At 39.0% G+C, this 72,089-nt stretch overlaps 1 protein-coding gene across 2 annotated transcripts; it reads right to left on the bottom strand.

Annotated features, from left to right (window-relative positions):
• Positions 1 to 43,674: 43,674 nt before the first annotated feature.
• Positions 43,675 to 51,775, bottom strand: SPIC (Spi-C transcription factor). 2 transcript variants are annotated; one of them, XM_036761780.1, is made up of 6 exons: positions 51,711 to 51,775; positions 50,446 to 50,472; positions 49,473 to 49,566; positions 47,096 to 47,208; positions 46,219 to 46,327; positions 43,675 to 44,235 (listed from the first exon to the last, which is right to left on the bottom strand). In XM_036761780.1, the coding sequence occupies exons 2-6, from the start codon at positions 50,446 to 50,448 to the stop codon at positions 43,808 to 43,810; spliced, it is 747 nt and encodes a 248-aa protein (XP_036617675.1). In that variant the 5' UTR covers positions 50,449 to 50,472; positions 51,711 to 51,775; the 3' UTR covers positions 43,675 to 43,807. The 2 variants fall into 2 exon arrangements, with proteins under 2 accessions (XP_036617675.1, XP_036617677.1); XM_036761782.1 differs by lacking the exons at positions 50,446 to 50,472; positions 51,711 to 51,775 and adding an exon at positions 49,872 to 49,966.
• Positions 51,776 to 72,089: the final 20,314 nt, after the last annotated feature.

Here is a 72,089-nt window from a genome sequence, read left to right as displayed (position 1 = left end):
GTCCTACAACTCTATTATCTCATCAATTAAGGACGAGCTGCAAATAACACACTTCTTTGAAAAATGACATCACTGTGTTTTTGCTTAATGCATTTCTTTGTTACAAGGAAAGTTCCAATTTGGAAAGAGATTGATAGGTATTTCCAGAAAAAAAAGTTGAAGGACTTTGGGATCTTAAGATGGATCATAGGCTCATACATATAATGACAATAATAGCTAGCATTTATATAGCACCTACTATGTTCGCTGTGTGAAATAATTTATATATATATATATATATATATAATATGTATTACACACACACACACACACACATAATCTCATTTGATCCTCACAAGAGCCCCAGGAGGTAGGTGCTATTACTATCCTCATTTTACAGATGAAGAAACTGAGGCAGACAGAGGTTAAGTGATCTGAGACACCATCAAGTACAACCCCCTTATTTTATAGATTCATGAAGAAACTGAGACTTCGGAGGTTAAATGACTGGCCCAAGGTCACATAGCTAGAAAAAACAGAAGTTATAAGCTAGTATTGTTTGATTTTGTATACTTAGAATCAAAGAATCATAGATTTAAAACTGAGGATCTCAGAAGCCATTTTGTCTAATTCCTTTATTTTTAGGGACAGGGAAGCTGAAGCCCAAGGAGGTAACTTGGTCATGTAATTTTATTCTTTTAAACAAAGGGAATATTTAAAAAAAAATCCTTAAAAATGTAAAATAGTAAAATGCAGTCTCTTAGGCAGCAGTTAAGAAATGAACTCGTTAGAATTTCACTGACTTGTCAGCCAGGGATGGGGGGTGGGGTTGGGGAGTGGTCTCCTTTACTTTAGACTTCTTATCTTCCCATATTATGAGGGTAACTCCCCTTCCTATATGCCTTCATAACTGGACAATATTGTGAGCCACATGCAAATAAGTGGTAGAAATAATTTGGAGACAGTGCATGAACTTAATATTATGTACTGGATTTCTATATGAGCTATTATTATTATTGATAGTGAAACCCCCACAGAGAAATAAGTGACTTACAAAAATCCAAATAGGAACTGAAATTTTACTCAGATAGGTGGCTTCATAGGTCTAAGAAGCAAACTTGAATTTAAATGGTAACTATGACGGGCAAGTCACTTAACCTCTTTGAGACTCAGTTTCTTAATTTGTAAAATGAGAGGGATGAACTAGACAACCTCTAAGCTCCAAATCTGTGGTGCTATGATCCCCTTCTGGGCCTCAGTTTCTAAATCAATAATGATTGAACTTTGAACCTGAAGACTTCTAAAATCCATCCCAGTTCTACATCTATGAGCCTATGGTCCCATAAGTTATTTCATTTCTATAAAAGGAGGGAGTTGGACTGGATGGTCTCTAAAGCCCCTGCTGGCTCTTTAAAAAAAAAAAAAAGGTTAATTAATTTATTTTTTTTAATCCCCCTGCTAGCTCTAAATCTATGATTCTCGGATCTGTGACACCACGGCTGCCTGACTCTCAGCTTTGCTACGTGAGGACCTACTGTATTACACTCTCAGCTATATTGGGCAGGGTCACGAGAGCACTTGAACCTTGAACAAATAACTTCTTGCCTTATCCTGTTTCACTTGGAAATACGGAGTTAGGAAGAAGCAGCCAAAACTGGCACCAAATATAAAGACCTTGACCAAAAAGAGAACATATCAGGGATTCTCTCCTTTTGCTTCCCCTTTTCCTATTCCTCTCGGAAATGTGGCTGGGGTGTTTAAAAGTGACTGTCTGCTGAAAGAAACATATGATATGGCTGATGACATGTATAGTGGGCATTTGATATAGTTGGTGACAGGTACAGTAAGAGCCTCTTAGGTAACTCCAGTTACAGTCACCTCAACCTTGGACTAACATGACTCCCACAGATACACATAAGACTTGCGTTTAGAGAAGAAATAATCAGGTATGATGCCCTTATTTCTAGCAATATTAATGTCCATAATCTAAACTGGGGGTGTATACTCTGAAAAAGTAGGATCAAGACAGGCTGCAACCAGCCCAGCCCTAGAGGAGTGAACCTGGGAGTGTCCTGGCTTTTTTATCTCTGCTCAGTCCCTGCTTGCCTGAGCCTGAGAGCCTGATTAATTTTCCCAACCATAAAGAGATTTCCATCTCAGTAGCATAATTCTAAGGCAGTTCTAGGGTAGGCTCAAATTGCCTTATCCACACAGTCAGTTTTAAATTCTGATATATGAAGTGCTAATGGCTTCTTGGAGGACTCAGCCAACAATCCCACGAGGCTCTTTCCCTGTGATGTATTCTAAATTTATTATCGAACCTACCAACGACTGAATCGCAAACTGAAACCAGCAAATTTTTGGCCTATCCTGTTCAGATTTAAATGTAACCATTCCCTTATATTTTGCCAGAAAACAGAGTAGCCTAAACAATGCAGCCTTGAATTTCTATTCCATAAGTATCAATTAATTGCACTAGGCCAATTTAGCTGGCAGAAAAGAAGCTCTGTAGGAGCCATGATAACCATCTTAAAGCGTATGAAGGGCTGTTACATGAAAAAGTGATGAGGCTTGTTGCACTTGCCCCCACAAGGCAGAACTAGTTACAGCAGGTGGAAGATGCAGAGAGGCATGTTTCAGCTTGATGTCAGGACAAACTTCCTAACAGAGCTATTGGAGTGAACTGGGTGGCCCTGGAGAGGAAGCTAGGCAGCATAAGAAAACCTGAGTTTGATCCTTGTCCAGATATTAGCTGTCACCTACCTTCTCTCAATCTGTTTCCTCTCCTGTAAAATGAGGATAATGATAGCTCCTACGTTACAGGACTGCAGTGAGGATCAGATGAGACAATATACATAACGCACTTTGCAAGCCTTAGCAAGATAAATGTGAGCGGTTACTAGTTGGTGCCTATCTCAATGGAAGGCTTCCCATGGAGGCTAGAGCCTGGATGACCACACATCAGGAATGATTACAAGGGATTCTTACACATTGAAGCCAGCAAGTTCTCAATGTTCCTCCCAGTTCTAAGGTCCTGGGGTGATGCTATTCTTAACCCTGGGGAAATCTCACAAAGAGCACAAGTGACCCGGGCCCTGTTGCCCTATGTCTTCTTCAGGGACTTTGCTCTCAAGTTCCAGTTGCCAACCCTGGATCAGCTTTTGTTCCCAACTTGACTTTGTGGTCATCTCTTTTCTGTTTGCTCTTTTCTGTTCTGATCTCTTTGCTGTTTTAAATCAGAAGTTCAGCCTTCACTGAAAGGCACAGAGCTGAAGGATCCAGTAGCAAGCTTTATATATTTATACCCACAGAAGCAGCAAATACAGCCACAAAGCACATTTTCTCCATTCCACTTAAATGATAGACTTTGCCCCTTTCCAGATGAGAATGTTGTCAGGCTATTTTTTGTAATCTTTAGTCAGCCACCCAGGCTGACAAATTTACATTTTAGTCTAGAGGCAATTGGCAGCTACTTTTTGGGCAGAGAAGTGACGTGGCTAGACCTGTATCTTAGAAAGATCACTTCGGTGGATATGTGGAAGATGTATAGGGGAGGGTAGAGGCTAGAAGCCAGGAAACCAGTTAAGAGGCAATTATAGTCGTCCATCTAGGAGGTGATGAGTGTCTGAAGTAGGTCAGTAGTAGTGAGTGAATACAAGATGGCGGGTGTAAGAGATATTCCAGTGATTGGCATGACTTAGCAAATGAGGAAATGAATAAATCAAAAAAGCACTTATTAAGCAGTTACTGCTTCGGGCCAAGCACTGAAGATATAAATACAAAAGCAAGACATCTCTGCCCTCAATCTTACCTTCCATTAGGAGAAGAGAATACATACAGGAGGGTGCAGCCATATGACAGATGACAAGGATGAAAGCATATGTGTAGATGGCAAGGCCTGGGCTTCCGAGGATTCAGGAGTGGGGCAGAAGGCAAAGCCTAGTGACTTGGAAGCACAGCAACAGGGTAGGTATTTAGTGATTCTCATCATATAACACTGATTCCTTTAGGAACTGATACTTCTCACAGTTAGACATAGCAGGAAAAGGTCCCAATTTTTTGATTCCTAAAGAGGGTGATAAAACTTACTCCACGAAGGTCAGCCCAAGTACAAGGCACCTGATTCCATTCAGCATCTATCTTACTCTGGGCAGATTTAGACTGTACTTTCTAGTTCAAATAACAAGTTTCTAAAGGTTGGTATGTTTCATATGGCAGTTGTAGCATTTCTATCTTGGCAGGGGGGTGGGAAGAGTGTGATTTCCAGCATTACTAGGTATTTTAAAAGTCCAGTCCCCACTCTTGTCCTGGCCCATGGGCAAAACCTTAGCTGTCATATCCTGCTCATTCTGGAGGCATCTAATGTCAAAGTTACATAGCAAAGAAACAGGTTGTGGTGTCCCAGCTGAGCTGTCTTGATGGGTTATACTGTCACTTCAGATCAAAACTTCTCTCTACCAAGAAGAGCCCTATCACTCTAGAGTTCTGTCTATGTACTTGTCCACTGGGCTCTGTCTCTGCTCCATGAAATCTCTCTGGTGTCTCAGTAGTTTGTGCTTCGTGGAGAGCTGATAGCTATTTCCAGCTATTTGAAGGGCTCTCATGTGGAAAAGGGATGTTCTACATGCTAACTGTGGGTTGAGCCAGAAGCTGCAGAGAGGCAGATTTAGGCCGGCTGTAAGGTCAAACTTCATAAAAATGGATATTATCCAGAAATGGAATATGGTGTCTTCAGAAGATTCAGGATTTCTCTCAGTGGAGGTCTTCAAACAAAGAACAATCACTTGTCGGGGAGCTTCCAGTAAGGACTCTTGAGTTTGCTAAAGATTCTTCCATTTCATAGCACCTGGTACGCAGCAAGTTCTTAATAAAAGCTTGTCAGCTGATTGACTGAGTGATTCAGACATGCACTGGACCACATGATCAATGAGAGCCCTGCCAACTCTGAGGTTCGGTGATTCTGTGAACAAAGTTAGATATAAACCAGTGAAAGGACATTGGAGCTTCCCAGTAAGGGTTGTTAGGGCTCATCCTTTGTGACCACATTCACGTGAAATTGTTATAATAAGGTCTATTTAGCACTTAAAGCAAAAAAAAGTCTCTTTGAATTTGGTCCAAATAAGAATAAATTTTCTACTGAATTTCCTGTGTTATGTAGTTTGTATTATGTACAAGATGCTGAGCTCAAGTATCCCTACTGATCACCTAATAGGAAGCTCTTACATCTCCACCACCCATCAATCTTGTACTTCCAACAACTGCATCTCCTAGTCATGACAGCTAGAGCTCTATCAGATCCATCTGTCTCCAGAACATGGCCAAAATCTGTGTGATCTCCTTCTGCCACCTTCCCCACCCCAACAATTCAGTCAGGTCACTCTGAACCCTTAAACTGAGTTGGTATCAGTCATTCAATGAATGGATAAGATCTCTACTTCTGTCTGTCTCCTATTTATATGGCTTTGCATGTGTACACACACATATATATATATGCACATACATATATATACACACACACACACACACTCACACACACACATTTGAAAGATAAATACAGGTTAGTTCCAAGGGTGGGGAGCTTAGTGTGGGGGTGGGGATAGGGGTGTTGTATAGTAGGTAAAACAAAACAAAAACTTCATGCAGAAGGTATGGAACTGCCAGTTTGACTTTTGGACTCTATAGCAAAAGGCCTAAAACCAAGTCCTGAAATAACTTTCCTAAGATAGAGTCTTATATGAGGTTTAATTTTTCTGGACACAATGAGATGAAACACAGATGTTAGTAAAGAGAAAGAATGGTGATGTTCCTCCGAAGTTTTTTATAAAACTTTTTAAAAAAATGATAAAATAACTACCAGCTAAATAATTACTAAATATTATTTTTAATTGATTTACTTTGAGTTACATTTATCTGATGTGCTGCTGTATTTAGGAAGCCCTACTCAAAGCTATTCAATCCAGTAAACACTTACAAAATACCTTCTCTGCTCCAGGAAATGTGCTGGTCCCTGGGACTGGATAAAGATACAAATGAAATAGTCCCTCCCCTCAAGGAGCTTACATTCTACAAGGTGGGGATATCAAGCTTTTCACCAAGTTTTCAGACCATTTCCAGATGGCTACTCCAGCTGGGGTGAAGGGTAGTTGGCAGGGGCTGCTTGTACAGTTTCCAGCTCATTAACTTTCACTTCTCGTTTTTGTGTAGCCATACACAGCTTGCTTGTTCTTTCTGCCCACTAAGCTTCATATCTGTCACATCCATTGACTGAAATAACATTCCCCTCAACAAATCTACATTCTGTACTCTCTTAGAAACCCTACCTAAAGCTCGCTTCTTTCAGGAAGACCCACTCAACAGATTACTTCCCAGTTTTGTATCCCAGCCTCATCCCCACTCCCATCCTCCCCAACTGAGTCTATTAAGATCCACTGAAGTTACTAGAGATGTTGGTCTACATAGTTGAGAAGTTTGTTCTGGTTGGCCCTAGAGGGCAGAACCAGGTGGAAATTGTAGAGGCAGATTTTGGCTCCATGTAAATTCAGTAGATCAGTTAAATGTGGGTAGTGGGGTCAGACTAGATGGCTACTTAGACTCCTTTTAGCTCTAGCTCTGTGATCTTTTGTTGGGCACTGAACAAAACACTGCATCCCCTTGGGCTTCAGTTTCCTCATCTACTCCAAACTGGGCTCAATCTGACCCAGTGGCCTTTTCACACTGGCAATGCCTTCACCTCTGATTGATGAGTTCATCCCTGAAGCCTCCATTTGAGGGAGCACCCTCACAGCAATGTTCGCTACAAACCTGGCTCAGCCCATGACTCCCTGGACTATGTCTTGACATCCTCTCTTCACTTTCCCTTCCTTTTCAGCTTCCTTTTACGTGTTTTCTTCCCTCATTAGAATATCAGCTCCTCAAGTGCAGGGATTGTCTTTCCTTCTGCTTGAATTTGTACAATGCTTGGCACATAGTAATCACTTAATAAATACTCCATCTGTCTGTCATTGATCTATTTCTTCTGTAAAGTGAAGGTAGATTTTCAGCATCTTTCTTGCTCCAGATATATGACCATCGATGAATCTAAAAGAAATTCCTATCAATTAGAGTTATCCAAAAGTGGAGTGGGCTACTTTTGAAAGTGGTAAGTTCTCTGTCACTGAGAGGACAGACTGCAATTCATCACGGATATAATAGAAAAGATTTCTGTTTAGGTATGGGTTGGATGGTCTGAGGTCCTTTCTTATCTTATCTCACCAATGCAGAATCAGAGTTTCCACATCTAAATTCAAAGTCTCCCCAACTGTCAAGTGAAGGATTAGCCTACTTCTTTACTTGGAACACCTCTCAGTGGGTACTTAAATATTGACAATGAACTTCCTTTGGGACACAATAATGACCCTAAATTCTCTAAAACTCACAGATTATGTATTGGAGTGGGGGCTACTTATTCTTGGCTCACTGTTAAAATAAGCAGTCACTTAGCTCCACCATGACTCTCCTTCCCCATCTACAATAGGGAACAAGATTGAAAGTTGCTCCTTCCTAGGAGTCAGTCATGGGATATAGATTTGGAGATGGAAGGGAACTCAGAGGCCATTGAGTCCAACTCTGTCACTTTTATAGATGAGGAAACTGAGTCTCAAAGAGGTTAAGTGATTTGGTCATAGCATCATAGATTTAGATCTGGAAGGGACCTCAGAGGCTGTCTATGACCAGGGTAATTAAGTGATTTGGCTGATGTCACACAGGTAGTAGGTTTAAGTGGTATTTTATTAAAAAGAAGTCCTACTTCAGGGTGGGTAGAAATTTTATTTTTAATTTTGCCTATCACCTTGGAGTGGCTTTAGGTTTACTTGCCTGGGTCCCCTCTCCTCTTATTTACCACTCACAAGTATTTCCTCATTGGGGTATCACTGGGGTAGTATTGCACCATCAGAATTCTCTGGCAAAAACATTGCTCTGAGTCATAGAGCAATGCTGGTACAAGGGGCTATAATAGCTGCAGCTGTCAGACATCTGTGAGCTACTTTGAGACAGCCTGAAAACTCTCTACCTATCAGTTATTAGTAGACTATACCTAATATCTTGTACCAAATACCTGTGGGATTGAAATTTCTATAGTGTGTCCTCTGTGAACCAGTTCTTAAATGAACATTTGCCTTCAACTCACTCATGAGAAAACCTTTTAATTTAATATTAAATTAAATTTCATAACCAAATGACCTCAGATAAGAGTTAAGAAAAAGCACTTTCCTCCTTTCATTGTACAAATTGGGGAGGGGAGTGACTCTCAGTATTGAATATTGCATATACTATCAGAAAAGGTCTATAGTTTGGGGGGGGCAGGGTTGGTTTGTTTTACTGTTGTATTTTTTCCTTTAAAAATCTGCCTTACAAAGGAAAAACTTTCTGGGTAGGGGAAGGGGAGGGATATACTCAAAAATGAATATAATGTAAAAGGAAGCTATCAATAAAAAATTTTAAATGTTTAAATTGGGGAAAGTTTTTATTTTATTTGAAACTATTTAACTCTTCCCCAATCATCATCCACATATTCTGTGCTCCAGGATAACACAAACAACTTCTGTTTAGGATTAAGGAAAGTTTTATGTAGACACTAACTTTTATCATCATTATCATCACCGTCATCATGATCATTATTATGGTGCTTTAATAAAATGATTCTATCTAGGTAGTATTTTGTGAATTGAATAATTGCTTGTATGTTCTCAAGGAAATAAGTCACTTATTTGGTGGTTTAGGTGGATTGGCTATAATTAAATGTATAATTGATTGTGTTGTCCAAAGTGGAGAAATCACTCTCTCGGTGGCTGGATTATAGGATCATAGACTCAGAGCTCAAAGGAATGTGGGAGGTCAAGATGAACCCTCTCATTTTATAGATGAGGAAACTGAGGCCTGGAGATGTTAAGGAAAATTCCCAAGGTCTGACCCATGGGTATTAGGCAGGTTGGAATTCGAACTCAAGGCCTGTGACTCCAGAACTTTTCACTGCACCACCCTAGATTGTGTTATAGCTTGGTTCATTATGCAGGTTTTGCAAATTCCCTATTCAAGCACATGTAAGAAACAAAAAACTAGGAATTGTTGCAGTGAATCAACTGCTCCTCATGTGGTCAGCCCTTTCCTGCTGTGAACACAGGGCCCACAAACCGTCTTGAGATGGATGGTGAGCTGGCTGAGCTCCAGCCTCAAAGAAAATACTTTGGTGGAGCTACAGCTGAACATAAATCACAAAGGGCAATGGGTAGGGGTTGCTATGTGGCTAGATTAGCGAGAGAGCAAGCCACTGAACAGCTTGGTCTAACTTCCTTTAACTAAATAAAAGCAGCTTTAGTTTATGGGGTCTGCTTGGCTTGCCATGTTGACAATTTCACTTAAACACTGATCCACATATAGGCTTTATTTTATATTCTTGGAAGTCTGACTACAAGGTTGGTAATAACACCATTCTACTCATGGTCACTAACCAAAAAAAAAAAGGTCTTTCATCTTTTGGACCCAGAGAGTAAGCAGTTGAACCTTTCAAAAGGCCATCTGTCTGCTCAGGTTACTCTCTGTACCCTGGAATAATGTCAAGGGCAGAGTTTAAATTCTCATAAGGCTCTGGGGGGACTGATCAAATTTGGAATTAGAGAGGAACCTGTGACATATATTCAAATATATATTCAAAGACACATATTCAGACAGATATTAAAATTCTGGAAAGATCAGATGATCCTTTCTTCTCTCTCTCTCTCTCTCTTTCTCTCTTTCTTTCTCTCCAATCTCTCTCTCTCCCTCTTTCTCTCTAGAACATGTCATGCTATGATTGCCTCATACTAGTCACTAAATAGTCACTGGGCATGAGATTGAGCTCCCCCCACCAAAAAAAAAAGGAACTGGGACCATGTCAATGCCATTTAAGAGTCTGTGGCATGCTACTTTTCCAAAGTTGACTAGAAATATTAATTTTCTAAAAGGATAAAGCATTTGAAGAATCTGGGCTTTATAACTCAACCAGAGGCATTCTGCAAGATTTGTGTTTGTGGAAACAAAAGGGAAGGAATCAAATATAAATGTTGAGAAAGGAACAGTAAACCTTGGAAAAGTCAGCTATAAATTCTGGGGCTGACCTTGTCACAAATGAGTTAAACTCCCCTTTGTTAATCTTATTGCAATTCTTGAGGAAGATTCATTTCCCAATTGTGAGCTGAAAGCTCCTTGATGGCAGGGACTGCTTCCTTTTTGTATTTGTATCCCTAAAATCAAGCACAGTGCCTGGCACATAGTAGGCATTTACTAAATGTTTGTTGATGATTGATGGTATGCTTAGCCAAGAAATTAAAATCCAGCAAAACTATCTCTTCTGAGTAACAAGTCCCACTACTGCATTGTACCTCTGAGTCTCATCCCCCAATAGGTTCATGTTACAACAATAATTGAAGCTTTTATTTTTAAGCTCTGAAATCACTCCTAGGATTTGGTCTGTCCAAGCTTCTCTATCATCAAACACTTTCAAGTGGAACCAATTTATGTTTCCCCCTCCAGAGGAATACAGATCACGCTGCCAGAATAAGGAAGGGCAAAGTTAACCAAGTCAAAGGCATCCAGCAATAGCCCAAATGACAATAAGCAGAAATGGATTAGGTCAACTAAAAAAGTATCTATGTGCCAGCACTCAATGAAGGACACAAATTTGTCTCAGCTGGAATGTGATTCCAACTCACTTTGATAATCGGCATTATTTTGCTGGGCCCATGAAGGTAACGATCAAAGGAATGCCAAAGGAACAGGAGCAGCTGCCCTTCCTGCTGATCTCACTGCAATTACATGTAACCTCCCATTCCAGTCCTAGAGCTGGAAGCAAAAGAAAACTGTTTGTCATTGGGGCAGCTCTCAGGATAGCTTACATTATGATAGAGGCTGGGAGGAGCGTTGAATGAACCAATGTGGATGAAAATGGAATTCAAGGTAACCTTCCAAGAGCATATGTGGGTGTAAGGGGTGACTAATACACTGGAGGGAACTGTGGGTGATACAATCACTCATTAATCTTATGTAATCCTTTTTTTTCTTCCTTTATTTCATCTCCATTTTCCCCCCTTTTTTCTTCTTCCATCCCTACACAATCATCCTGCCATAAGCAGTTTTGCTTAGCTCCATGTTGATGCTTAGAGCTTAACCCATAGTAAAAAGCTAATCTCATTTTTTAAATGCATGAGAATGGAGAGAGAAAGAGGGCAGCGTGATTGTGTTAGGCATGCTGTCAATCTCTACATTTCTATATACTACCAGTGCTATAAATAGGGCCGGGCAACTGTGACTTTGATCCAGGTTGCCAAATTAAGAGTTCAATAAATTTAGAGGGCACTGACAACACTTGCAGTCTTCTAGTAGCTTAGAAAATAGAGATCTTAGTACCTAGTTAGCAAGTTAATTGGTTAAAATAGGATGTCACTAGATAGCAGGTTAGAGCGTCTTCCTCTCTCATATTACCCTGATCCCTATTTCCATATGGCAATCCCCCCATCAGTGGCATCTGACCATGATTTTCACTACAGGGGTTGATGTCCCCCTCCCACTCCAGCCAGATAAGAGTAGGATTCATAACGATCATCCTAGGTAGCAGTTGTGGTACATGTTTTGGGTGCAAAAACTCCTGGGTATTATTACATACTATCATAAGAATCTCCTGTCCTCTCCTGTTACCTGAGGGTGTTCTGCCCAAAGGAAGGTCAATTCTGATGGCTAAAAGCTACCTAGTTAACGTGGGGTTTTTTTACTCGCTGGATTTCTTTCTCAAAGACCAAGCCTTAAATCCAATTCACTTTGGATCTCATAGATTGGACAAGCACCACTTAATGGTTATTTTTTCTCTATTGGCCAGCAACCCTAAGGGTCTTCCCCTCCCAGTTTGCTTTTTTTTTTTTTATTAAAGGGGACATTCCTTGACTCACTTCTTAAAGAGACCTATTCACTGAAAGGGCATTGCCTTACTCAAAATGAGAACCTGAAAAGACCTTAGCTTAAAGGGGCCAAAGTCTCCCACTGCATCCTGGGCCATCTCTAGTCATCCTGATCAATATCTGGCCAGGACACTCTGGAAGAAAAAGTGAGGTTGGTGACTTTGCCCAGCCTTCCCTCATTCAAATCTAAGTCAATTGCAAGTCATGTCATCATCTCCCAGATGTCATGGTCTTCTTCGAGAATGAAGGACAAACCACACAACCATAAGAATCAGGTGAAAAAGATAAAAAAAGAGAGAAATACTATCATAATGACAAAATACATAGAATATACCTCACATATATCAAATAAACCTCCTGAAAGAAACCCCAAAATAAAGACTCTGTGGAATATTAGAGCCAAAATCCAGAGCTTCTCAAAGAAAAAAAAAATACTGCAAGCGGCCAGAAAAAAAAGAATTCAAGTCCTGAGGAGCCACAGTTAAGATTAAAAGAAATTTAGCAACCAAAAGGCAAAAGATACAGTCTTACAACCAAGAATAAATAGCCCAGAAAAACTGAGCATAAGCCTATAGGGGGAAAAAGGATCTTTAATGAAATAGAAAACTTCCAGGCACTACTGACCAAAAGAAAAAATTTTGTTGCAGTAAATTGCAATAAAAATTTTGAAATACAAATACAGAATTTAAGAAAAGCATAGAAAGATAAATACGAGTGATTAATTATAAGGGATTAAATAAGGATAGTGTATTTGCATTCTAATAGAAAGGGATGATAAAGAGTATCCTCTCAGAACCCTAATTTCATCAGGGAACATAGAGGAAATCTAATAAGACAGTCAACATGGGAGTAGTTTTGATATGTTTTTGATGATTTTAAAAATAAGAAAGGGAAGGGAAAATCAGTACATTGGGGGAGAAGTAAAAGAAAGGTGAGGGAAACTGTCTCACGTAATCTAGGTGCATTGACAAATAACTATATAAACAAGGAGGAAGGAGTAGGGGCAGAGGGAGACACTTGAACTCACTTTTCATTTGAACTGGGAAAAGAAGAGGAGAATGTACACATAGAGTTGGGTGCAGAAACAACAGGAAAATAGGAGGGAGAAGGGAGGAAGGAGAGGGAAATAAGGAGCAGGGCAGATTAAGGGAGGGATTAGTTATAAGCAAAATAAATCCTAATCACTGAAGGTAAATCTAATTATAAAGAAGGATTCAAAAGGAAAGAAAGACAAGATAAGAACCTGTGATTGGGCTCTGAACAAAAGATAAAGAGGAAGAGAGGAGAAGTAAACTGCACTAAACCTAGGGCCCTGGGACTGAGGGTATTTCTCACTTGCTACATCCTTTTTAAACATGGGGTAAGACTATACACAGTCAGAATTATGGAGTAATAGACATTTTCTCCTGTCCTCAAACCTCTCAATCCTCTTCAAAATAGGAGTTAAGTGCAAGAAATAAAGCAATTTTTCTCCGTGGTTTAGAACAGCAGTGTCAAACCATACATAAGGATCCTGCTGCATTGCCTTTGTTAACTTACAAAGCCACACATTAATATTATCTATGTTTTGTTGTATTTTTATTTATTTTGTTAGATATTCTTCAATTGCATCTTAATATGGTTCAGGTCCCACTTGGGAGTGTTGCAGGCTATATGTTTGACACCTCTGGTCTAAAACACCAAGAACCTGTGTTGGCAACCAAAAATGGGCTCCTTAGCACTTAGTCAACAAGTGGCCTTGACTAGTTTGGCTTTTTCCCCTGAACTGAATGCTGTTTGTATGTTGGACTGGAGTAAGCTTGTCGGCCCCTTCACCTTGCTTCCCTTGCTTAAGCTGATGGAAAGAACCTGTGCTTTCCCGGTCAACCCCTTCACCTTGCTTAAGCTGATGGAAAGAACCTGTGCTTTCCTGGTCAACCCCTTCACCTTGCTTAAGCAGATTGAAAGAACCTGTGCTTTCCCCGGGGTACCTTACACCCCCGCAGAAGCTGGATGGTTAAAAGCAGCTCCCGTTGGAGCCAGAGGCTGCTACAGCTACAGCCGCAGCCACAGCTACAGCCGCAGCCGCAGCCTCAGCCGCCGCCGCCGCCAGTAGCAGAGCTGACCTATGGGAGGAAGCTGAACAAAGACTTCAGGCCAGTGGGTAATCTTTTTACCATAGAGGGGGAAGCATGATTTTGCTTTATGCAATCATGCTTCTCTGTAGCCTCCTGGTTACTCTTTCAAGGCGTACTTATTGGGCCTGGAAGCTTTTGATCAATATATCAAAATGGGGTTGCTGGTTCATGGGTTGGTTACTGTGGAGCCTAAATATATGTTTTGATTCTTCTGCCTTCTACTTTGAGAGTTTCTTATATCCGGCGGTTCCGAACCTTTCAGACATGTTTATGATCCTCTTTGAGATTATAAACTCTGCCCTCCTAATACATTTGGCGACCAGGATGGGATCGCTAGGTATAAGATCTCTATTTAGAAGCAGAACAATTTCAGAGGAAGAGATGAATATCCCAGGATGGGAGGATCCATTTTATTCCTCCCTAGCAAAAGAATTGGCTAAAAAAGCTGGACCCTGTGAAAACTGGGAACCAAGGCTACGGAGAGGAGATCCTAGGGATTTGGAAAAGTGTTTACAAGAAGTTGGGATTCAGTCAGGGGCATCACTATCTAGGCAAAGCTGGATAGTGTTATCAGCCTACCGGCTAGTATACGAAAGATTGAGATTAAGTGAAAGACATGGGGGCACTCCTACCCCACAGCAAGAAGGGGAATCTCAGATAGCAGGAGACCAAACTGACTCAAATGAGAACTTTTCTATTAATGTGGCTAAGAGCAACAGGAGACCAAAAAAGCCCAGAGTGCATTTCAACCCAGCCCAGAAAGAGCCTGACTGCCTGCTTCGTCCTAGCCATGGTGGCAGAGGAAGTGAGTGGGGGGAAAATGAGACAACGTTAGGGGCTGAGGCACAAAACACTACTGGGGTTCAGGATGTCCCTCACACAGAGAATAGGAGATGGTTAAATGATCAGACAAGGGCTCGACCCATACAAAGGAGGAAGACAGAAACCCGAGGTGAAGATTCAGTTACAAGGGAAATTCAGGAAGATTTCTCACCGCAAGAGGTCACAGATATTTTGAGTAGATTCAGCCAAAGAATAGGAGAACCATTGATATCTTGGATGGTAAGACTCAGTGATCAAGGGGCCAGTGGAATATCAGTAGATAGGACAGACTGCATGAGATTCATAGGTATCAGCCATGATCCTCTAGTTCAACAAGCTTTTAGGGAACATCATCAGCAAGGAGATGGTGATAGCAGGACTACTCTGTTGGCATTAGCCTCTGTGGGATGCAATAAGAGATATGCTACTGATTCTATGTGGCCCACTGAGCACAGACCCTGGTATTCACTTAGAGATTGTATCATGAGACTAAAGGAGGAGGTGATGAAGACTGCCATTATGATAGGAACCGCAGACAAATATTACAATGATCCAATGGGACTGCCTCATAGAAATTTAATAATTAGGACAGCTCCCCCTGCTTATAAACAACTAATTTTGAATTTATTACTTGGAGAAGTAGGGAGCCGTCTTACAACAGTGATAAATAAGATTTTACAGTTACATGACTTAGGTGACTGGGGAAGGGATAGATCTCCTCGAGAGAGAAGGGTAAATAACCAGCAAACTTGGCGCCAAAGGAGAGTAACAAGGAAAGAAATGTTTACTGCTCTATTGAGAGCAGGGGTAGGTTTTGAAATGATAGATGGAATTCCAACCAATGAATTATACAGAATGTACAGAGATAAAGGACTTGATAACAGGAGAGATAGGGAAATAAGAACTGCTCCTGCAAGCCCACAAGCCACTCAGAGTGAAGGTGACCTTGTGTGATTAACGGATGAAAACTTGTACATCTGGGGAAAGGCCGGGAGGACAATCCTAGTCTCTACCTAGGATGGGATCCTCTTAGTTTAATTTTCCTATTGTGTTTCCTTGTACATCTGGGGAAAGGCTGAGAGGACAATCTTAGTCTCTATCTAGGGTGGGATCCTCTTGGCTTCCTCATTATGTTCCTTTTGAAAAGAAACATTTCCCACCTGAGTTTGGCTCTGATGTTGGATCTTTGCATAACTGAAATCTCAACCAAACTTGAGATAATTTTATTTGAAGAATAATAGTCCATACTTGTCTACTCTTTTTGTCCTTTGTTTTGGCTAACGTTGTTGCTAGTTTTGTTTCCTTTAGGCTTAAGCACCCTGCACTTTCTGGTGACTGCCTAAGCACATAGCATTCTTGGAATTCCTGCCAGCTTGTTAAAGAACTGACCTCTGGAATGGGACTTTTTGGGGCAGGGCCATCTCTACATCCAATTTCAGCATGAAGAAGCTATGGAAAATGAGACCTTCACCCCTTACCCCAAGATTTTGAGCCCCAATCGTTCAAGGGGGGTGGGAATGATGAGAGTGTTCTGTTTACTTATTTTGTGTTATCCTTGCTGTGTTGTTTTATTGTTATGATATTATTGATCCTATGTAATGGATACAAGGATCTAGGGGTGGACATTTGAATTATTAATAATTATTTTTGGGATGATTGATTGAAGAGATTATCTTGCTGGGACCTAGGGGTGGATCACATTTGAATCATAAACCAATATTTAGGAATGTCACCAAATGATATATTTTGCTTTATTATGAATGATATGTTTTAGTTTCCTTTGTAATTGGATCACAATGTATGTTCTAGGATACATGGCTGATTAGATTATGTATCCTATAACAAGGGGTGGAGAAGTGTGTTGGCAACCAAAAATGGGCTCCTTAGCACTTAGTCAACAAGTGGCCTTGACTAGTTTGGCTTTTTCCCCTGAACTGAATGCTGTTTGTATGTTGGACTGGAGTAAGCTTGTCGGCCCCTTCACCTTGCTTCCCTTGCTTAAGCTGATGGAAAGAACCTGTGCTTTCCTGGTCAACCCCTTCACCTTGCTTAAGCTGATGGAAAGAACCTGTGCTTTCCTGGTCAACCCCTTCACCTTGCTTAAGCAGATTGAAAGAACCTGTGCTTTCCCCGGCGTACCTTACACCCCCGAAGAAGCTGGATGGTTAAAAGCAGCTCCCGTTGGAGCCAGAGGCTGCTACAGCTGCAGCCGCAGCCGGAGCTGCCAGTAGCAGAGCTGACCTATGGGAGGAAGCTGAACAAAGACTTCAGGCCAGTGGGTAATCTTTTTACCATAGAGAGGGAAGCATGATTTTGCTTTATGCAATCATGCTTCTCTGTAGCCTCCTGGTTACTCTTTCAAGGCGTACTTATTGGGCCTGGAAGCTTTTGATCAATATATCAAAATGGGGTTGCTGGTTCATGGGTTGGTTACTGTGGAGCCTAAATATATGTTTTGATTCTTCTGCCTTCTACTTTGAGAGTTTCTTATATCCGGCGGTTCCGAACCTTTCAGACATGTTTATGATCCTCTTTGAGATTATAAACTCTGCCCTCCTAATACAGAACCCAAGTAAGATAAAAACCTAATGAACTAGCTATGAAACGGTACAACCATTTTGGAAGGTGATCTGGAATTATGCAAATAAAGTGACTAAAATATTCATACCCTTTGAACTGAAGATTCCATTACTGGTCTTATAACTCAAGGAAGCTATTGATAAGAAAAAAGTTCCCACATGCTCCAACTTATTTGTGGCAGCACTTTTTTGTGATAGCTAAAAATTTGGGGAAAAATTATGTGTAATGAATATGAGAAGCATGGAAATATCTATATGAATAGATTCATAGTGAAGTAAATAGAGCCAAAAAAATATACACCATAACTACAACAATGTAAATGGGAAGAATGGTGATATACACCAAAAATTCAAAAGTAAATGTAACCTAATTATAAAGAGCAAGCAGTACTCAGATGAAAGACATGAGGAGATACCCCCAATCTGCCCTTTTGTGGAGGTGGGACGTTCACAAGCATTATACAATGCACACATTTGCAGACTTTTTCAATCAGTTGTGCTGATTTTTCCTCTCTTAAAACCATTATTTATCATAGGAGATAGTTTTCTGTGGTTGGCGGGGGTGGGGGGCGGGGAGCGGGGAGGGGTAGGAGAGATGGAAGACCCAGATACTTGGAATAACTATGGTGATATAAGAAAGAGAAGATACTAATAAAAACATTTTTAAACACCTCATGAACTAACAAAAGGGATGAATACCTAATCCTTAATGCATTTACTAAGCATTCTATCTCCTACTGTCCACTACGTTCCTGGCAGCAAGACTGCACAAGCTGACCCATGTACTTATAACACTTAACTCTTCACTCCAATCCTCCCCCTGCCCCACCTCCTCCCAGTGCTGTCAATATCTCAATGGCAAAAATTTGCTCAGGCTATAACAGCACATGACAGCACTCTGTGCCACAATAGAGCTCAGCCAGAGAACAGAGGGAACAGGGAGGATACATGTGTTGGCTGTGTGGCAACCCCCTAAGTCTGAACGAAAAAGCCTAGCATCCCGCTGGGGACAGTTCTGTCCCCCTGGAAATCACTTGGGTCAAAGCTCCATGGGAGGAGGCCAGAATACTTTGAGAGCCAGCCACCAGGGAAATCATCATCAAAAGGAGGGAGTTAGAAAGTGAACAATAGGAGAAACCCAAGGAAAAAGCTGAAATTACCTAGGAGAAATAAAACTTAATTAAAATCTTGAGCATGATCAGATAAGCTAATAGGGAAAATATTAATAGCAGAAGAGAATGTGGACCCCAGATCAGGTAAAAGAGTTGAGTTATTTATGAATAAATATTACATGAAAAAGGAAAGTGAATCAAAACCTGAAGAAGCAGAAGACTCTGTGGATTCCCAAGGTAGCACAAAACCACATCAGGATGTTCCTGAGTGATTTAAAAGAAAAATAAAAATTGTAAAAGTGGAATTAATGGCTTGCATAGCAGAAATAATTGGCAGAATAGAAAAACTTAAATCTATGCTGGTAAATCTCGCCAAAGAAACAAAAAACAGGAGAGCTGATTAGGAATGAAAATACATGAGAGCGAAGGACAATATGGAGGAAGAAAAGTAAAAGAAAGTATGTTTTTCATGTGAACAAAACATATTGATTTCAAAGACAGAATGTATAGAGACAACTTAAAGATCATAGACCTCCTAGAAAAAACATGACAAGTCAAAAAACTTAACACTATAATGCAAGAAATTATACAAGAAGACTTCCCAGAACTCCTGAACACAGAAAACAAAGTGCCAATCAAAAGAATATACAGATCTCCTCCAGGAAAAAAAATCCTATTCTACAAACTCTGAGATACACAGTGATTAAATTTAACAATTCCATAAATAATAAATAAGCAACCAGGAGATAGACTTTCCAATATGAATGAAAGAAAATTTGAATCACAAGACTATTCTGCACCTGTCAGAAACTTCAGGAGGGAACTGAATAATGTGTTCCGAAGAGCAAGGAGCTGAAAATGCAGCCCAAGGTGACCTACCTAGCAAATCTAAGCCTAACAATAAATAAAAAAGATGGCTGTTCAATTAAAAAGAGGCATTTGAAACATTTCAAGGAAAAAAACCAGACCTAAAGAAATTATTTGCTTCTCCAACTCTTCAGACAACAGAAATCCAGAAAAACAAATACAACAGGCAAGGATAATAACAGAGAGACCATTAAGAGATTTCTTTTTAAAAGTACACAAGGAGTCAAGGGTGAAAGTAGAAGTCAAACAAAAGTGATGATGGAAAAATAGGCTTGAAACATCAAAGACTAAACCTAACAACACTCTGACTTAAGGAGAATCAATTTTTTTAATGGAACAAAATTACAGAATGGGAGGGGGTACATAAAAGTGGTGAGGGAAGGAAGAAGAAAGAGAACAGTGATCCCCTCTAATCATGTCGAAGGCTAACAATGAAGGGAAAATAACTCCTGCAGTCTCTTGAGAAGAAATAGCCTATAGAAAAAGGGAGGGATTGAGAGATGGGGGGAAAAGGTGTGGAAGGGGGCAGAGAAGATAGATATTCTAAAAAGGGAGATGGGGATCTTATAATGAGTATTATCTTCAGGGATCTGGTATGTTATACCATTCATCCTGCTTCAGGAAAACAGGAACTAGAACACCTGGAACAAATGACACCCAGCAAAGTAGAAGGACATGGACAAAGGAGAAAGATTTCAGTGCCAATGGGGAAAAAATCATCATGGGGAGAGCAAGTGAAAGCTAATGACTCCATGAGACATCAAAAAACAATAAAACAAAGTCAAAAGAATGGAAAAATAGACAAAAATATGAAATAGCTCATTAGAAAAACAACTAACCTGCAATACGTACCAAGGAGAGATAATTTAAGAATTATTGGATTACTTGAAAGCCCTGATCAAAAAACAAAAAGAGCCTAGACATAATATTTCAAGTAATTATAAGGAAAATTACCCCAATATCTCAGATCCAGACGCGAAATAGAAATTGAAAGAATCCATTGATCACCTCCTGAAAGAGAGCCCAAAATGAAAACTCTCAGGAATATCATAGTCAAATTCTAGAGCTTCCAGGTCAAGAAAATATTGCGAGCGGCCAGACAGAAACAATTCTAATACTGTGGAGCCACAGGTGGAATCACACGAGATTAAGCATCTTCCACACTAAAGGGGTGGAGGACTTCAAATATGATATTCCAGAAGACAAGGATTACAACAGGAATAACTTATCCAGCAAAACTAAGGATAATCCTTTGGGGGAGGGAGAAATGGATATTTAATGAAATAGAGGACTTCTGAGCATTCCTAGTGAACAGACTAGAACTAAACACAAGACCCATAACATAAGGGACTCAATAAAGTTAATCTGTTTACATTACTATATGAGAAGATGATGCATTTAACTCCTAACAACTTTATCATTTTTAGGGCAGTTAGGAGGAGTCAATGTTGGAGGGGTTGTAGGAAGATAGGCACACTATTGCATTATTGGTAAAGCTGTAAATTAATACAACCATTTTGGAAAGCAATTTGGAATCATGCAAATAAAGTGACTAAAATACCCATACCCTTTGATCCAGGAATTCCAGTACTGGGCTTTTACCCCAAGGGCCATCAGAATGAAGAAAGTCCCCATATATACAAAATATTTATAACTACGTCTTTTTTTGTGATAGCAAAAACAAAATAAATGTCCATCAATTGGGGAATGACTAAACAAATTGTGGCACATGAATGTAAAAAATAGTATTGTGCTATAGGAAATGATGGGCAGCTAGGTGGCACAGAGGATATAGTGAGGGGCCTAGAGTCAGAAAGACTCCTCTTTGAGGGTTCAAATCCAGCCTCAGATGACTGCTAGCTGTGTGACCCTGAGCAAATCACTTAACCCTATTTGCCTCAGTTTCCTCATCTGTAAAATGAACTAGAGTAGGAAATGGCAAACCATTCTACTGTCTTTGCCAAGGAACCCCCAAATGGGGCCATGAAGAGTTGGACACAATTGAAAAAATGACTGAATAAATAAGAAATGATGAATGTGATGAACACAAAGAAGCATGGAAAGATCTACATGAACTGATTCAGAATAAAGTATGAAAAGCCAAGAAAGCAACATAAAAATGACTACAAAAATGAAAATGAAGAGAACTACACATAATACAAATTATTAGCGAATATTACAAAATTATAAATAACAAGCACGAGAAGATGTTCTCAACCCATCACTTTCTGGAGGTAGGAGGTCCACTGGTGGTACATATTGAACATGTTTTTTATATTTTTCCAGTGTACTAATTGATTGTGCTGATTTTCCCTCTTCTTTATGTCTTAAAAAAATTCTATTTGTTATATGGATTGGCTTTCTGGGATGGGGAGGGAAGGAAGGATACTTTTGGAAACTACAATGATGTGAAAAAAGACATCAATAAAAACTGATTTGTAAAAAAAAAATAGTAAATAAGAGATGGTAGGAAGCAAAGAGAAAGAAAAGTATAAAAGAACAGGACAGAGGGAAATATACAATTGATTATCATAACTATTAATGTGAAGAAATCACAATAAAATGGAAGAGAATTGCAGATTGGATTACCAAAGAGATTCTAATAATATGTTATTTACAAGAAACATATTTGATATGTAAAGATTAATACAAAGTTAAAATAAGGGGCAAAATCTATTACACTTCAGATAAAGTAAAAAAAAAGGGCAGGGGTAGCAATCATGATTTTAAACAAGGCAACAACAACAACAAAAGGCTTGATTAAAAAGATACACCTCATTTTGCTGAAAGTTACTATATACAATGGATTAATATCATTACGAACCATTCTTTCACTGAAAGAGAATGGCATTTAAATACTTTAAGGAAAATCAAATGAGTTATAGGGAGAGAAGTTACAATAGTAAGGGAACTCAACATATCGCTTTCAAACATAGAGTAATCTAACCAAACAATAAACAAAAAAGAAATTAAGGACTTGAACAGAATTTTAGAAAAGTAAGATATTATAAACTTCTGGCAATTATTAGATGGGAATTGAAAGGAGTATATGTATTGCTTAGCTGTGCACGGCATCTTTATTTTTTTAAAAAGACCATTTTTAGGGAATAAAATCTCACAATCAAATGCTAGAAAGCAGAAAAATTAAACATATCTTTTGTGGACCATAATATAATAAAAGTTATATTGAATAGCATGCCACTGAAGAAACAATTTAAAATTATCTAGAGCCTAAATAACTTAATACTAAGAAATTAGTGGGTCAAAGAATAAATAATAGAAACAATAGATAATTTCGTCAAAGACAGTGACAACAGTGAGACAACATACCAAATTTTGGGGACGCAACCAAAATAGTTCTTAGGAGAAAATTTATATTTCTAAATATTTTCATCAATAAAAGAGAGAAGAAATAGATCAGTGAACTGGGGACACAACTGAAAAAAACCTAGAAAACCAATGAATTTTAAAAAGGAAAATAACTAATGCTGAGAGGACTCTGCAAAAACAGGTACATTAATGTATTGGTTCATTCTGGAAAACAATTTGTAACTATGCCCTAAAAAGTACTAAAATGTGCATAACCTTTAACTCAGCAATACTAGGGCTATATTCCCAAACAGATCCAAGAAAGAGGAAAGAACCCTTATGTCTAAAATAATTTTTGGTGGCTCTTTTTGTGGTAGTGGTGAAGAACTGGAAACTAAAGGGGTAGCCATTGATTGGGAAATGGCAAACAAATTATGGCATATGAGTGTAATGGAATACTATTGCGCTATAAAACATGACAAAAGGAGTCATTTCAGAGAAACCTAGGAAAACTTTGTTGTGGTACAATAAAAATCTCTTTTTAGCTTCTCTAGAAATCATAAGAAATACTATTTTCTTCTAAAGGCCTTTTCTATACTCCTGGAAAAAGACCACTGGGAAAGTGAATGGGATAGATTAGGCAAAAAAGATGTTTCATTATGTGAATAGATTAAGGGTGACAACTAGAAACTTAACCAATAGTATCTCTGGTCTATAGAAGAACATTGCCTTCCTCCACCCCTGAACATGACCACAATATTGATCCATTTAAAGGCAATTTCCTCCCTCTATCTCCTGAAAGAATTAAACTAGGGTCCACACCACGTGGAGTACTCTCTTCCATTCCATGTGAGATATTCAAGTCATCTCCTATTCAATTTAGAATTATTATGTAGATCTATGGAAGGCATCTCATTGCTTCCTAGAGAAGAGGAGTCCAGAAGTAAGGGGGTAGAGATGTGTCTGTTCAACTATTAGGCATGTTAACCTAGGCTTAATTTTAGGATGTCTTTTCTTTATGTAAGATTTCTGAAATGTCACCTGAGCTTTTTGTGAGGTAGAAAATCATGTTGGATGTCCAATTATGGACATCTTTTTCTCCAAATTAGAAATGGCTTCTATATAAATTGTTGTTAAATTAAATAAAATTGTTTCTCACAGACTTGGGCCTGAATACAAAGAACAGTATTGTATTAGTTTTGTTTTTTTTTTTTCTTGACAACTTGTATGAAGCAGAGTAGAGTAAGCAAAACTAGGAGAACAATTTATACAATAACAACAGCATTGTAAAGACAAACAATTTTGAAAAACTTAAGAACTCTAATCAGACCAACCAGAATTCCAGACTCATGAATCTCATTGAAAGTGAAAAACTCATTTGTCTCCAGGTTACACTACTAATTCATTTCCACAGGACTTTCTCTCTTATGCCTCAGAAACCTTTTCACCCTAAAAGATCACTCAACCCCTTGGACTACTTCTAACTTTGGAAATACATTCTTCCCCTATGTCTTCTCCCTCTGCTTGTCTGGAGCCTCCTTTTAAGGAGGTCCAGGCGATCACATCTCCATTCCTTCCCAGGTTGCATAGTTGACTCACCAGACTTTCACTATCACACACCTGTGCCAGGTACCTTCACCTCCCCCCACTGTTTTCAGCTCCCTTTTAGGTGCTGTCTTTGCTCCATTAGAAGCTAAGTTCTTTGAGGGCAGGGACTGTTTCTTGCTGCGTGTATTCATATTCTCAGTGCTTAGCTCAGCACTTGGCACATAGTAAGCACTTAAATACTTGCTGATCTACTTGAAACATGCCATCTACCTCCTGACAGAGAGATGACAGGCTCAGGTTGCAGATAGAGACATTTTTGTTCAGATATGACCAATTTGGGAATTTGTTTGAATTGATTATGAATATTTATTATAAACATTTTGTTTTGTTTATTTTTAATAACATAGGAAGGGTGGGAGTGTATTTTTGTTTGTTGAAAAAAACTAATTTAATTAACAACTAAAAGTATCAACCTCTGGTCAGTTGTTGTGGGATAGGTATTTTATTATTTGAAGTCAATTCAATTTAATAAATATTAAGTGTCTCCTATGTACAAAGGACATGATAGGTGAGAATCATATATTGTGAGAACTATATAGCATTCTTGTTAAACTGCTGACACTTGACCCCAAGAAAGAACCTTTATGGTATGTGGTGGCTGAGTAATGCTTAGAAAGGAAGAAAAGGCATTTCATACTGGGACATCTGAGGATGATTCAACTAGAAAATGACTAATATCAGGCTTTCACTTTAGATGAATTCTGAGCATGAGTAGACCTCCAGTTCCTCAAAGGCTGGCATATCTACTGTTACATATATGTTTAACCACATCATTATAATGAACCAGATAACGAGTTTACTGCATGAGGACTACACTAAACTCTTTTCTGTAGTTAAAATGGCATCACCTTATCTGGTCAAGGTGGGGCATAGGTGGGATAGGGATCCTCCATACCATTATCTCAGACAAAGTCAGGTGGAGAGAGAAGGAATTCATTATGATGTGCATACTAAAGAGAAAGTGCTGATAGCATGGCCCTAAGAGAATAGAATTAACTAAGAGAATAGAACTCAACTAAGAGAATAGAATTAAAGACCAGGTAGCTTCCAAAACAGAGAAGGAACTGTTCAGAATGAAACACTGTAGTGTTTTGTCATTCACTCAAACTCTGTTCTGCAGGTATCCCAGGTAACATTTTATATGACTCATGACATTAAGGGCCCCAAATATATCCTGTGATATTGATATGGATTTTTGACATTCATTTATGGCTCCAAGAAGACTGTTAAGCACAAGCAATGTCAACTGCCTTGAAACAGGTCTTCAGTCTCCTGAAAGATCTAAAAGCACAAGCTGGGCAAATTCTGTGTCCTCAGGGAAACTTTACAACCACATAAAAATATGATCCTGCACACTAGAAATGATGAGGAGGATCTATTTTCAGGCATAATAACGTGGAGAGGTTTGTCAAATTACAGGCTTATGTGACTTTGCAAATATATAGATCAGGTTCAGACTCCCTTGATGACTTTTGTTTATTAGTGAGAGTTTTTAAAAGCTCATAAAAGGAAACAAGAGAATAGGGATGAGAGACAGACCAATATTTCAACAGAGATAGAACATCAGAGGTGTGGACCCTCCATCCCCCATGCAGATTGCAGCCCAGCTCTTACCCTGTGTAATTCATGTCCTTTCATAAATCCTCCGTAAGAACTGACCCAATACACCAAGGGCCCTCCTCTGATTTTAAGAATATGTCACAGCTACTAGAACAACCTTCTATATGACTGCTTTCTCTAGGTCTCACTACGCAACTGGCCCACCTCCTTTTCTCGTCTATATTTCCTTATGGATGTTTCGTATACTTCACATGAAATATGGAATCACATGATTTAAAGCTCAAAGTAACCCTCAAGGTCACCTAGTCCAATACTACATTTTTACCATTGATGACACTGAGGCTAAGCAAAGTTAAACAACTCACCCAGGGTCACATAAGTAATAAGTAGCAGAGTGGAGATTCAAATCCAAGTCTCCTTCTAAATTCAGTAATTTGTCCACTGTACCAAGTTGCCTCCTGGAAGAGGAAGTCATTCGTTTCAACTATAGAATGGAGTTTAATATAGCTCCTACTTAGTAAGCTCAGAAAAAAAAATCCTACAGAAATATATGGTTGATTATAAAGATGTGATTAACCATGTGTGTAATTGATATAGAAAGTCTTCTCTGTCTAATGGCTACATTTCATTTAGGGGTAGTAATTAGTGGCACAAAAACCCCAAAACAAAAAAAACCCCAAACTAGACGTTGATTCAATAGAATAAACAATAAACTAAAATTAACTGTCAGTCCTGATATAAGGTAGTGAAAGATAGGAAAGAGGAAAAAATTAATTTCCCTCTTATTATGAATTTTGACAAACAACAACAAACTTGAATATTTCTCTGTATAAAGATACAAAAAGAGGACTCTATGAAATCATGACTTCACAATATATAGCTATATATGCAGCTTTTTACATTCCAAATTTAACATAATAGTCCCTATACTGCCCTGTTTGTGTCTCCTCCTGTTTGTTTGTTTGTTTGTTTATTTATTTACTTATTTATTTTGGAGGGGGGAAGGCAGGGCAATTGGGGTTAAGTGACTTGCCCAAGGTCACACGGCTAGCAAGTGTGTCAAGTGTCTGAGGCCAGATTTGAACTCAGGTCCTCCTGACTCCAAGGCTGGTGCTCTACTCACTGCACCACCTAACTGCCCCCCCCCCGTTTATTTATTTTTAATGACTCATGATGCTTTTTTTCTTTCTTTTTAGTATCATCCTCACAAGCCCCCAAACATCCCCCTAACAAAAACCCACCTTTGTAACAAATGTAATTATGCAAAACACATTCACAGATTGCCTGTTAGAAATCTCTCTCGCAAGAGGTAGAAATCTGCATGATTTTTCATCATTCTTTGGAAGTCATGATTGACCAATCTATTGACCAGTTACACTGATGATAGTTCTTAAGACTTTCATAAGAATTTATTTTTGTTTTTCTTTTATAATGCTGTGATCATTGTATAAATTATTATCCTGCCTTTGCTTATTTCAGTCTGCATCAGTTCATCCTACTTTATCTGAAGTTTCTCTGAAACTGTCCCTTGCATAATTCCTTATGGTGTAAGAAATTCTGTTACATTCATATGCCATAGTTTGTTTAGCCATTCCTCAATCGATGGACACCCACTTTGCTTCTAGTTCTTTACAAACAAGCAAGCAAGCAAAAGAGCTGTGATGAATATAATTTTATATATGGGTCTTTTCAATCAGAAAGGAAAAATAACTCTCCCTGAGTTACCCTGATAAAGTGAACTTATTTAAAAAGCAGTATCAGTTCTATTGGGCTAAAGTCCCTGTTACTCAGTCAAGATAGTCCTTGTCTACAGCATAACTTTGGCAATTTTTATTATGTGCATGAAGACCAACATTCTCCTTTTCCAGATCTAAACTGTGGTTCTAGGAGTAATTAGGAAACAATGAGTGAGAATATATTCCTCCAGATGGCTTATTTCTGTCCCTACTAATTAGCCTGACACTGTTCTTCACTAAACAATTTAAGGATTTTTCCTTTTAAAGTCCAGAAAGAATCATAGATAAGTAGGAAAGCTTTGAAAATTGCATGTTGAATATATTATATATTTAAATGAAAAGCAAGCTGTACCCAACAGAAATCCATAGTTTTAGGTTTAATCATTTTCTGTTATTCTATTTAAATGGAAATACCCATTTTATTTGGTATTTAAGTTCAGAATCTAAAAAAAATTAAATTAAGTATACAATGGAAATGTCAGAAAGGACTTGAGATTTGAAAAGGTCTGAATGAATTAATAAACCTCTTCTTCCTCCCTACCCTCCCAAATCATTTTTCCTTCTAAACAATCACTGTTCAAATAAATATTGGATCTTTTCTTTCTGTGTCAAAACTGAATGTTAATAAACAGTTATACTCACAGTATTTTTTTCTACCACAAAAGAACAGGTAAATTTCCCTATTTTCCTAAGCAACAATGATTAGAGAGTCCATTTTCAGGATGTGTCTATTACATGACTTTCAATTTCTTGAATGATTTGAGGACATATTATCTCACTAGTGAGAGAGCTACCTTTGCCAAAGCAGACCATGACCCTTCTCTGATGTGGAAGATGGTATTTGAGGAGTTGTTAAGGCCCCCAGATGTCATCCTCCTGAAGCCTAAGGTGATGAGCCTCTGGGATCTTAGCTAGCCTGGCTGTCAAATGACAGGTATATAGGGTGTTCCTTCCCAAGCTTATACTCCTCTGGCATAGCATTTGAGAATGAAATTTGCCCTCCATACCATGACGAGGGATGAGAAGAGGATCTTCATTTCCTAGACTGGAAAATTATGGTTAAGTAAGTTGTCCACAGTCACATAACTAGTAAGAGATGGGTGTTCTAACTCAGAGACCACTGCTGTCTTTAGACTGCCACTTAGTAGTATCCAAGACTCTTACAACGGGGACATCAATTACCTACCTGAGACCCCCATATGCAAAGAACAGTCTATTACTAACACATAAACCTAAATGAAAAAAAAATTAGAGTCAGAAAAATGTTACATAAGCACCTGCGAATGATACCCTTGTAAAACCTGAAGATTCAATAAGACTTGAGAAGGATTTGGATACCCAGTCCCTAGAGGCTGCATTACCTAGCACTGTTCCTGGGATGCTAGAATTTCTGACATAGTGCCTCTGTCTCATAAATGCTTTTACTGTTAACCAATATATAAACAGAGATCAGCTAACCCAGTCCTGCTAATACTGCACCTTTGGCTTGGGTGGCTGAAGCTGTCCCTTAGTTTGCCCTTCTCCTTTCACTTCAGAAAGCCCCGTGCAGCTGGCTCAGCAGCTAGTGCTCTAGTCCTTCCTTACTAACAATCAGACAATTACTGTTTATATAGCATGTTGTTCTACATAATGGAAATAAACATTCCTTCTTTCCCCTATACAGAGTAAAGAAGCAGACAAGCATGCTAGGAAAAATGTCCTCCTATATTTTCCAGCTCTTTCCCACCTCAGTGTTTTTACTTATGTAGGGAGACAGAGAAATTTTTCATTGACCAAAATATAATACTAAAACCCAAGAAGTTTGTTGCTAATAGATATACATAAAAAAGCTCCAGGTGAGTGAAGAATAATACCCTTGCTTCATTTTGTTACTTTCTTGTTCTGGTTCAAATTTATTTGCATGCCAAGCCAGAAAGGATCTTGAGTTTTTAATCCTAAGGGTTGTCTGGGGCAAATAATTATAATTATAATTTCAGATCTAAATAAAAGTTTAAAAGAAACTTAGAATTAGTCAAGGGGCACAATTCCTGGCCTTTTGACTGCTGTTTATGGTGGCTCAAAAACTCTGGCTCTGACTTAAGAAGGTCAACCTGTCCTTATCAGGGAGAGGCTTTTTTGTCACTACGCTCTGGAAGACTGGAGTAGTCCTAAAGAGATGAAGCCCAGAAGTTGGTAGCCAGGAGCAATGTCCAGTGGTAACCATGAGATCACTAAAGAGGGATGTGCCCAGTAAAGAGTAAAGAAGTCCAGGAAAGCAAGGCAGATAGGAAGAATCAGAGAGACAACATCTAGTAGTAGGCAGCAGGAACAAAATGTGATATCCAAGTGCAGCCCAGCAGGGAGCAGTGTGAAAAAAAGGCCAGAAAGGATAGTGTAATAACATCACCAGAAGACAGAGGGCAGCATCTCTATACATGTCTACTTTTCCCACTGAAGTATGTATATCCTTAGTCTGCAAGGAGAAATTTCTAATTCCTACTTTCCCTTCTATGCGATTTCATTAAATGCTTTTGCTCTGAACTAATTCTACCTTTTGGTTGACTAATAAAAACAAATATTGGCAGGTTCTGATGAACTATGGTTTTGAATAGACCCACAGAATATGCTCAATATGAATGAGATAAATTTTCTGGAAGCATCCCATGTGCCCCAAGTGGAACAGGTACCACTTACATAGTCTCTGCATTGAGAACACACCCTCCTTTCATCTCCTCAACTCCAAATCTCAGCTGTTGAAATCCTTCCTTTCCTTCAAAGATTCCTCTAAGAAACAACCTTCTCCATGAAATCTTCCCAGATTATTCCAGGCAGAAGCAATACTTCTCTCCTTAGATCTCTCATGGGACTTTGTTTGTTCCTCTTCTACACATTTACCACATTGTACTTTGCATTAGAATTGTTTCTATATCTACCTCCCGAACTAGATTGTTCAGCCACTTGACTTAAAAAGGGACTATGCAGGGGCTATCTCTTATTCAACCTTGTAACCCGCCCCCAGCACCTAGCATGGTGCTTGTAGGATCACAGGCTATTTGTGAGGATAGTGAAAATACTTTATAAACCTCAAAATATTATAGAAATGGGAGTTATTATTGCTACCTATCAAACACTTGAGAAGCAGTGTGGGAGAGTGGGAAAAGAGCCAACTTCAGAGTCAGAAACACGTGGCTTCCGGTCTTTTCACATATTGGGTGTTTGACTATAGGCAAATTATTTAACCTATCAGTGATGAAAGCAACTTTCTGAGACTGCAAGTGGCTGAACAGCTGCTGATGTGCACTGATACATATAGTTTTCTCATGAAAGTTTTTGACACCAATGAAATCACAAGTCTGGATCATTTTTTTTAATCAAGCACTATGTTTCCAGCACCGTGGATATCTAGGTCTTAAAAGAAATGGTATAACCAAGGAAGTCCTTTCAATGGAGAGTTTTCTAAATAAGAATACTGGTTGTTTCTTTAGTTGAGCTAAGAGAAGACATGTGTTGAAATAACTTGCCTTGTGCCTAAATGTAAATGTTTAAAATGCTCTCCTAGCAGGGAAGAGGGGGACTCTTCTCTTGGCTCTCTTCCAGCACAGGTCCTACCCACCCTTTCTGGACAACTTGGGAAAGAATACTTACACAACTAACTAAAACCATACAACACCACAACAGGCTGCCTCTCCTTGGAGGTGGGCAAGCAGGAACTGGCTTCTGATCATATGTCAGTGTTGCTATAGAAGAGATTTCAGTTTGGGGAAGGAGCTTGGACTAGGTGATCTCTAAGATTCCTTCCATCATTACAGTTCTCCGATTGTATATTGAACCCCCGCAGCCTAGAGTTTACAAGTTAGCACAGAATGTGAGCTGCCTATACCAACTTTTCAGAACCTGAGATCCAGAATCCTGGGCCACTGACCTTTCATCCCCATTTCAGAATACCATTGATTCATAAGAAGATGCAGTCAGGGGTGGAGATAGGCTGTTGGCTAGCTCCTGCTTTATATTCTTGGTTATAGCCCCTAACATACAACTGGCTCCATCTTTCCTCTCTTTGTGTCCCTGATGGTTAAGTCTGGTTCTGGCATAGAGACAAGGGAGCACATTCCCCAGCCGAGAGCTCATCTCTGAGAATTTATACTGAACATTTGGGAGGTACAGATATCGCAAGTGAGACCTTGGCATGCTAAAAAGAGAGAGTGTTATTTTAAGAATCCATTCATGTCATGTTGCTGTATGGAAAAACTACGGTAATCTCTATTGGGGTATGATTTGATACTGGTTACTTTTGAGGTGCCAATGTCCCATGTTTCTATTTTTACTGCTATAATTTGCTCTTTGAACTGTAAAAATACTGTCCCTTGCAAAAGAGGTAAATACTTGGTTTGTAAATGTGGAAGATTACCTTGAAAATGGAGGCCATTAGAGCCAACTGACCAAGCCAATTGGGATTATTTCATCAAACAAAGGAGTTTCCATTGGTTATTTGAAGTAACTATTCCCAAATCCAGCTCTGTAGACCTTTTTCCACAGGCCACTCCTTTTAGAGGAAAAGCAGAAAGACAGAAGGTTTCTCAATTTTTTGTTTGTTCAGACCTATAATGTCGTAAGTGAAGAGAATTCTTCCACCAGTGCAGATCAGTAACTTGTTCAAAACTTGAGTCGTAGAGAGTTGCTTAGAGCACTGAGAGCTTACGTGTCACATGGTCAGTATATATCAGAGGTTTGAGCAGGGTTTGAACCCAAGTCTTTCTGATTCCGAGGCCAACCCTCTAAACAGTATACCATGCTGCCTCTGTAGAAAGGTGGAGAACACCAATAACAATAAAATGGAACACCCAAATGGCTCACAAGTAAATAGATTAACGGTTAACTTAGGAAACCAGCTAAGAACAGAGCCATAGTTTGGGTCAGAAGAAATATTACAAAGAGGTGACGACACCATGTCTAGGTGAGAGGATGAATTGGGAGGAACACAGGCAAGGTAGAAAAGGAGATATAGGTAGAGTTCTAGGCAGCTTGACTAGGAGAACTGATAGTGACAGTGAGTTGCAAAGGAGAAATTGAAAGCTTACCCTCATATACCAAGGAAGAATTAATAAACATTCCATTTACTCTATCTATATCCAGTTTAATGAGAGGATTTTTTTCTTTCTATGTTTCTCTCCCATATTGGATGTTCTGACTAAAAGTTAAATTATTTGAGATGTTATAATTATATTGGGTCATTAAAAATTTAAATCGATCACTCTTTCCTGATTTTTTTGGTATTAGGAATATGATAGATATGATTTTTAAAAAATATTTACCACTGACATGTTAGCCTGTTTGGTACTTCAAAGAGGCGTCTGAGGTAAGTGAGTGAGTTTTCACAATTTGCTGGGGAAGCCAGAAAAGCAATAGGGAATGAAGTGATGTGTCCAAGGTCACTCAGAAGTCAGGGCCAGAATTAGACTCTAGACCCTGACTAACTGTGGGTACCATGCAGCAACTGTCAATCAGGTTTCAGGAGACACTATTTGCAATGGGTTATAAAGTGGAAAATCTGTTGGTTTAGACTTGACTTGCTCTTTATTTATTAAAGAAACTTCTCATACTCAAAAATATGTGTTCAGTTTTTAAAGCATCTTGCAGTTATAATAATAATAACTCCTTCCATAAGTGCTGCCCATGGTAGGTGCTTGGTAAATCTTTGTTTAATGAATGTTTTTAGACAATATCATTTTGCACACTAGTCATTCATTCCTTCACTCAATTAAGTATTTTATTAAGTAGATAGAGTGCCTGACCTTATCTAGCACTTTGTTGGGGGTGTTGAAAGAAGAGCTTCAAGCTTCAGGGGCAGCTAGGTGGTGCAGTGAGTAGAGCACCGGCCCTGCAGTTGGGAGAACCTGAGTTCAAATCCGGCCTCAGATACTTGACACACTTACTAGCTATGTGACCTTAGGCAAGTCACTTAACCCCAATTGCCCTGTCTTCCCCCCTCAAAAAAAAGAAAAAAAAAAGAAAGAAGAGCTTCATATGTTGGATAAGGGATGATGCTAGATTGCCTCTAAGGTCTCTCCTATTCTACCATTCAGAAAATATGTTTGGTTTGATACATCTTGAGAGTTTCAGGTAACTCATGAGCAACATCACACCATTTCTCTGGGCCCCAATAGCCTTATTAATAAAATGATGAGTGGAAGCTAGTGACTTCATGAGAAATCAAGATATTATAAAACAGAACCAAAGGAATGAAAAAATGGAAGACAATGTGAAATATCTCATTGGAAAAACCACTGACCTAGAAAATAGATCCAGGAGAGATAATTTAAAAATTATTGGACTACCTGAAAGCCATGATCAAAAAAAGAGCCTAGATATCATCTTTCAAGAAATTATCAAAGAGAACTGCCCTGAAATTCTAGAACCACAGGGCAAAATAGAAATTGAAAGAATCCATCGATCACCTCCTCAAATAGATCCCCAAAAGAAATCTCCTAGGAATATTGTCGCCAAATTCCAGAACTCCCAGATCAAGGAGAAAATATTGTAAGCAGCCAGAAAGAAACAATTTGAGTATTGTGGAAACACAATCAGAATAATCCAAGATCTGGCAGCTTCTACATTAAGAGATCAAAGGGCTTGGAATACAATATTCCAGAGGTCAATGGAGCTAGGATTAAAACCAAGAATCACCTACCCAGGAAAGCTGAGTATCATGCTCCAAGGCAAAATATGGATTTTCAATAAAAATAGAGGACTTTCAAGATTTCTCAGTGAAAAGACCAGAGCTGAATAGAAAATTTGACTTTCAAACACAAGAATCAAGAGAAGCATGAAAAGGTAATCAAGAAAAAGAACAAGAAAAAGAAATTGCAAGGGACTTACTAAAGTTGAACTGTTTTGTTTACATTCCTACATGGAAAGATGATGTGTATGATTCATGAGACCTCAGTATTAGGGTAGGTGAAGGGAATATGCATATATATATATATATATGTTTATGTATATATATATATATATATGTATATATATGTTAATGTGTATGTATGTATATATGTATGTGTATATATATATATATATAGACAGAGAGAGAGAGCAGACACAGTGAGTTGAAGATGAAGGGAAGATATCTAAAAGAAATAAAATCAAATTAAGGGATGAGAGAGGAATATATTGAGAGAGGGAGATAGGGAGAGATAGAACAGGGTGGATTATCTCGCATAAAGGTGGCAAGAGGAAACAGTTCTGTGGGAGGAAGGGAGAGGGCAGGTGAGGGGGGAATGAGTGAATCTTGCTCTCATCAGATTTGGCCTGAGGAGGGAATACCACACATACTCAATTGGGTATCTTACCCCACAGGAAAGAAGAGGGAAGAAGATTTAAAAAAGGGGGGGGGATGATGGAGGGGAGGACAGATGGGGGTGGAGGTAATCAAAAACAAACACTTTCGAAAGGGGACAAGGTCAAGGGAGAAAATTCAATAAAGGGGGATGGGTTGGGAAGGAGCAAAATATATAGTTAGTCTTTCACAACATGAGTATTGTGGAAGGGTTATACATAATGACACACATGTGGCCTATGTTGAATTGCTTGACTTCTTAGGGAGGGTGGGTGGGAAGGGAAGAGGGGAGAGAATTTGGAACTCAAAGTTTTAAAAACAGATGTTCAAAAACAAACAAAAAAGTTTTTGCATGCAACTAGAAAATAAGATACACAGGCAATGGGGCGTAGAAATTTATCTTGCCCTACAAGAAAGGAAGGGAAAAGGGGATGGGAGGGGAGTGGGGTGACAGAAGGGAGAGCTGACTGGGGAAAAGGGCAACCAGAATATATGCCATCTTGGAGTGGAGGGAGGGTAGAAATGAGGAGAAAATTTATAATTCAAACTCTTGTGAAAATCAATGCTGAAAACTAAATATATTAAATAAATAAATTTAAAAAAAATTAAAAAAAAATAAAATGATGACCTGTTATATCTCTCCCCAGCTTTGACGTGCCATGATTCCATGAACTCTTCCAGCTTGCTGCCTGCTCCTCATTCATAATTATAGAAATGAAAGTGACCTTAATGTGATCGATTAGTGCAGCCTCCAATGCAATGTGTATGTTTTGTATTCATTTCAGACATCCAGCATGCTATGGGTTTTTTTTTGCCTTCTAACCTTGTCTTCCTCTCAAAATAAACATGAGAAAAATAACTTTACCATCTTGCCAAAATATTTCACGATGCTAATTAGTTCTTTTAATAGATGTTCTTCTTTTCAATTCCTTCCCTGTCTACACTTTGCCCAAGGAACAAGTTACTCCTTTAATGCATTTGAAATGAAAAGAGGTTGAGTTCAAATTCTGACATCACCTGTGTAACCGTAGTAACTCACTGGGATTCTCTGGGCCTTAGTTTCCTTATATGTAAAATGGGTGGTTGGGGCAGGCTTTGAACTAAATGACTTTTTAAAGTCTCTTCTAGCTCTAGCTCTATGATCCTATTTGCTTCTCCTATTAAAATACATGTCAATCTGACAATAGTTTTGCCCTAAACTATTAAAAGTATTTAATTTGCTCCAATTTTATAGGTTAAAAAAATGACCTGTCTTTACTCAACCAGAGTCAAGGGTGCGATAAAAAATCTAATAAGACCCATGGTAACTGAGTGCTGACCCTGCAGGCATGCATTCTCTCTTGGCTTTCCCCCTGGTAGCTCCAGAATTCCAACGGCCAGCAGAGGTAACAGGATAGCAAAAATATTTTTATGGCTAGGGTTGACCTATTCCTTCGAGCGCTCTGGGGAAATTCTGAGCTCACAAAGATTGTTTTAACGTAACACTATCTGCTATGATGCACTCTCACTATATAAAGAGCTTCTTGAAATGCTCATACAAACTTTTGCATTGAGAAAGCACCTTGCAGAGTCATCTGAAAAAGACACACTGAATTTCTGTCTGAATTCAGAGGTACTGATGATTGTACACATTTTAAAGTATGAATGTATTCTTGATTTCAAAAGGGACAAATAACCATAAATAGATGACTTACTTTTATTATCCTCTATCTTATATTATTTTCTCATTGATATTAAGCTAGGGATAAGGGCTCAATCTGTGAATTCATTGATACAGGGAACTCCCAGGTGAGGAAACTCCCTCCCCAGTGATGCAGGTTGGCATCTTCTCTGCAATTTATCATGTTAAAGAGTAACCTAGAGCACTTGTTCAGGGTGCTGGTCGAGGGTCCCACAGACAGTATGTGTGAGAAGTAGGCCTTGAACCTAGTTCTTCCTGGCTCTGAGGCCTCTATGCACTTCACTGCATCATGCTGCCTCTGCCATTGATAGTTTAATAATAATGATAACTCATGTTTATATAATGATTTAAGGCTTACGAAACACTTCCCTCACAAAAATCCTGGGGTTAGGATAACTAATATTGTTATTAACATACATTATATGTCACTGATTTTTACTGTTATCTAATATACATTGCTAATAAGTATTATTAACATCTTGCAGATGAGGAAACTGAGAATCATAGGAGTTAAGTGACTTGCCTGAGGTCACACAGGTACTAAGTGGCAGAGGTACAATCACACTCAGGTCCCCGACTCCAAATCCAGCATGGTTTTCAATGCATTTGACACTAACCCAATCTGTAATTATGTTTATAAAATATTTAAATGCTTCTTTATATGGATGGATAAAATCTGCCACAACTGGTACTCAATCCTATAAATCAGAGGGCAACACACATGCAGCGTAACAGAAACAATAATGAAAATATGTTTTGGATGTGGCCAAGGCACTAATCTGCTTTGCTTGGCTATGTGTATTTTGTTTTTGTTTTTTTCATTGGGGAAGGAAGTGGGAAGGAGAGAAAATATTCGTTTGTTGATTGAAAAAACAATAAAATAAAATTTAAACATGTAAATGAATCATTTTAACCTCTTTTTATAGATGAATGCCTTTGCTTTTTAGACAACAGTAACTTCTCAATATAACCCCACCTTCTCCTAATAGCAAAGAAAAGCAGTTATGCAAAACCTATTAACTCAGCAACTGTCTGACCGTGAAGGCAACATTCTGTAACTAGAGTGCCCCGCCTCTCTATCAAGAGGATGGAGATGGGTTTCATCATCTGTTCTTTGTGATTAAAATTTAAACCAGTCATTGAAATCATATCCTGGAAAAAACAGAGGCAGATACATCCTTCTCCATGCTCCATGCCACAAACAGAAAGAATGACTAGCCCGAAGCATCATGTATATTTTGTAGTGACACACTACTTGGCTCTCTTCTCTGTGGCTGCTACCAATAGAACCATCCCTCCCACAGCTACTGCCAACAGCATCCCTGTAACATGTGACAGGCACATGCCAGATGTTTGTTTAAATGAACTGAATTTGCCCTTGGAATCCAGGTTTAAAAACTTCTCCCCAAGGAGGTCAAGAAAACAATCTTCACTAGGCTCCTAGAAGAAGATGGCTGCTGATGCTGGGCTTTGGTTCTAATGAATCCGACTGTTTTCACACATTACTGGAGAAGCGACTGCTCACAGCTGATTATTGTCTGCCTAAAACTCTAGTCCAGCTCTGTTCTTGTCTTTTTTATCCACGAGTGTCCAGTCTGTGACAGGGGTCAGTCAAAGTCCTCCTCACAGGCCTCTCTTTAGCACAAAGCTATTCACCTTATTTAACATGAGGCTTCACTATTCTTATTTGACAAATGATAATGATGCTGATAGCTAGCATTTATAAAGTACTTTAAGATTTGGGAAGAAGCTGTGGTCTCCACAGCTCTCTGGTCTCTACACTCTGCTCTGCACTCTCTCTGCACCTCTCTCTTATCTTTCTATAGCTCGCTGGTCTGCAGATTCTCAACTCTGTCATCTCAGAGTTTTTACTTCTTCTCCTTGGGCCAAATTCTGACCTTAATGGCTATTTTATGCCTGTTACCTCATTCTGTCCTCACAACAACCCCGTGTGGTAAATGCTTTATTTTCTCCATTTTTCAAGCAAGAAAACCAAGGCCAAGAGAGGTTTAAGGGATTTGCACAGAGACTCAAATTCAGGCCTTCCTGACTCCCAGTCCATCGCTCCATCTACTGTGCCACCCAGCTGCCCAACTGCATCCTATTTTCAGCTCTTTCGTCTTTGGCTAGAGCCAAAGGAGGCCAAGGTATGTACTGCCCCATCAAGTCTAGTTTGAATAATGGGAGTAGCTTTCTTTAAAGGTAGTGCGGTACGGTACAATGAGAAGCCCTCTGGCTCTGTGTCAGATGCTTATTACCTATGTCACTTTGGGCGAGTCACCTAATCTCCTTAGGCCTCAGCTTTCTCAACCAGAAAATGAGGGGTTGGACTACATGGTCTCTTTGGTCCCTTCTAGATCTAGAGCTATGATTCTAGATTCTGGAATTAGTTTAAAGCTATGAGACCCTTCACCCAGCAATAAGAGTAAAGCTCCCAAGGTTTCTAAAAGATGTAGTGTGTTAGAACTGGCCATCCTGATTACACTGTGCTAAGATCATGGGAATCACACCTGGGAGGATCCTTAGAGATCAGATTAGGAAACCAATGGGGGACATGACTTGTGGAAGATTCAACTACAGGGCGTTTGACTCCAGATTCAATATTCCTTCTACTCTGCCCCGTTTATGTACAGTGTCAGTGGGAAATAACCCTTTATTGTAGAAGCTAAAACATTCTTACTGTGTCTGATATGTGTCTTCATTCTTCATCTATGTGAGGGTTTTTTCCCCCATGGGGATGGTGAGGCCACTCTAGCCCAGCACATTGAGGGTCTCTGCCACGCAAGATTTGTGAGAAGATATGGACAAAAGTTGCACGGGATGAGACGGCCTATTCTGTGCCTTCAAAAGAGAGGCCCACATGGCTGGGATCATGGATCCATCGAAGTTTAAGTATGGAAGTATCTTACACGTCATCAATCTGAAGAAAGTAAGAATTTTTTTAAGAGTCCATACATGAGTTTCCTCAACATTGCTATCCACATTTCAAAAGGAAGAGGTTACCCTCATTACCCTCATTAGTAGCTGACATGGGCAATGTGGTTCAGTGATATGAACACTGACTGGCTGGACCTGGAATCAGAGGAGCCATATTCAGATACCAGGTCTGCCACTTAGACATGGGATAAGATTCTGGTGAGTTATAATCTGCACTGAAGGAGACAGTGACCACACAGAGGGAAGCACAGGCCTTGTCACCTCCTAAGGGGGTTACCCTGAAGATCAATACTTATTGAGATATGTAAGTTCTGGCATATTTAACAAGAACAGACCATAGTCTTACAGTCACATAAGTGACTGAGAAGTGTAGCAAATACAAAGTTATGATGCATTTGTTATTTACTAATTAGATATAGAGCAAAGGCCAACCTTAAAGCCCCAGTAAGACTTCTCTGATGCTTATGTTAAAGTCATACAAAAATCCTTGAGAGAAGAAACCACCAAGATGACTTTATTCAATGATGCTTAGATTTCCAATAGCAGCTCCAATATTCCACCAGTTTCAAATGAAGCAAAAAACAGGAAGAAGTTTGCTTGACAAAGGTGTTAGCCATCATCTTGAAGGAGATTCTGCAAGAGTCCCCATGGAAAAGGGATTCCCTATGGAAGGTGAGGCCTTCTTGTGCTTTTGTTTGCTGATGACATTGTGCTGATGGCATCGAGTTCTGGAACACTACAGTATCCCCTCAAGAAGATGCATGGTCACTCAGAGATCAGCCTAACAATCTATCCTTGAAAAAGAATGTGGGTGACTCCATATTGCCCCCATGATGCTGTGCAATTAGAGTGAGCAGAGATGTGAAAAAGTTAAAGGATCCTTTGAGAAAAGCAACCTATCCATCAACAGGCACTGATTAAATGGCTACCAAGTGTCAGGCATTTGGCCAGGTGATGAGGACACAAAGACAAAGAAAATTTGGAAGAGGAAAGACATGGAAAGATGAGAATATTCTGAGTGGAGGGGATAAGGAATACATGGGAGAAGAGAAAGAATTTTATTCCTCTAGGGTTCAGAAGGGGACAAAAATGTCATCGCTTGAAGGACTGGAGAATGGAAATGGGGTTTTATCCATAAAATCCATAACCCATAAGTTGAAGCCTGAAGAAAGGGCTAACTAAAGAGGTCACAGGGAGCCCCAGAAGAGGTTATTTAATTCTTTAGACATGTGTCAAGTCTGTGTATATTTGTAAATTCCTTCTCCTTTAAGTTGTTTGTTGTTGTTCATTCTTCATTGTCAAAGGGACCAAGAATATCATGGGTGATGTTGTGACTCAAATTGGATTTAAATGAGGCAGAGTTGCACAAAGTCATTAGCCTTACTCTCTCTTCCAGAGTCATCAAAGTCCAGTGGCAAGACAAAAGTCAAGAGCACTGGCAATGCCCCAGGATGCAGTGGGTGATCTTGGTGTCTGATGTCGGACCAAGCTCTAAGTGCTCCACAGTGCCTGCTTCAGCCATCATCATGGCTGTTGGAACAAATTGTTCTCAGCTGCCTATTCTGCTGGAGGAAATCTTCATACGCTTGGGGCAGATATCCCAATGTCTAACTCACTGATAGGCTTGAGGCCTGTTGGTTTAGCCTTAACCTGGTTTAGTCTGTCTGCCAGGGGGTTTTACCAGGGTGTGGCCACTGCACATACTGCAGCTTCTTGGAGCCACAAGTGAGAGCTGAGTGCCAGGTACACACTAAAGGTGGATAAGGAGCCATGAAAAAAAGCTTGGCAAGTCCTCATATCAGAGATGTTCGTCTTCTTGAACACCCCACCTCCCCTTAGCATAAAGTTTAATTGTCTGTTTGAAAAGACAACATGTGCTGATGTGCAATGAACAAGGTAGAAAAATGGGCAGCGGAAGCAGCAGCAGAGAAATGCTAGAATTCAAGGGCATGGTCTTTGGCAGAGGTATTTCTCTGCTTTTTGACTCTTGTGATATCAGGGAAATGTGAACTTGGATGAGCTAGCGAGCCAGATTCCACCTTGTTCCAATAAATTTGTCAGGTTCTTGACTGAGAACTGATTTTGATAATGGAAAAACCATGAAGACCCCATGCATTTGGGTGGGATGGAGAAAAGGGAAATGAAGAGCACTAGGGTGGTAGGAGTAAAGTTCAGTATAAACTCTCAGCCCTGACAATTAAAACTGGGTGATTGAGAGCAAGTCCTTCAACCTTTCTGAGCCTCAATTTTCTCATCTGCTAAGTGGGGATGACAACACTTATAATGACTACTTTACATGTTTGTTTTGATAAAGGTATTTTTTTATCATTATTGTTTGGGGCGGGGGGACTGTAGTGGACTGGAAAGAACACTAGCTTTAAAGTTAGAGGACTGAAGTTTGAATCGTGACCCTACCACTTTCTTGCTGTGTGGGCCTGCTAAATTCTCTGTGCCTCATTTTCCTCATCTGTAAAACGGAGATCATAATAATTACATTACCTATCTCACAGAGTTGTGAGGAAAGTACTTTGTAAAACTGTAAATCATTACATAACTGTCAGCCACCTGGATAGGGCAGCTAGGTGGCACAGTGCATAAAGCACTGGGCCTGGAGTAATGAAGACTCATCTTCCTGAGTTCAAATCCAGCTGTGTGACTCTGGGCAAGTCCTTATTTAACCCTGTGTGCCTCTGTTTCCTCATCTGTAAAACGAGCTGGAGAAGGAAATGGCAAACCTCACCAGTATCTTTGCCAAGAAAAACCCAAATGGAGTCACAGAGAGTTTGGACACAGCTGAAACAACTGAACAACAACCTGGATTCAGTTCTCAGTTCTCTATTTACTCCCTGTATGATCTAGATCAAGTCATTCTTTGGACCATACCTTCATCATTGTAAAATGGAGAAGCTGGATTAGATAATCTCTTAAAGTCCCTTCCAGCTCTAATTCCTATGATTTGACTCAGAGTAGGTCCTGGAGGTAAACTTTGGAGGATTCTACAAAACAGAGAAAGAACACCAAGATGGTTCAGTTCAGGAGTAGTGAATTGACTTAGTCACTTGTGTTTCCTACTTGTGTGCCACATTAACCTTGCACTTTAAATCTACATTCACTCTCTCCATGAACATGACATTTATTTGTGGGAGAGTGAACAATAAGTTTATGGGGGACTGTAACTACTGTATGCTGTAACTACTGTTCTTACAAAGCCATTTGAGTAATGCCTTTGCTGAGAGCTAATTAAATCTACTGGAATATTGTTCATGGGAAGTACACTGGTGGGGGCTCACGAGCTATAGCTCTAGATGGGTAGAACCACAGGGCACATCTTTGAACTGTGAGAGTAATTGCACTTCTGGGGACTCAACTTGGAATTATAAATGCAAATTGGGACATACCCCAGAAGCAACGCTACAATAGTTACTAGTTTATAAGACAGATATTCTTAACTTAGGATCTGTGAACTTACCTTTTTGATATATAATTTTTGATAACTATATTTCAATATAATTGATTTCTTTTGTAATACTATATATTTTATTTTATGCATTTAAAAATGTTATTCTGAAGAGTACATAGAATGGATCTGTGAAACAAAAAGGGTTAGTAACCCTTATTATAAGAGAATAATTTCAGTTTCAGGTAGAACTTGAAAACACGCTGAACTTGAAGTCAGGTGAAGTGAACTTGAAGTCAGAGGAAATTTGGTTTCCATTTTTACCTCTGGTAGATTAAATGTGTAACTATGGGCAAGTGACTTTACTGCTCTGAGCCTCAGTTTTCTTATCTCGAAATTGTGTAAAAAATGCCTCTCTCATAAGGTTTTTGTGAAAATCAACTAAGATAATGTACATAAGGTATTTAGTAAACCCTGAAACACCACATAAATTATTGTTACCAAGGTAGGAAGATGATGCTTATATCAACAATAAAACAAGCTTTTATACTTTTCAATATGTATCTTGAAGAGAAAATGGCATTTTAAGGCAGTAATCTCAAAGAAATTTAATTTTTATACATTCAGTTCAGCTTATCATAGAAAATGCATTCATTTGCAGAATTCCGTTCACCTTCATGAGTTGTATACATCATTTAATTACGACATATAACAACAACAAAACTAGATAAATTTTGTCTTGATTTGAGAGGAAAGCCCTTATCTTATAGGAATTTTCGATGCCTATAAAACCCTGTAATGGGGATAGAAGGAAGGCAAGCATGTGTCCTAGCAATCAGAGTAACTTAGATCACGGTCATTGCTATACACATAATTATAATTGGCATTCCAATTATTTAAATTGAGCTGTTCTTGGTCAGGTTGAAGATACTGTGAATAGATCACTTCTTTTCCCAAGAACAAAGGTGGGGAGAGTCTCTGAAGGATGACCTCACTGAACTGATAGGTTAGCTTCCTGCGGATTTTTATGATTTCTCCAGTTCTTCCATAGTTCCTCAAGGCTCTGGCCATTTTCTGGTAAGTCATGGTCTTACGATTGCCTTTTCTTCTTCCCCAAAGTTCTGCAAGTTTCTCTTTGTTTTTGGAAACAAACTGAAAGACCCCCTTTGATTTATCTACCCACTGGATACAGGATGCCATGTCGGGATCACACAAAGACTCATGAAGGTATTCAAACAGTCGGAGCTTCTTTCTCCCTAAATGTAGAATAAAACATGTCATGGATGGGAATATCTCTCAGATGGATCAGCTGTACAGCAGTGGCTCTATAAATGCTTCCTTGCTGGATTCTGAGGGAGCACACAGTGATGGGAACAATTTCCTGTCCATGTCACCTTCTAGGAATTGATTTTATGGGAGTGACTTTGCACTTAAAAGCCATCTAAGTAGGCTTCTAAGGCTAATAAGGGATCCAAGAGGTCCAAGAGAATTATGTCAGATGTTAGCTGACTATACCACAATCTGGCATACCAAATTTCAGTTGGATTCCTTGTTGAAGGTATTCAAAGGTATTCAAATTTTTACACACCCTTCATTTGTAAAGAAACCTAGGAACCTCTTATTGGTATCTTTTTTAGAGCAAGCCTTCTCTAGTGGGTTTAGGGTTCATAGTTAGATGCCAAAATTCCTTTGAGGGTAGCAAAGTGAGCAAAACAGATGATGTTCTAAAAAGAAGTTTATAATAAAACCATTTTCAGAGTGAAGACTTATGTTTTTAAAAAAGGCTTAGTTTAGGGAATCGAAAAAAAAAACAATTCTGGGTTTGTCATATGTCTTGAAGAAGCTATAATGTAATAATGTATAATGTAATGTAATAAGAGACAAGTCACAGGATACATCACCAAACCTAACCTCACCATTTACTTATGAACCCAAACTTTCTCAGGAACATTGGCCAGACACAATTTGGGTCATTTTGATAGGGTACACAAAAGGTCATTTTAGGCATAATGACGTTTTCGTTGCCATGAAATATACAGGACTTTTTTTTCTAATAACCCCTTTACAATACAGGAGAAATCAAAATTCTGGCCAAGAAATCTTGATAGATTTTTCTGTCCAATGGTACAGAAAAGGATATAATCGCCTTCCTGATGAGTGGGAGAGTAAGTGACTGCACAACTCTGACACGAGCTCCTAAGCATCACTTTCCAATTTTTATAACCTATGGCACATTGTGAGCAAAAAATGGAATTGTGGATTCCCAGGAAATTGCTTTATTTATCTGTGTAGAAAAACTCCACGGGGAATAGTACTATTGCATCATTCATCATTCATTTAAGAACTTCAAAAGTTTTATAACCAACATTCTTTTGAATACTATAATCTCCAGTTTATGAATTGAAAAACATAAGGGACTTACCAAAGGACACAGAACAAATTAAAGTTAGACACAAAGAGAACAGAACTCTTCTGACCCCTTGGCCACTGTGTGGTACTTTCTAGATTTGCAAATCATTTCCAACCAGAGCCATTTATTAAGTGCCTAATTTCATATGGCCCCTTACTAGAAAACATACTAAAAGAACATACTAGAAATGGTCACTGAGCTCGGGAGCTCACACAAGATGAGATTATGAAAAGAAATCCTGAGCAGAAGGAGGCCAATTCTCCCTCCTTAGGCTTTGAATATAAATACAACAATCACTGATAGAGGACCTAAGATGTATTTTGCAAAATGTCCGTATATCTGTGCAGGAACTATGAAAAATGAATAAATGAAAAAAAATTATCAAGGGTTTCCTATGTGCCAAGCGCTGTACTAAGCGATTGGGATCCAGATAGGAAAAAGAGACAGTCTTTGCCCTTAAGGATCTCAGTTTTAATATGGGGAGACAACATACAGAGAGGAGTGGGGGCCAGGGAGGGGAACTTCGGTCCTGAAAATTACAGAGATGGCGAGTGGGACCATGGAGTGGATTGACACAGCCCTTCCAGGAATAACTACAGAGTTGGTGTTTTGAAACATTGTACAGAGTTTACCATAGAGTCTGGGACCATGCGGATCTGACTACAATTGATTTTGGCATGGTACATCTGTTGGACAGAGTTCATTTGTTCACTAGCAATGATGAAAGGAATATTTAAAAATACAGTAAGAGAAACTATGATGTGAAACCTCCTTGAGACCATTTTGAACAAATATACTAGTATACCGAATCAAAGATTGATTAACACACCTTTTCCTCCTCTTTGTTGGACAGGAACAGTCTGCACCCCCTGGTTTTCAGTCATATTCTGAAGAGCATGATGGATGCTTCCTTCAAAATAGAAGTCAGCAGTACTATTCTAATGATAAAGTAAGATAAAAATTGAATCAGCAGGGAACCCCCCTGAGAGATGAATGGATCTATTAAGAGACCCTAGAGACATTTTCCTTCTCCAGTGGTTGCTAGAATGTGGTTGGAGTGGCCCAGTTTAATCAAAACTTAATTCTTTCCTTTGAGTACAGGAAGGATCTCTGAGCTGATTATTAACAGATGGTTAAGTACTCTGGTGAGTCACTGGACAAGTCCCTACTGGCTTGTTGGGCAGCTTGTGTCCTTTGCAGATTTATGAGGAAAAGAAGCAGCAATAACCTATGGCCCCTGAAAACTCTAACTTGTCGCCCATCAGGACGAGTGTTTGTGGGTCTACTTTGTAGAAGCAGCCTGGCCCTAGCTTATGGGAATGGAACATCATCATCATCATCATCACTATTATTATTATAGTAACAGCTAACATTTAAATAAAAACCTTAAATTTAAGGTTTGCAAGGCATTTATGTATCATCCTATTTGATCTATTGAATAATAGGTTCACAACTGATAACATTTTTGATGATTTTCTTACACTTAATCCATGTTAGTTGTTTTCATAGGCTCATTAACAAGTGGGAAGCATAGTTGGAGTCAGTAGGTTTCAAATGAAAATTTAGCTGTTATCAAATGGAAAGGAACTTGCCAGCTTTCAACACGTGACTGATCTTTCTTATCACCCATACTAGTCTCAATACCAACAGGGAAATTGGCCCATTCTAATGACTAAGGTATACAGTTATGCTAAAACTCTACTTACGATAACAGTTCTCCAGTTATAGACAGTTTCTTCTGTGGGGAGTACTCCATAACAGTTGGGATTTCCTCTGAGATGAGGATAATGATTGAGGAAAGTCAAGTAATTTTTGTAGTCTAATTGAAAAAAAGAGAAGAAACTTTAAAAGTCATAGTTAATTTTAAATATTTTATATAAAACAAATTTCCTGGAGAAAGAAGTATTCCATTCCCATCCAGGGTTGCCTTTTATAAGCTTGTATTTCAATGAATAAACTGATGAGGAGACAAAAAAAATCCCCAAACCAGAGCAAGAAAGATAATTGTGCATGATGTGAGGCAATAAAAGTTGTTCTCTATGGAAGGATGAAAAATTATATAATTATAATTCTAAATATTAATATTTCAACTTGAATAGATATGCAAGGTATGATTTAGAAATATTCCTTCTGCAAAGAAAACACTTGAAAAAAACCCACAAAAACAGAAGCCTAACTACTAAGCAAGAAGGCATTGTTATCTAACAAAAATGGCTTTGATTTGATGTCCAGATGTACAAAACTGTTCTAACATAGGGCAGCTAGGTGGCATGGAAGAGAGAAGACTGGTCTCAGAATCAGGAAGTCCTGAGGGTAAAGGCCACCTCAGCCACTTACTAGCTCTGTGACCCTGGGCAAGTCACTTATGCTGGCTAAGCCCTTCTCCTCATCTGTAAAACGAAGCACCTGCTCCCCGTGGTTGTTGTAAGGACCCAATGAGAGAGCATACGCAGAGCACTTTGCAAACCTTCAAGGATTATGCAAATGCTGGCTAGTCTTGCCTATATCGCCAGAAGCACAAAGAAACAGTGACTGTTTCCCAAATTGTATCCAAATGTATATCCAAACGTGTAGGTGTATATATGACCAAGATGACTTGAGGACATTTCTGAAAATACTTTTCCTACTGCTCAGATTGTGTGGGGATATCTTTCACTATGCTAAAATCTCAAGAGGAAGTCTACAAACAGTGGGATGGTGAGCTCTAAATGGCAGCTGGGAGAGGGAACGTCTATAAAAATATTTGGGAAGTGAAGGCAACCTAAACACCAAGGCAGGGGAACTCTGCCATCACACTGATTGTTAGCTTTCCCATTAAGGAGCCACAGAATTCTAGAGGTGGGGGGCTTCAAGGACCCTCTAGTCCAGGAGTTCTTTACCTGTTTCATTTCATGGGTTCCTTGGGCATAACCATATGGACCTCCCTTTGACTTTTTTCAAAATAATGGCTTTAAATGACTAAAATAAAATACTTTTACTCTCCACTAAAACAGTATGATTAACAATATGGCATTATGACATATTATTATGTAATATGTACAACATAATGATGTTATATTATTAAATAATATGTATTATAATAAGATATAATATAGTATATATTAAAATACCATGAATATAATATGATTAATAACACAATAATAATAATCAATGATACAGCACTTTACAGTTTACATGGTACTTTGCATATATTCTCTTTTTTACCTTTACAATAACCCTCGAAGATACGGAGTACGAGTATCACTTTTACAGATCAGGAAACTGAACGAAGGTGAAGCGATTGGTCCAAGATCATATGATCTTAGCATTAGAGCTCAAGGGGATTGTAACAGCCATCTCTTCCAAACCCTTACCAAGTACTGAGCGGTAAGCCCAGGAATTAAACCCCAAGTCTAAAACTATTTCAACCACATTATACTACTTCTTAGTAGAATGTATATTAGTATTGGGCCGGATCCTTAATCATTTCACCTAAAAGTGAATTGTGGTGTAGCAAATAGGTGAGAGACAGCAAAAAGGAAAAAAAACAAAAACAAAAACAATGACTTTAGCCAAAAATTAAGCTTGTGAGAAGCTTGTGAATAGAAGCTCCATAGGCACAATGGCATGGCACAATATTAGGAGATGTAGGTATTTATGGGGATCACAAGAACCTCCAAGAATGGTGTGGGGCTCATGTGTAGTTCTGGGATTGGGGGAAGTGGGAGCAGGACTGCAGGGTAAAATTCCGAAAAGTGTTTTGTGAATAGTTAGGGCTTAAACTTCCATTTTTAAAAGAGGTACTGAACAAATACAACATCGCCAGCAAGAATGACTCATAATTTCAAAACCAGAAATTAACATCGACTCTCACAGCAAATAATTCTGTCCATTGGGTCAGACTTTTCTGGCCCATGTGGAAAGCCACGTCGCCATAATCTGTACCTTCTATTATAAGACTTTAGATCCAAGGTTGAATTTCTTTAGCAAGGCTCTCCTGGGACATATTCTGCCTCAATAAGAATGGCCTCTCTGTCTACCCCTCCCAGGTAGTTCTATCTGAGCCCTAAATATTGGAAGTTCTTCTGGATGGCTTATCTTTACCTGGGGAGTACTGATGGTCCCCAGCTGAATGTTGCTGCATTACCTCAAAAGCATCTTCGAATGCCTGACCCAGCATGTCTTGTTCCAGCCAGCTCTGTAAAGGCAAAGAGAAATCATTTGTTTATTAAGCCAGTGTTCAAAACTCACTTCTTGTTTTGTATTTTAAATTTAAAATGCAGTACAAAATTTTGAATGACATTTGAACACAGGATCTAGTTTCATGAAGAAACTCTTGGCATCCTCAAGCACCATAGAATCCAGCAGGAATTTTGTCTTTAACAAAATAGAGGTAAGATCATGTGAACAAAAGGTAGAGGAAGTAACTAGTAAAAGACTTTAAAAAAATAGACAAAAACAAGAAGTCCCTTGAAGTTTGGGGAATTTTTTTTTGATCCTGACCTATAATTCCATGAATGCAGGGATCTCCCAGTGAGGAAACTCCCTCTATCAATGCAGATCTGCTATTGTTCTGCAACTTATCGGTTCAGAGTATAATTGCCTGGAGCAAGGTGAAGTGACTTGCCCAGGGCAACACAGTCAGTATGTATCAGAGGCAGGACTTGAACCCAGGTCTTTCTGACTCCAAGAGTTGGTTCTCTATTTACTACCCCAGCATGTCTCTTACCTGAAAAAAAGAGAAAGAGAGAGAGAGAGAGAGAGAGAGAGAGAGAGAGAGAGATTATCGTTCATTTGCATGAATGGGATTCGTTACTAATAACTTTTAAAGCATAATAAAGAATGTTTTAAAAGCAGAATTTGCAAACATATTTTTAAACTATATATCCTCTCCTTTAAGGGAATAATCATGGGGAAATGAAATTGCACTACTTTATAAAGCAATTTTTCCATTACTAACAAATCAACTGGGAAGAACATTCCACTACAAAATTTCCTATGAACATTTCATCTTTAAAGTAGAGAAGGAAGGAAAGATCAAAAAAGGGAAGGAGTAATAAAAAAGTACTAAACTTACCATGACTTCATTAACAAAGTGGTAAACCTGAAAAAAATTTAATATTCATCCATTTTAACAAAAAAAAATTAAGTCAAGCATTTAGATAATTGTTTCTGAATTAAAAGATCTTGAATCATTTCAGATTGGAAAAATTAGGCTTCATTGCAAAAGCTGATAAAACAAAAGTTTATGAAATAAAAACTATGGCTAATTAATTCAAAAATGTTTAAATGATTTCTCATGGTCTTATGAAAAACCCTTAGAATAACTTCTAACTTTTCCATTATTGAAATATTTTTTAAAAACTGATCCGTAGAATAAAAATTGTTACTGGCACTTAATCTTATTACCTCTACTATTTAATTTTTGAAAGAGCATAAATATTTAAGTGATTTGATATCATATCAGAGACCATTATTAAGCTTTTCAGAAGTCCTTAAGACCCCAATAACATCTTTATCTTCACACAGTGCTGTGTGTGTATATATATATACATATATAAATATACATATATATACATATATAACTGCACATGAACTCTCTACTTCTGCCAACTGGATTGTTTGGCAACAAAGATTTTGAACCTACCCCCCATACTGTGTATTTTCAGGAATGCCGCTTAAACTTTTATTCAGTAGGACTACTAAGACACTGTTGCCGATTTAAAAAAAAAAAAAGAATGATTTCATGGTGGATTCAAAATTGCTTATCCTTTATACATAGAGCAGTTTTATTTGTACAAATTCCCAAACATTTATTAAGTTAATGTATTGTTCCTTAGCAATTAATTTAAAATGTCATAATTCCTTTTTTTGTGGAATCACATTATACCAGACGATCAAAATAGGGTGAAAGAAAAAGAGCCTTCATAATATGTTGTTTTGTTAAGATGTTTCAAAGGTTGATACCTTAATTCAAAAACATGGAAATAAACAGGTTTACTTTATTAAGCTTTAAACCAGGATACAGATAATAACATATGGTTGCAGTCTAAATTACAGCCTTAAAACCAAAGTTGAGTTCTTTGACTATAAGACCCCAGAGATCACTTTCATGAAATAATTGAGATTCCTTAGAGTATCAATAAATCAATAAACATTCATTGAGTGCCTCCTATGTGTAAGGCCTTGTGCTGGCAAACCTGAGGAAGTAGAGGAAATCAGAACTAATAACTTGGATAGTATTAGATAATTAAAGATCCATTCAGTGATCAGCATTTATTGTGCTAGTAGAGAAAATCAGAAGTCATATTGTACCTTGAAAAACATAAGCTGAACACTTACCAGGAAGGAGACTTTCAGTCCTCTACCAAGATGTTTTCATTAATAACATAAAAGGCTGGCTTGTTAAAGAGCAAACTGGCAAGGCTGCGTTAAATAGGTGGTTTTGGGGAAGTGCTACAAAAGGGGATTTTTTTTTAAAAGATACAGGGCCTTCATAATTTCTATTTGATGATATGGATGAGACACACCAGGGACTATTATTATGAAAAGGCATCTCCATTAGTTCTTGGGCCCAGAGCATTATAAACACAGTACAGTGAGAATAAAGTGTTTTATAAAGCATTTCCGGTCCAAGGCATTTTTGTACCTATTGTCTCACTTGTACTTCATCACAGAGATGTGGGCCAGTTTCCTTGATATATGGAACTCCCTGGTGAGGAAATTCCCTATGCCAGTGCATGGTGGTGACCTTTTCTGCTGGGCATAGTATAGTGTTAGAGAGCTGTCTGCAGCACTGAGAAGCTAGAGGCTTGCCCAGGGTCAAGGATGCATCAGATAGCAGGACTTGGGCCCAGGAGCTACTGGCTCCAAGGCCAGCTTTCTATCCTCCTCTCTGTTCTTTGTAACAATTCTGTGAAACAAGTGGTGCCAGTATTATCATCTCCATTCTACAGAGGAGGAAACAAGGCTAAGACATGTCATATGACTAGTTCAAGGTCATACAAGTAGTCTCTAGTGTCGCTAGGACTTGAACCCAGCACCTCTGATGCTCAGTCCAGTACACTCTTTTTAAGCTTGGGCCTCCCTCTAACGCCCATGGGCCTGGTTCCCCAGCTGATTCCCAAGGCAGCTTTGTTCTGTGCCAGTACACCCCTCCTAAGGCAGCCTGGTGGTGAAACCTCTCCCTTCCCTCCATACGATCCACTATATCGGAGCTGCGCTTAGTTCAAATAATTGCCTAATCCGATTAGCTCAGAACTCCTGAACTGAAGTGATCCACCAGTTTCAGCCTCCCGTGGAACACCACCAAGGCCGGACAGTGCTTTTTCTATTAAGCCATGCTGCCCTATGAAATTGACCCCTTGTACCTAACTTGGTATATTTATTAATTAGGGGAGAGGTGATGTCCAACTGTAGCCATGTCTAATTGTGCCTTGACAGACATTTTTTCCACTCTGGTTCACTGATAACCCACCTGTGAGGACTTGGCCTTGTGGAACCCATTTTCTTCCACTGTAAAATGAGGGGGTTGTCCTCGATGGCTTCTAAGGTCCCTTTCAGCACTAGACTTATGATCCTATGATCTTAACAAATGATTAAAAGCAGCTCATTTCCATGGCACTTTGTAAACTATAACATTTCTACATTTCTACAGCATTTGATAGTTTACAAAGTACTTTTGTTACTACAGGCTTGAGGGATGGGCAATGCAAATACCATTTTCCCATTTTACAGATGAGGAAACGGACTCAATTGTTATTAGACTAATTGTCAAGACTAATTGTTACACCTGAGGTCACCCAGTGAACTAGTAAATATGGAAGGAGTGCTGAACTTGGAGTCACAGGATCTAACTTCAAATCCTAGCTCTACCTGCCTGGCCACGGGCAAATCACTTCCTTTGGGCCTCAGTTTCCTCCTCTGTAAAATATGGGGGTTGGACTAGGTGACCCCTAAGTTTCCTTTCAGTTTTAGATGTATGATTATAAATGTTAGACTCAAAACTGGGTCTTCTGCCTCCTCGAAAATACTCTATTGACCAATGCACAAGAGGTAGTACGGTGCCTGTGGATAAAACGAATGAAGTGACCTTTGTTATTTTCAATATAAAAACATGGCCCTGATGAAAAGAGCACTGAACTGAGGCCAGAGAGACCTGGGTTCTGATCCTTTGTGCTTTTATAGAAATAACTCCCGTGTGCCTTAGTTTCTGCAACTGTCTTCAATAGCACACAAGGCTGTCATGCTGACAAAAATAAAAGTAATAAATGCTCATTGATTGACTGACCAATTGAATAAATGGTCAGTCCAGTTCTCCAGCAACAATACACTCCCTGAAGCTACTTCATAACTTTTTTGATTGACTATTCCTCTCTGGGGGAGCCAAATTCTTCTATTCTTGTGAAAACCCGGGATGATTTTTATAGTTTGTATGTAGTTTATATCAAAACAGAGAGACAGAGAATCAGTTTTACTATATGAAAAATCACAATGGAAAGCACACGATATCAGAGCAGAGGTGGTCATCTTTAGCCCTCAGGTCCCATGTGCCCTCTTGTGAGCTTTGGGGTGGACTTGTTGCATACTTGTATAAACAAAAACAAATTGACGTGATTTTGTTAGTACAGTGAATATGGGCTTATTCTGATTTTCCTGGGATTTTATGTAACTTTTTTTTAACTACCCCAGCTGTTGTAATGTTGTTACATAAAACTCAGCAAAACTGTTCCTCTGGGTAAAGCGGGCTTCATGTGTTGCAAGAACCTGTTTGGGAATCAATAGTTTCACCCACGGATTGAATCAAAATGTGCCTCTTGTCAGAGGATGGATCCTTACTTAGAAGACCAATTAATTGGAGTGGAGGAGCCGAGTTCTGGAACCAAACATTAAGTTCTTAATGGATTTTCCAGCAACAGGCAATAAAAACTAGTTAAATTGTATTGGCCTTGGTTTTTTTTAATCGTGACATGTGAAGGAAACAAAATATTTTGCGGGTTCACTTCTATGCACAAGTATTACAGGGTGTGGGAGGATGCAATCACTTTTTTTAGCATTGTGCGAGTAATCTCCACTGTCCCCATTCGCCTGGAGGTACTCCTCACTGCGCTCTGCTGACAAAGTAAGACATTGACACTGTCGCTATCAAAATCGAGCATTTCGCAGGCTTATAGATTTTAGAATGGGAAAGAATCTTAGAGGATGTCAAGTCTAATCCCTTAGTTTTAAAGATGAGGAAAACAAGGCCTTGAGAAGTTGAGGGACTTGACCAAGGACACACAGGCAGCAGCTGGCAGGACTAGCAGACGAAATCACTTAGACTCCCAAACCCATGCCCTTTCCACTGAGAAGTTTAGCTTAGAGTAGTTTTCCTTACTCTGTTTGATGACTGGAAGAGGACAACATATAACTGAGACCTCTCTAGATTCAGTGAAAAGTTCTAGAACAGAGGTCTGAATCCCTCCTACTGGTCAGCAAGAAGATTAATGAAAACTGCTCTTTGTGGTACAGCAGAAAGGAAATGAGCTCTGAAGTCAAAAGACTCGAGTTCATACTTGACCTCTGCCAGTTGCTGCCTGTGTGACCTTGGTCAAGTCTCTTCACTTCTCAGGGCCTTGGTTTCCTCATCTTTCAAAAAGGGAGGCTGACTCGATATCCTCTAAGGCCCCTTCTCATTCTAAGTCTATGAGTCTATGAAACTGTCTGAGATTAATTGTATTTTCATCTATTGAGGACAGAATGTACTTAAAATATTCACAGCAGTCATCAGAAAATTCTTGTGGTTGAAATGTTTGTGGACAATATGGGATTACAGGACTGCAGAATTGAAGCTGAAAGGAACCCAAAGGGTGATCTAGGCCAACCCCCACATTTTATAAAGGAGGAGACTGAGGCCCAGAATGGTGAAGAGACTTGTCTAAGCCACAGAGCCAGTAGGGGAAGGTTTCAAATATTTTTATTCCTTTTGACACTTCCTTGGAATAGTTATTTATTTATTTTAAAGACACAAAGTGGTTATAAAAAGAAGAAAAAAAATATTAAATTCTTCTCCTAACAGGTCAGATCTTCTTCCTTGACTACCAATAAAAGGTATAGCTGATAAAAACAGCTGACAGTTATAGTACTTTAAGATCTGAAAGGCACTTTGAAATATGTTGTTAACGATAATGTAGCTGTTCTTCTTGACCTGCTAATAAAAAATGTGATGTTATTATTTGTCTGTTGACAGTTGCCAGATATGAGATCTCACCCAACATAAGAAATAGGTCTTTAATTGCTCCAAAGTGATTACGTGTGTTTCTGTAGCTGGGAATTATGAGGAGGAACAGAACACAACTTTGTCTGCTCCTGCTTTCCAGGGGGCCACGCTTCCTTATTCTGGGGACATGCACTCATCCACCTGAGGCTGGGTACTCAATAATTTAGAAACTAGCACATCTGTTGCTTAAGATTTTCCAGAATAGCTTCAGTTGCATCTAAGGGCAATGAACTTCTGCAAAATAGTATCTACCATCATCAGTAAGCTGCCATCTCCAGAAATGCCACTGGTTACACCCTCTGCTCACAGCCATTCTTGGCAGAGCTCCCTTCTGGAGTCAGAGGGACTCCAAAATAACACTCCGGTAATGTTGGGGGTGGGTGGGGAAGAAGAGACAACAGAGGCCTAATCAACTCTTAAACCCTAAATAATAAGGCCTTGAAGGGAACATCTTTTGTAAAAATTAAATTTTTTTCAATCAGCAAAAATCTGCCTTTTTCCTCTCCTACCCAGCACCATTCCCAATTCAAACAAAAAAAACCCTTGATACAAACATGTATAATCAAGTAAAACAAATTTCCAGAAGAAATATGTATATAAATATGTATATATATATATATATGTATATATATACACATAGATTTCTTTTGGCAATTTATCTACACAAATATAAATATATCTGCATGTATATATAAACATACATACATATGTGTGTAGATATATATACATATATATTTCTATGACATTAGACACTTACAGCTAAGACAACTAGGCACAAGGAAACTGCTTGACTTCTTGGGTTCTATGACGATTCACTGGAGGAGCTTATGTCTCTTAGCTCCGCCAAACTACTCTGTAAAACCGCTCAGGGATGGGGAACCTGTGGCCTCGAACTCCCCTGCTCTATCATTCACCCCCTTTCTTCCCTTACATAAATAGATGAGAGGCATCATGGTGTAGAGAGATGACTTTGGAGCCCAGAAGACCTGGGTTCAAGTCCTGCCTCTGACAGACACAACCTAGCTGTATGAGCCAGTGCAAGTCACTAAACCTCGGAGTGTTCTGGGCAACTTTCTAAGACTAAGTTGAGAAAAAGCTGCCAACCTGCATTAGCAGCGGGAATTTCCTCATCCAGGAGTTCCCTATACTAATGAAATCTGGTCCCTCTATAGATACAGGCAGACAGGGGCCTGCTGTGAAACTTAGAAAGTTACCTTAGAGAAGGCGTAGAGAAGTCCTGGGTGTCTGGTGCAGCCAATCAGAGCTCTAAGAGCTTGCGCTTGGGTCTTCCTCCCCCTAGGTCTGCTCTCCATGCCTCTCACCTGCTGCCTCCCATCAATTTGCAAAGGGACATGGAGTTACCTCATTAGGAGTTCCTCTGACCAATAGAATTACAGTTCCATATATATGTACATATATGTATGTGTGTGTGTGTATTATATACACTGATTTATTTGTATTCTGCATAACATTTTGATAGTCTTCTGACCTGTTTTTGATCAGCCATAATTAGCAGATGTCTATAACCTGCAGGGCCCCAAGTGACCAATAATGATTACGATATTTTATAACATATCACTATATAATGATTTCTGATGACGTATTTAGTATTTAAGTAAATGTTATCGCACTTTACACTTAAAATGGAAGGAGTTTGGTATAATGGACAACCCACGGGTCCTGTAGTCAGGAGAGACCTGGGTTAAAATCTTGTCTCAGATAGTTATAAGCTGTGTCACCCTGGGCAAGTCACTTGACCTCTCACTGCTCTACTAAGTAACTCTCTAAGTGTGAGTTGCAAAGAAGATGCTGGCCTGTATCTGAATAGAGGTTCCTTACCAGAGAGTTCCCTGTGCCAATGCAATCACAGGCCCAGTCCCTATCACTAGCTTTGATTTTTAAAGTTCTTTCAAATACATTAACTCCTAAAGGGAGGCAGCATGGCATATTGGGAAGTGGGCTGGGTTTAGAGTCCAAGGACCTGGATTCAAATCCCAGTCCTACCTCTTACTACCTGTGAAATGTGAGCAAGGCATTTCATGTCTCTGGGACTGGCGGGGGGGGGGGGGGGGGGGGGGGGGGGGAGGGGCTGGTGGTGGAAGGGGTAGACTAGATGGCCTCTAAGGTGTCTTATAGCACTAAGTCAGTCAGTGATGGTCATGAGAGTTTGTCCTGTGAGGCAGTTTTTAAACGCACTTCCATGGTACCTCCGCTACAACTTAGGAAAGGATCTTGGAGACTTCTTACAACTGAGAAGTTCACTTCCCTCTAGCTACACCTCCGACTTAACTAAGACTATGTAGGTATGTATACTTTATTTTACTCAAAACCTTTCTAATTCTAGGACCTGCCATACTGTGTTCTGCTGGCATGGTCTTTGAGAAACCATGCTTAAAATCCAAACCTCAATGAGGGGTCTGTCTGAGTTTTACCAGAGATTTTCTAAGTGCCACATTTTCCTTTGGGAAGTTTTAAGAAATAACCAATATTACTGCCTACCTCATATTGTGAAACTTGAGAAATTCCCTAAATAAAGCACTTTTTACAGTAATGAGTTCCTTACATGTTTACTACTACTACTACTACTACTACTACTAATGCTACTACTACACTTATTTGGCTTAGAACTAAAGTGGGCATATGGGCCTACCTTGCTATATTTTATAGAACTAAAATTTTCTTTACTCAGGCAAATGTACAAATGAAAAGCAAACCAGAAATAACATTCTTACAACTGAGATATATGACTCATGATTCAGCAAGGAATTTGGGTCCAAAGCTGATGAAGCAATTAGCTTCCTGCCTAACTGCTATTTCTCCACACTAAGTATTTTGATTTTTCGTTCAGTTAGATCTATTTCAAAATAAAGATGTATTCACCAGTGAGGATTACTGATGACAGACAGTTGGTGGGATTTCTTCCTATATATTTATTTTTATGCACAGAGCCTTATAAACTACTGTAAATATCTAAAATGCAAAGAAAAAAGAAAGTAAAGGAAAAAAGTTCAGCTATTTTACCACAGAGCAAAATGAAAAGTTTTTGCCTTGCTGATTAAAATAAAAAGTGCAAAGTTATAAAACAGGGAAGTAATATCTAAACTGCGAACTATCAGCAATATATTTCTATTAATTAGTAACCATTCTGCTTTTCTGATCTCCAGATTCCAAATGGATCCAGCTTTAGTAAGGGAATATTTCATTTTTGAGGTGCAAATAAGACAATTCAAATACTATCAACTGACAAAAACCATCTAGTAATGGGGGTTCTTGAGCTTTCTTGTGTCATGGATAACCTTGGGCAGTTTGGAAAAGCCCATGAACCCTTTCTCAGAATCATGTTTTTAAATGCTCAAAATAAAATAGATAGAATTACAAAGAAAACTAATTATATTAAAAATACAGTTATTAAAATAAAAAAAAATAAGCTCACAGTTAAGAACTCCTGTATTAGAAGAATACTTGGTAGTTTCAATGGTCGGGAGGAAAATGATAATTAAAACTAGCATTTACATAACCCCTTAAGGTTTAAAAAGCATTTTTACATACATTGTCTCATTTGATACTTATAACAACTCTGCAAGGCAAGCATGACAAATATTACTGTCCACATTTTCCACCCACAGAAGTTAAATGTTACATATGTGGTCACACAGTCAGTAAGCATTAGAGACAGGATTTGAACTTTGGCCTCTCCTTTTCATGTGACGAAGCTCCACTTGTGCCCCTTCTTCCATGAAACCTTCTCAAATCCCCCTCGTTGTTAGTGCTCCCTCTCCTCAATTTGTCCTGTATTATTCTTATATGTATGCATTTTGTATCCTCCTAGTAGAACATAAGTTCCTTGAGGGGAGAGGCTCTTTCATTTTTGTCTTTGTATGCCCAGTACCTAGAACTGTGCTTTGTATACTTAAGGTGTCAAGAATAAAGTGCTTGTTGAACTGACTGACCCTAAGTCCAGCACTTACTGCTCTAAACAGGGAGATAATTGATAATGACAATGTAGACGCAAATTTCTATTGACATTCTTTGAGACTGGGAAGCAAGTGAATTGATAGTGAATCGGAAAGCTTCCAATCAATTCTGTTATATATTTCCATCAAACCATATCCCACCTTTTAATATCACAGACATTACATTTAATGAATTTCTTTAGTATTGTGGGAAGAAACAAGAACGGTGTTATACATCCAATTTTTATTAAAATTCTTATTATACTTTTATGTCTGAGGGTTATGTGTGTGTGTGTATGTGTGTGTGTGCACACATGCACTGCTATTTGTTTTAAATCTTGGACCTGGGAAAATTCAATGTCTAAGATATACATTCTGGAAAAATAATCATCTCTCTCTCTCTACACACACACACACACACACACACACACACACACACATAAACATACATACATACATATACATATCTAGACACATATATGCATACATTCATATGTACATGTGAATACATTTAGTGGTCCTTTGATCTGGAAGAGGACAAAAATGACATCACTATGTTGAGGTTGAGGCACAGGGTGATCAGACTGGTAAGAGTTTGGAAGGCTCTACCGTAGGTTGGGCACAAATTGTCCATATGAACATTTAGAATGGAGATCTCTCTAAATTTGGGCAGTTCACATTTAGTTTGAGCTACTTCAATTCTGCACCTTCTTTGATGGAGGCATGCCATGCTGGGCAGTGCTGTGCCAGTGTCTCCTATGTCTCACAATCGATTCTAAAGTTCTTCAGAGAGACCTTAAGAGTGTCCTTGTATTGTTTTCTTCTGACTACCATGTGTTTGCCTTGTGTACTTTTGGCATTCGAACAATGAACCCATAAGAGCACGCTAAGCTGTTGACATTAAGTCTTCTGGTAGTTGTCTTGCCTTGGGCCTGCCACTTCTGTTGAATGCAAATGTTTAGCTTGGAGAGCATGATTGGTCCAGTACTCTGTACCACACAGCAACTTGATCACTATCATATCCTGTCTGTTTCTTCTCCTTACGATGACAGTCTATTAAATGCCAATGTTTATTATGAGTGTGCATCCATGAAGTTTCATTGTATTTAGGTAAACAGAAGACAGTGTTGGTGACGAGGTCATGAGACGCACAACTCTTCAGTAGTAAGTGACCATTGCTCTTGCTATTTCTGACTCCACTCCTCACAAGGACTGCTACGTCTAATAACCTGTGCCTACTATGATATTAAAATTACCCAGAATTATAAGCCTGTCCTCTTTTGGCACATTCGTGATGAGTCTACAGGTCTTTATAAATTTTTCTTTGACTTCATCAGGGTTCATCATGGTGGGAGCATACACACTAATGATGGTGGCATGGCACTGTCCTGTAAGTGGCAATCACATTGTCATGAGTCTGTCATTCACTCCTTTTGGTAGGCATACAAGCTTGGTGACTAGAATAGTTTTCATTGCAAAACCCATGCCAGCTTCACAGCATTCTCCATCACTGTGGCCACTCCAGAAAAATGTGTATCCAGCTCAGCTTTGGTAAGCTGGCCTTCATTTGCCAGCCTTGTTTCACTCAGGGCTGTTATCTAGATGCAATACCTGCTGAGTTCTCTCTCAACAAGAGCTATTTGTCTTTCGGAAACTGGATTTCATGTTGTCCACAAGTGTGTGCACATTCCATGTACCAATGGTGAATGGAATCATCTTTGCAAAAGTTTTGGTACATTTTTGTGTTTCAATCACAAGGTGGGATCCCTGCAGTAAACTTGCCAGGGTTGGATGAAGAAACAATTTTTAGGGCACTTTTTCCAGCCCTTTCTTCACTCCAGGAAGTGATCAGTGCAGTCCATAAAAAAGGCTGCTCAGACACCCAGAAGGCTGCCGAATCCCACTGTTGCTTCAGTCCAGTGAGAAGACAACCCTATGGCCTAGGCTACCTGTGTGCAGGTTTGTGTCTATAGCTCCCAGTGTAGTCACACCTGCTGCTTCATCACTTGACTATTATCATTGGACTTTGAGGTAGATGAAAATAGTAAAATGGCATAGGTGATGTCTTTTGGTTAGAACATAAATCGGACTTAAGTGAGGCAGAGTTGTTAAAAGTCATAGGACTCACTCTGTCTTCCAGAGTCCTCAAAGTCCAGTGGCAAGACGAAATCCAGAAGACTGGCAACGGCTCCAGACGCCTTGGATGACCTTGGTGTCTTCAATGTCTAACTAAACTCTAAGGGCTCCGCAGCACCTGCTTCAGTTGCCTTCATGGCCATTGGAACAAATTACTCTCATTCACCTATTCCACTGAGGGATGTCTTCACACGCTTGCGTTAGACACCCACATAATTACTGAAGGGTTTGAATGGTTTAGCCCATCTGCCAAAAAGGTTTATTGTGGTGTAACCATTGCACATGCTACAGATTCTTGGAGTCATAGGTGAGAGTTGGGTGAATGAGGTGGACTCCAAAGGTGGAAAGAAGTCCTAAAAAGGGCTCAGCAGCCCTAACACCAGAGGTACTAATCTTTCCTGAGCATCCCGCACACACGTATACATACACACATGCTCATCAGTTGATTAAATTATCTTCATATAGACCTTCATATATATCTTTTAGGTCCTATATTTAAATGAAGATAATTTATTATATATTATAATTTAAATTATAGATTATATAATAGGCATTATATGACATATATTAATATAGGGCAGCTAAGTGGCACATTGGATAGAACGCTGGGTCTGAAGTCAAGAAGACTCTTCTTCTGAGTTCAAATCTGGCCTCAGACACTTATTAGCTGTGTGACCCTGGGCAAGTCACTTAGCCCTATTTGCCTCAGTTTCCTCAACTGTAAAATGAATTGGAGAAGGAAATGGCAAAACCACTGTAGTATCTTTACTAAGAAGACCTCACAAGGGGTAACAAAGAGTCAGACATGACTGAAATGATCAAGCAACAAATATATTAACATATTTTATATATATAATATGAAGGTGTATATGAAGGTAATTTAATCAATTGATTAAAAAGCATTTATTAAGTACCTACAAAGTTCCAAACACTGTGTTGGGCATGGGAAGTACAAAGAAAAGAGTGAAATGGTCTTTGTCCTCAGGGAACTTACATTATATTGGGAATGTGATATATAAAATATTCACAGATGAGTAAATGTGGGGTTTATAAAAAATAACTATGCATGAAAAGGAGACAGATATCAGGAAAAGTTTCTTGAAGGAGCTAGCACTTGAGCTGAATTTTGAAGGAATTTCTACAAGATTCCCAAGAGATGTGGGGAAGGATTGAGGGCATTCAAGGTACAGGGAACAATGCATGCAAAGGTGAGAGATGGAATGTCATGTATAGGAAGTATGGTCAGTTTTGGCTGGAGCTTAGTGTGTCTAAAGGGAAGTATTATGTAATCAGGTTTAATTTTTTTAATAAAGAAAATCCTAAATTTCAATTAGTTCACGAAAAATGAAGATATAATTTCTTTTCCCATACTAATTCATGGACCCCCCTCAAATCTATCTGTGAACCCTAAGTTAAGATGCTTGAATGAAGGAAATGGAAACAAGGGCATTAGGAAGAAGGTTGGGTTTGCAAAGAAAGAAAATTTTTTTTGCACTTGTTAAATTTAAAATACATTAGTAAATTAAAAGGGGGTTGTACAAACAATACCAGTATAGCCAAGATTGGAAGCAAAGTGGAAAGCTGAGAAAAAATGTTTACAGCAAGTCTCTCTGATAAAGGCCTCATTTCTCAAATAGAAAGAGAACCAAGTCAAAATTTTAAGAATATGAGTCATTCCTCACTTGATAAATGGTCAAAGGATATGAACAAGGAGTTTTCAGATGAAGAAATCAAAGCTCTCTATGATGATGGGAAAAAATGCTCTAACTCACTACTGATTAGAGAAATGCAAATTAGAACAGCTCCAAGGTACCACCTCACACCTATCAGATTGGCTAATATGACAGAAAAGAGAAATGATAAAAGTTGGAGGGGATGTGGGAAATTGAGACACTAATGCAGTGTTGGTGGAGTTGTGAACTGATCCAACTATTCTGGAGAGCAATTTGGAACTATGCCCAAAGAGCTATAAAACTGTGTATACCCTTTGACCCAGCAATAGCACTACTAGATCTGTATCCCAAAGATATTTTTAAAAGGGTGGGGGGAGGACTTAATTGTACAAAAGTATTTATAGCAGCTCTTTTAGTGGTAGAAAAGAACTGACAATTGAGGGAATGCCAATCAATTGGAGAATGGTTGAACAAATTGCGGTATATGATTGTGATGGAATACTATTGTGCTAGAAAAAGAAAAGATGAGCAGGAAGCTCTCAGAAAAACCCAGAAATATTCACATGAATCGGTGCAAAGTGAAATTAGCAGAACCAAGATGATGCTGTACACAGCAACAGCAATATTATATGGTGATCAACTGTGAATGACTTATTCTTAGCAATACAAGGATCCAAGACAGTTTTGAAGGACTTGTGATGAAAAATGCTGTCCACCTCCAGAGACAGAACCGAGGTCTGAAAGCAGATCGAAGTATACTTTTTTCTTACTTTATTTTTCTTTCTTTTTTTTTTTTGATTTGTTTTCTTTTACCACATAACTAATATGGAAATATGTTTTGCATGACTGCACGTATGTAACCTATATCAAACTGCTTGCCTTCTCAATGAGGAGAGAGGGGAGGGAAGGAGGGAGAGAATTTGGAACTAAAAAGTTTTTAAAACGAATGTTAAAAAATATTTTTACATATAATTGGGGGAAAATAAAATATTAAAAATCTCGGTGGGGATGGTTTTGAAATAAATGAGCTATCTGAGTACCCTGGAGAGAAGGAAGCACCTACAGCTTCCAAACTGGGGCAGGCTTCCTGGTCCCTGACTGATTTTATTTATACTGGTTTTTTTTCTCTTGGTTACACAGTATGAATTCCCATGATATTCTTGGGGGGAAGAGTGTTTAAGAGAGCACTCTACTCAAATTTCTGGGCCCACAATAATGGATGTATTTATTCGGTGTTTGACCATTACTGTGTCAGAATGTACGATAAATTAATCATTTTTTCCCTCTAGTATTTAAAAATAACCAGACAATAGAGAATTGTTGGGAAGTATGACTCAGCACTGAGTCAGAATTGTTCTCACTAAGGTTTTCTTTGCATATCTGTTATCCAGTGATTTAAAATCTATTCTTTTGTGTATTCACAGAAGCCTGAGTGAGTGTATGCTCATATAACCTGGGAGTCAGCTTGGCTGTTCCCAGACCTGCAACTAGGAAGTCCTTCCCTGGGCACTGATGGGGTAGGGCTAGTGCAGAGCTAACAGGGGAGAGGGTGGCACAGGGCCCAAAGAGATCACCTAATACCATGAAATGGTTGAGAGAAAAGGTGAAGGCAGAGGATTCTGGGACTAGGGAGAAGGATAGGATAGAATAGAGAAGGATAGTCATTAGGATGGTTCTCTCTGAATCACTGGAAGGGAAACAGCATTTCCAACCCCAACGCTTGCTTACCCTCACCTAGGTAATAATCTCTGAAGCAAAGACCCCGTAGCCCCACCTTTGTTATTGATCTGGCTGTATCCGAGGTTTCAAAGAACCAATATAATTGGAAAAAAAGACTCTAAGAGAAGTACAAATCATTATTCAAATGCAATGCATTAGCAGAGGTGCTAGAAATAGGAATAAAACCACTACGAAAAACAAAGTTATTTAAAATTGAGCAAGCTTATCAAGTTTCAATTTAAGATACACACTCTAGCAACTAGATTCTTAACTTACCAAAATTGAATATTTTTCTGTGGTCTTGAAATTCTGACCATTCAGAAGTCACTTAACACTGTCCTTTAATATCTTAGAAAGAGTTTGGCTAATAAACAGCTACAATTTTTTAAAAAGTAAAATAAAAATAGAATGGAACTAAAATGTAGCAAAACTATAGCATAGCAGATTTTGTAGCTTCAGAAAAACATTTAGGAGGCATGTTATATCTGAATACTGGAAGTGGTAATAATGCCAGGAGGCAGCTAGGGTGTAGCGTAGTGATGCCCAATCTATGGGCTAAAAATTCCAGGGGGGTCATGGCTTTATTACAAGGTGTTCAGCTCATTTTTATAAAACTTTATTATGAGAAATAAGCAAACCTAGCTTCTGTCAATTAAATAAATATCAAGTATTACAATTCTAAAATGTACGTAGATGCTCTTCTTGTGAATAAAATACAAATTCATTGAAAAGTATTCCTAAAGTCATAGTGGTAGAAAGAATGCTGGACTGACAATCAGAGAACCAGGATTTGAATCCCTGCTATGCCACTTAATCCCAGAATGACTTTGGACAATCGTAATAATAGCATTTATGCAAAGTGCTTTACAAATATAGTCTCATTTGATCCTCACAACAACTCTGAGAGGAAGATTCTGTTAGTGTTCCATTTTACAAATGAGGAAACTAAGGCAGACAGAGATTAAGTAATTTACCCAGAGTCACACAGCTATTAAGGGTCTTTCTGACTCCAGGTCTACCATTCTATCCACTGCACCACCTTCTGTGAACCTCAGTTTCTTCATTTGTAAATAAGAGAGTTAGACCAGAAGTTCTCTGTGATCCCTTCCATGTGATGACCACAGATGGCATGCTTTATCAAATTTATGCAGATGACACAAGACTAATGGGTAAAGATAACATGCTAGATGGTGGAATGAGAATCCAAAGAGATCTTGAAGGTCTAGAGCACAGAGATCAATCCAATGATTTATGCAAAGTCTTGTTTTTGAATTAAAAAAAAAACCTTTAGCAATTTAATTTAGGAGGCATGGTTAAATAGCAGTTTGCTGGGTAAAGACCTATGGCTTCCATGCGAGCAGCAGTGTGAAGCAGCAGTCCAAAAAGTAAGTGCTTTCTGAGGTTGCACTATGTGAGGCCTGGCTTCCAAGAAGAAGGATAAAATGGTGTCACTGTACTGTGCCCTAGACAGACCACATCTGGAGTATGGCATATCTAGTTTCTGCTGCCAAAGTTTAAGGACATTGATGGGAGAGAAGGCCAACAAGGATGGTGAAGGGCATTGTATCCATGTCAGATGAGGATTCTTTGAAAGAAATGGGAAACTCTAGCCTAGAAAAGAGAAGACTCAGGGCAGAAATGATAGTCATCTTCATGTATCTGAAAGGCTGGCATGTGGAACAAGGCACAGGATTAGATATTAAATGGTACAGCAGCAGCAGAGTTCTTCTGGCATGGGGGTGGTAGTGGTGTCTATGGAAGGAGCAGTAGCTGATGGCAAGGGAAGTATCTGTATCAGAAAGAATGTCCTCCGGAAAGAAGGACTGGCCAAATCTGGCCAGTTTGTTAGCAGGCTTTCACCTATAGAGTGCTCCAATCATGGAAGGAAGAGGTGAAATGTGAAAAAAGGCTAGTTATAGTCCTCCAAACAATGTCATATCTCAACAAGATTTGAATATTTTACTCCCAGCTCTTTTCCTACTGCACCTTTTTGGGGAAACCCTAAGCTTGAACCAAGAAGTAACTGTCCCCCAAAAGTAACATCATGGACATTTAATAAGCAAATAAATGTGATCGAGGGGAGCCTAATCCCTATAATCAGAGGCAGTCTTGCCCAGCAATGGACCTAGTCCAGGACTGCATCTGAGAACAGGCTCAGTACCTGAGCCTCCACAAGTCCCATCTGAATGGTGAGCTAGAGAAAGATGGATGAAAATGCTTTACATTCTACTTCTGATTTCCTAAATAAAAGTGGAACTTAGTGCTCTTTAAAAATACATATTTTTTGTAGCAACAAAGAAATGGAAAGAAAGTAGAGAGATGTCCATTGATTGGGGATTGGCTAAGCAAATTGTGGACTTGAATGTACTGGAATATTATTGCACTGTAAGAAATGAATATGAAGGAAGCAGAGAAGAATGGGAAGATATATGAACTGACAACAGAACCGGGAAAACAATATATGCAACGACTACAATAATGTAAGTAGAAAAAACACGAACAAAATATACAATGGATGCTATGAAATTATAATGAGGAAGCCTGCTCCCAAAGAAGAGATGTGGTGATGAGGAACTACGGGTGTGGAACATTGCATACAATGTCAGACTTGGTTGATGTGTTGGTTTTGCTGAACTTCATTTATTTATTTATTTAATTTATTTGAATTGTTTTATTAATTATTTAATTTATTTCAATTCTTTGCTCTCTGAGAAGGAGGAGGAAAGGGAGACAGAGAAAAGATTTACTGGGAAACAAAAGTGATATAAAACCAAAAGATAATAATAATTTTTTTCAAGCATGCATCTGAAACCAATCCAAACAAAACAAATCTGAACTACAAATCTCTTGGAATAGGAAGATTTTATGAAGAATATGTAAATATATGAGTATATATATACACCTATGTATACAGAGATTAGATAGATAGCTAGATAACACAGTGGATAAAGCACTAGATTGTGAGTCAGGAAAACCTGAGTTCAAATTCAGATTTAGACACTAGATATGTGACCCTGGGTGAGGCACTTAACCCCTCTGTCTTCTTCAGTTTCCTCATCTATAAAATGGGAATAGGAATAGCACCTACATTACAGGGTTTTTGCAAGGATAAAATATTTTGTAAACCTTAAAGTACTCTATAAATGCTATTATTATTATTATTATATAGAATATGAATGATACTTATTTGCATAAATGTACACACATGCATGTGTATATATATACAAATACACATATATGACTATATATGTATATATATATGTGTGTGTGTGTATATATATACATATATACATACATATATATATATATATATATATATATATATACAGAGAGAGAGAGAGAGAGAGATGACTAGACCGTTGATATAGAGGACTCTTAAGGAGGAAACTCTGCCAGTGGGGATAGATCCCTGCTCTGTTAACTTACGGTCTCAGTGAGCTTCCTGGGATACTTCAGGTTAAGTGACTTACCCAGGTCATGCAGCCAGTGTGTTTCAGACTCCGGTCTTCAGGGAAGTTTTGCAAGTAAAAGACCCTCAGGATTCGACAAGTTCCTGTCCATAGGCTAAAGCTACGAAGTCTTTTCACTCCACACACTCAGCACATTTTGAATGAATTGAATTGAGTTACTCTGTCCTTGGACCTTGGCGGTACTAATTTCCCTGACTAATTCTCAGTAGGATCTGATCTAGGAGCCTTTTTATTTCCTCAATAGTGGTGGTGCATCTGCAGTAAGTCATTCATATCCTTCTACCAAGAATCAATGAGTATTTATGAAGCAATTAGGTGAGGTGTAAAATACAATGTGGGCCCAACTGCCTCATTAGAGTACTTGTCTTTCTTGTGAACATGGTTTTATTTCCTAAAAGAGCATCACTGCTTTCCTCACATGGTACTCTATATCTTAGGAATAAGTACAAGCAATCAATCAATACACATTTATTAAATGCTTGCTATATGTCAGACTCTGTACTAGGTGCTGGGGATATAAATAAAAGAATCAACCAATCCCTCCTCCCATGGAACTTACATTCCAGTGGGTGAGAAAAAAGTTCATGGTGGAGAAGGGTAAGGGTAGAGGAGATAGTGGTTCCAGCATAAGAAAGGTATATGATGCTTTAATCAAGAATTGATGGAGCTGTACATCTTTGTATGTCTCCTAGCATTTTAGTATGATATCAGGCTTCATTTGAATCAGCTACCCCACCTGCTGTAGGTGTGAAGCAAGGGAGTGGTATGGGGAGGAGAGGAGTGCTCACTTAACAGTTTAACATTGGTCAGGCTCTGTAATTTTATGATATTCTAATGTGCTGACAACATACAAATGTTTACCAGCAGGGGTAGAACATGAGCTCTCTATATAAAGGTGTTTCAGCCCCAGGATACTCTCTGACATTATCATCACCATCTAATTTTCTTGTCCAAATAAGAGAATTTGTTTAAGATTCAATGGTAAATTTGCTTTGTGCTAAATACAGCAGTGTGAGAAACAGATCACTTGAGCTGTACAAATGAGTGGTTCCCACACTTGTTGGGGAAGTGCAGAGGAAGCAGCTACATTTTAGGGTTTTCACAAACATATTGAAATCATTTTCATTCCTGTATCTTCTAGAAACCCTTCGGTATGCTGATTCAGCTCTATTTGTCCTCTGGACACCTGGAAGGGGTGGAATCTGAAGAGACCCTGAAAGACCCTCTGCCTCTTCCTTTGGAGGTGCAGCTCAGGCGCCATTCTTCTTGAAGCTTTTCCATGTCCCCTCCATGTCCGTGCTCTTTTCTGCTCTTAACACTCAAAGCAATGCATACTTCTCCACAATCATGATGCATCTCCTCCAATAGAATGACAACTCCTTGAGGGTAGGGACTGTTTGGTCTTTTTGTCTTTGTAGGTCCAGCACTGAGCATAGTGCTAGGCACATAGTAGGAGCTTTATGTTTGTTGAACTTGACAGAAAAATAAATAACAAACTTTAAAACACGAACTCAGTCATGAAAACCAGCTCATGCCCAGGACTTATAAAAAATCAATGTGACCAAAAGAGAACCAATCTTTTAAAAATGTAGTGCATTTTGCCTCTTTTCTTTTCTATTTCCCTTGGTTTTAATGGGAAACTGAGTCTGAGGAGGAATTCTGCTTGAAGTGGTCATATATATAGCCAGGGATCTCTTATACTGTTTCAGTCTATTGGTCTAGGGCGAGACAGAAAGCAAGGTTGGCTAGGAAGAGGACACGGCAGCAAGGTGGCACCATATTGTGGGTCTGAAGTCAGGAGGACCCCTCTTCCTGAGTTCAAATCCAGGCTCAGACACTTCCTAGCTGTGTGACCCTGGGTGAGTCACTTCACCCTGTTTGCCTCAGTTCTCTCATCTGTAAAATGGGCCCAAGAAGGAAATGGCAAACTCCTCCAGGATCTCTGCCAAGAAAACCCCAAATGGGGTCACGAAAAGTCAGACAAGACTGAAAAATAACTAAACAACAACAGAAGGAGGCTAAATAGAACTTCTGTAATTATAATATATATTATATAATATATAATAATATAGTATAAAGAAGCTAGAAATACAGTGACCTAAAACTCAATCAAAGCTAGTTTATTGCATCCCAAAATCTCAACTGTGTGAGCTTTCTTTCACGTCCTTTATGTCTTAGGAAAATGCGTGGCGTAGAGCAAGAGTTTTAGAGCTGGAATCCAAGGCTCTGGGTTCCAGATCTGGCTCTGCTGCCTCTGTCACTTGTGGAAGCCTGGGGGACTCCTTTTACACCCTTGGGCCGAAGCTTCCTCCTCGGTGAAGAGCAGCCAATTGAAGTGGATGGCTGTGAGAGGGCCTTCTGGCTCAAAATCGATGGTCCTACATCTCTGTATTCAGGACTGTAGGCACGGAAAGGTCTCCTGAGTCCTGCTTTTGTCCAAGAGCCCACCTTCCAGGCGTGGAGGTCCTGGGAGAGCAAAGACCGCCAGTGCACTCACAAATTCACTGAGATTCTCCTGGTCACAGCTAGGAGAACGCTGGCTACATACCCACCAGAAATTCCTGCACAAAGCAAATGGATGTGCTTTGTGATCTCTGGAAACACGGCTTTCAGGCACCATTTCAAAAGTGGTATAAGAAAACCAGTGTTTAAAAAATTAAAGAAAAAAGCCAAAAATCCAATACTGGGGCGGGGGAGTGCATGGGAGGCCCTGACTCGGAAAGAGAACTATAAAGAATGTTGCTTTTTGTTCCCAACCTCCTCTGGGACATGCACCTGGAGAACATGGGAACGGAGCAGTTTTAACGCCCTATGGTGGCCTGGAGTTGAGTTTTCACTTCTCAATTCAATTTGACAAACATTTATTTGGCACCTGCTAAGTGTAAACCACTACATTAGGTACTGGAACAAAAGACAGAAACGAAACAGCTCCTGGCCTCTGGGAGCTCGCTCCACACAATCCTATGGAAAGATAAATGTGATACAAAATAATCTGAAGAGGGAAATGGCAGTCGAGGTCAGGGGATCTTGGGGAAAGGTTCATAGAGGACGTGGCTCCTGAGCTATGCCTTAAAGGAAGATAAGGATTCTGAAAGGTAAAGATGAAGAAGGAGAATACTTTGGGTGGATACATGGAGGGAGGGGCTGTTCTGTAGAGTCTGGGGAGCATCTGGTAGTCTACAGGCTAGAAAAGTTTTGTCAAGGAAAGGTAAGTTGGAACCAGACTGTGGAGGGCTTTGAGTGGTTTGTATTCTATGCTAGATCAGGGGTTCTTAAAGTTTGTTGTGTCATAGACAAACCCTTTTGGCAGTCTGGTGGAACCTGTGCATCTTTTCTCAGAATCATGATTTTTTAAAAAATGTATAAGATGAAATACATAGGACTACAAAGAAAATTAGTTATAATAAAAATTTTCAATGTTATATATGTGTGTGTATATGTGCACATCTACTTATCCATCCATCCATCTATCTATCTATCTATCTATCTATCTATCTATCTATATTAAAGTG

This window comes from Trichosurus vulpecula, chromosome 5 (assembly GCF_011100635.1).
Source record: "Trichosurus vulpecula isolate mTriVul1 chromosome 5, mTriVul1.pri, whole genome shotgun sequence".
In the NCBI taxonomy this organism is placed as follows: Eukaryota; Metazoa; Chordata; class Mammalia; order Diprotodontia; family Phalangeridae; genus Trichosurus; species Trichosurus vulpecula.
This window is presented reverse-complemented; position numbering and strand designations above follow the sequence as displayed.

Excerpts from the sequence above, each read along its gene's own strand:
- SPIC (XM_036761780.1), bottom strand. Across the intron at positions 47,209-49,472 it reads GGACCATCAGTACTCCCCAG|ACTACAAAAATTACTTGACT; the intron begins GTAAAGATAAGC and ends TTTTTCAATTAG. Across the intron at positions 44,236-46,218 it reads CCAACAAAGAGGAGGAAAAG|GGAGAAAGAAGCTCCGACTG; the intron begins GTGTGTTAATCA and ends TTCTACATTTAG.